The sequence below is a fragment of the Saccostrea cucullata genome, unplaced genomic scaffold (genome assembly GCF_032062105.1).
Source record: "Saccostrea cucullata isolate Sc308-1 unplaced genomic scaffold, CSIRO_AGI_Scuc_v1 ctg168, whole genome shotgun sequence".
Taxonomy (NCBI): Eukaryota; Metazoa; Mollusca; class Bivalvia; order Ostreida; family Ostreidae; genus Saccostrea; species Saccostrea cuccullata.
The window spans coordinates 229,756-301,844 of NW_026938891.1; the positions used below are offsets into that span (position 1 = coordinate 229,756).

The following is a 72,089-nucleotide window of genomic DNA, read 5'->3' on the forward strand; positions in this document are numbered from 1 at the left end:
GGCACATTCAAAAAGTGTATGGCAGCCTCAACAAAATTTAGTATGGTTAGGGTTTGAGTGGAACACTGAAAAGGGCAGTATAAAGATCACTTCTGAAAGAACAGAAAAATTACTTGCAAATATCAGTGAAATTTTAGACAAAGTACAATCAGGTCAGCTTGTTTTCAAGGTAAGGCGTATAGCAAGTATCGTAGGACAAATCATTTCTATGGAAGCCGCTATAGGACATGCGGCAAGATTTTATACAAGGTGTCTATATGACGTTATTCTTAAGAGAATTAATTGGAACTCGCAGGTAAGATTAAGTTCAGGGTCTGAAGAAGAGTTGTTATTTTGGAAACAAAATTTATTGCATTTAAACGGTTCTGATATAAAATGTCAAGAAAAGGAATCTGATTTGAATGTATACAGTGATGCATCAGATACAGGTTTTGGTGCTTTTATAGAAGGAATCAGTGATTCAGAAACGTTTGGTACGTGGACAAGCGAGGAGTCTTGTCGGAGTTCTACTTGGAGAGAACTCGAAACTGTAAATAGAGCATTGAATACCATAGGAGAAAGTATTCAGGATAGACAAGTCAATTGGTACAATGATAATAAAAATGTTTGTAGAATTTTAGAGGTGGGCAGTAAAAAACCATATTTGCACAGTATTGCAAAAGAAATACATGATAAGTGTGCCACAAAAAATGTGCTTTTAAATAGCATTTGGGTACCACGAGAAAAGAACACAAGAGCAGATGCTCTGAGAAGGTGTTTTGATAGCGATGATTGGGGAATTAAATCTCATGTGTTTGAAAACATTGACAGAAACTGGGGCCCTCATACATGTGACAGGTTCGCTACTGATTATAACACAAAATGTAAAACATTTAATTCAAGGTGGTGGTGTACAGGCACAAAAGGGGTCGATGCATTTAGTCAAGGTTGGGGTGAGGATAATCACTGGTTAGTACCCCCACCCAGACTTATCGGTAAAACCGTTCTTAAATTGAAATCAGATAAAGGCAAGGGTACTTTAATAGTTCCTGTCTGGAAGTCTGCTCCTTATTGGCCACTTCTAAAACAGGGGGACAAATGGCAATATTTCGTGAAAGAAATTAAACATACAACATCCTTGATAACCCAAAAGGGAAAAGGGGACAATGGTATTTTCGGTGGGCACAAAATATTTGATATGGTCATTCTTAGATTACAGTTCTAGAATTACATGTATATTAGGCATTTGTTTTATATATTACTTATGTATTTTTTGCAGACCTAAGCTTGGACAAGACCATAGAGGAAGTGGTTAAATCAGCGGGTGTGGATTTAGAAGATTCGGAAAATGCCATTCTAGCGAGGAAGCTGTGTGATTTTCTTCTGAAATCAAAAAGTGTAAATACGAGTAAAAAATACATGTCAGCTTTTAACAGGTGGTGTAGGTTTATATATAACAAGAAAAAGCGGTCAGTTCCCGCTAATTCTGTGCATATTTCGTTGTATCTAACTCATCTTTTAAATATTGGATGTTCATTTCACGTGGTTTCAAGTGCAGTTTATGCCATCAAGTGGGCACATTCCATTTTGGGTTACTCTGATCCTACCGATCATCCATTTGTGAAGAATTTGTTAGAGAGTTCCAGACGTCACAACAAATCCAAAGTATCCAAAAAGGCGGCAGTTTCCGCTAAAGATCTAATAGCTTTGTGTAATCTTTACTCCAACAGTACCAATCTCGTAGACGTGAGGGATATTTCCATGATTTTATTAGCTTTCGCAGGATTTCTAAGATTTGACGAGCTCAGTTCATTAGCTTGTTCCGACATAGTTTTCGTGGAAAATTACATAAAAGTGTTCATACGTAAAAGTAAAACCGACCAATACAGGCAAGGAAATGAAATAGTTATATCAAGTGGTTCTACATCCGCCTGTCCTGTCAAAATGCTACTACGATACTATGAGTTGGGATGCATCGAAAAATCTTCAAATCATTTTTTGTTCAAACCTACATTCAATTCAAAAGGAAAAATTAATCTGGTGTACAAAAACAAAAAACTTAGCTATACACGAGCGAGAGAATGTATTATATCAAAACTCAAGAGCATTATTGGTGATGTTAACATAGGCATTCATTCTTTGCGCGCTGGCGGAGCCACGGCAGCGGCCAATTCGGACATCAACGATAGGTGTTGGAAAAAACATGGGCGTTGGGCGTCGGATTCAGCGAAAGACGGTTATGTTCAAGACAGTCTGGACAGTAGATTGTCAGTTTCTAAAAACTTAGGGCTATGATATTATCTACCAATTTCAAATATTGAAATAGAGATTATTTTATAATAAATAAAAAATTTGTTATTGTTATTATTATATTTTTTGTCGATGATCTTTTTTCTTCCACTAACTTTTGAACTAGATATTCTAAGCTAGCCTGGCTTACAGCATAGTTGTTGTATTATTTGAGGTATAGTCTGTCAAATAATGAGTGGAGATTATACTAGTGTTTTCCCGCGTTTCGTAGTATAGCGGGAAAACATTGTATGATAGGAACGTATTTTATTGGTTTTTGCCTGTATAGTAGGCGTGGTCAAAGGAAGGCCAATGAGAAAGCAGTATTCAGTAAGGTGTTCGAATCATTCTAAGCCAGTGCTCTTCAACACACACACGTGTTTTTTAATTTTATTTATGTATATATATATATATATAATATTTGTCATGTTTGTATAAATATATCGGTAATAGAAGAAACAATTTTGTTGGAGTGAATTTTAATTTCGATTTTTTTATACATGCAAACATTATAGGGTGTTCAGGCATTTTTCAAGTACTGCATTGAATGTACGTCCGACATTCTCCCTTGAGACATTATTTACATAGCGACGGACACAGGTTTTCCATAGTTAACCGTCTATGGTTTTTGCCTGGGCGGTTTTTAATGTCGGTGATAGGGTATAATTTATTTCATGTAATATAATTTACAAATAGATTGCAGTGCTTTATTGTTTCACATACAATGTAATGTATGTTCAATATTTATGTGTTGTTTTTTCAAAATAAACGCCAGCTGCTCCCACTAAGCTAGCCTGGCTTACAGCATAGTTGTTGTATTATTTGAGGTATAGTCTGTCAAATAATGAGTGGAGATTATACAACTTATTTCTTTGGGGTGGAGGGGTGAGTTAGTGTCACTGGTCCGAGGGGGGGGGGGGTCCAGGGTCATTTTTTACCTTGTCTAGCATAAAATTTTGTTACTTTGCAAAATCAAGGGGACGGATATGTTTTTTTTCCTTCTTTTATAAGTTTTAAAATAAATTCTGCTTGATAGGTACATGTATATAAAAAGAGATAGGCCAATAAAGAAGCATGGTGCTCGTCTGCAAAGAACGTAGTTTTTCTCTCTTAATAATAAATTAATTTTAATTAAAGAAATGCATAGATTAAAATAAATCATTGGAATATCATATAACTTTGACGGAGGGGGTGGCTTTTCATTTTTTTAATCAAAAGAGGGGGACCCCACACCCCACACCCCACTAAAATTGGGTTTGATTGGTACAGTGTATTTCTTTCTCCTTTTCTGATTTTTTAAGAGGTAAAGGGATGTTTCTCATTTTTTTTTTCGCCTTATGAAAAGATTTTAAACCATGCTATTTATAGTTCGTATGATATTGTAACTATAAACAGTAGGATATTGTACGAATTTTACATTAACCTAGCATCAGCTACGGGCCGCACGCCCCCTTTTCGTGCTTTACTTTTTACTATTGGACATGTGGAAAATGTTCCGCAGTTGATTTCTATTTTTTTTCAATGCAGTGTAGTCAAATAAGCCTAGGTTGATATTAATAAAGTTTAGCGTAGAAAAAAGTTTGAAATTATCTCCCTAACAAAGCAAAAACGAAAACAAACACAGGCAGGGGGTATATATACTATATATACCGTATATATAATCACGGACCCCCCCCCCCCTTTCCGTCTTTTTATCCTCTCTTTTAAAGGGTAGATCCAAAATTTGAAATGTACCCAAGAGGGGCTCATAGCCCCCCTCCCCCTCCTAAAGGGGAAAGCCCTAAAGGTTGGGATGAATGACAGACATTTCTTATGGAGAAGCCGCTATTCATAAAATATTTGATTCTTCATATGAACTTAGAAGGATTGCATGTTTCCTAAAAAAATTTAAATAAAACAAATTTAAATAATAATAAATCAATCTATGCTTATAGGGTTGGGATGAATTATGGATATATTATAGATATTTCTTATTGAGATGTCCTATTCATAAAAATATTTAATTCTTTATATGAACTTAGAAGGATTACATTTTTCAAAAAAAAAAAAAAATAAATATTAAAATAAAATAAAAAACAAGTAAATCTAATCATGCTAATATGCTTATCTTATCAATAAATATGATTTATTAAAAATATGTTTAAAATAGTTATAAAAAAAGAATAACATTTTTTCTCTCGATCGATCGATCGATAGGTATTGCCTATAGATCTATCGTACGATGTCTGTTGCTCATCTCGAGAAATCACCACCCCTGGTGACCGCCCCTGTCGAATGTTCTTTGTTTACAGATGGCGCTGATTTTCAATTTCAACACGAAGTAGTATGGCGGATATGGTAAGTGTGAACACCGACAAATATCGTTAAATAGGAGTTCACTAACATATCTCGAGATATTCTTTTTTCTTTGGTATTCAACTCTATTTATCTTCTACGATAAATTGTCATCTTGAATTTATTTACGAGTTTTTGTTGGATAACCGCCCCTTGATTTGAACACTGATATGATAAATATGACACCCCCTTAATCATACGAAGATTGTCAAAAGACACGTGTGAATCAGTCAGACAGGTGTCCAAATGTTAAAACGTGTATGTGGACAGATTTATTTCAATCCAAAATTTGACAAAAACAATGGATATACCGTTTTTATCATCATGTTTATTATTTTTTAGCTAGCTCGAATGATACAATCAATCATATTTACTTCCATTCATATGTCAACTCAATATAATTTTATATATTCAAGTGGGATTAGAATGAAAGATATCCAATAGTCTATGCAATTCATATTTGGATATTCTACTTAAAAAGTATCGTAATTGTGTTAATGGTAACCTACAGGCCTAGCCATAACAACAAAACTTCATGTCAGATAAACATGATGACTTCAACTTTTCTTTCATTATCTTTCCTAATTATATATGTAGCAATATACCCTTTTCACTTGCATTTGAAGTTTATAATTATTTTTAGCTGATTCGATAAGCAGAATCATGCTTTATGTACTAGCGATTTCTAAAAAAAGAGTGCTATTGACAAACAAGTTGGTGAAACAATGATATCTGTTTCATCATTCTTGATAAAAGTCAACAAATCGCAAGTTGTAGAGTAATGACTTGAATTTTATTGAATACAACCTATCATTTGGTTGAGTATGGACTGACAAATTTCACACTATTTATTAGGCTGTCATTTACACATGGATTGCCATTTGCCCAATAAAAAGAAGGAGCACACAATGGGTGTTTCCAGTCAACATGGGGTGCATACTATTCCATGGCGCTAGATCCCACTAACTGATGTTTTCAGAAGTCCGTATTTGCTCTGCTCCCATTTTGATTACTTTTTGTTATTTCCATATATCATCCTTCAGAGATTAATCTTAGGTTTTGGGAGAAACTACGCTCTTTGGGGAAAATCAGTTGGGGGTCTGAGTCCACTCCAGATCCCCAGCTGGTGCGAGGCAAGCAGAAATGAGAGGCCCAGCTGAATTTTATCATTTTAATGACCATCTAAAGAGCATTAAATATCAGTAAAACCATATTACACATCCTCTGAACATTTTTAATTTAAATTTCCACTTTTTATTATGAAATTTTTTTTTATTTGATCTTATCAATGTCAGAGGAATTTTTTACTTATCAAAAGGGGGAAATGGGATATTCAGGGGAAGGTTTTTATTGGGGAAAAATACCGAATATCCATAGTAAATATGCTCTAGATTAAAACCCTGACCATATATCTAAGGTTGTTTTTTATGGGGTGCACAGCAAAGATCTAAATTATTAAATTTGATCATTTAATTGTTTATGTATTTCATTCTTTGGGTAAAGAAATTTGGCAGAACTCTGCTATATTTCATCAATTTTGGACATATTCAGTATTCTTATACAGCAGAACAATATACATATTATATACAAAAAAGATAACAGGATATTACATAGAAAGAGAGTCCTTAAACAGAGTATATTTATTAATCATTGGTAAAATATTTATTTTGCAATGAATAACTAAATCTATTGAGTGCCCTATTGTGTGAATTATACCTTAGGATGTATACATGATAGAGTAAAATGTAATTTTATAACAGGATGTCAGTAATTAAAACAAATTAAATCTGTTGGACAAAAATAAATACCAAAGAACTGAAGGGATTAACTTACTATACCAGTGTATACATCATACATTTTACAGAGGTTCATGAAAATGCCACAAATTTTTAAGACATCCATTGTCAGATCAAACTCACCCTGCCCAAGTTTTCCTGTATGTCTGTCAGTAAGTCACTGCAGTGTCTATATCTTATGAGTATTATTACTGTTGGGGAGTATGTATGGCATAATGTTCATCACAGAAGTTCATCTTAGAATAGTGACCATTAGATCATTGACCACCCGAATGACCTTGATGAACATTGACAGTCTTACACAAGAAAAACAAATAAGTGATTTTTATCAATAGAGTTTTGGAGATACATGTACATGTACTGGTAGTAGTTAACCCAGAGTGAGACAGGTACTTGCTGGACTGCATGATTTGGCTGATACTGATAACCATAATGATGTTTAATGTTATGTTTGTATCCTATTTTAAGCAAGTCAATAATCAATAGCCAATTCATATAATATGTGTGTCCATGCTCATTGAAATAGTTATACATATATTTGTATACAAATTTATTTAGCACATCCTTTGGAGAAAAATTGCTCAATTGATCAATTTGAAAAGTCTAAATAAGAAGTGTCTGTATGAATGTGTATTCACACATGTACATCTACAAACAGATTCTACCTGTGCATATAAAGAGCAATATCATAGGTTAAAAAAATTGTAAATTGGGAAGATGTAACAGAGAGATCTATGGTTGAAATCTATAAATGCTCACTAGCTTTATATATATTAATATGTAAACATGGTAATCTCTGGAAGCTTTTCTTTCACCTAGCTCTAATACATTTGATACATATTATAGGAATCTCTGTGAACAGAGTTTACATAGGAGTCTGAAGCAAATTTAAAGGGGGGGGGGGGCTTTTTGAATGTGGGAGGCTAATCCAACAAAAAAGGTAAGCCATTTTTAAATGCGTATATTATGTCTATCTTTGCCAAAATAGTGGGGGTGGGTAGGGATGGGGTGTTCCCTTGCAGTTCTAATGCATGCCTATTGTCTAGTTTCATTTAGAAATCTAATCACTTTAGCCTTCCTCTTTCCTCCAACAAAAGAATTGGTTTTTAAAAATCTTATCGATAATAAATTTTAGAAGAATGAAATACTTAAAAATTGAGGCAAAAGAAGCAGACAGCTTGGAGGGAGTTGTTAGTAAATAATAAAATAAATTATCTTTATGCGATAAGGATAATTTTGGAAAGTACATGTAGGTCATCTGAGCAAATATACCTGTACATGCACATGTATATAGCCTGAGTTAATGGACATGAATGTGTGGAGAAAGTTGAGCATAGAAAAACAAAACTTAAGCTTAGGCAGTACAGAAGTAGTTGTACTTGAGATTTTCTATTGTTGAAAGGAAGTTCTGATCTATTACTACCAAATAATGTCAAGTATGTTTGAAACTTTCATTTATCTAGATTATATATATTCTCCATGTTCTCTGTTGATACAGATATGTAAAAGTTTGTGTCAAAAAATTAGGCTATAAGCAGATTAATTGTAGCATATATTTTTTGTGTATGTTTACAATGTCATGTGTTCTTCCATGTAAAAAAATTCACACCCAAACATGTAAAATGTTTTGCAGTTGTAGAATACAACTTTTGAATGGGGATCTTACAATCAGACACTTAAAACTCAATAACTTGAGAAGCTTTCACACAAAATTTTTATTCCTTTAGTTGGATTTTCTTTCAAAATAAAAGCAGGTCTCTAGCATATCTTTGTTCACATACTTGTTGATAGAACAAGATATAAAATTTTCTATCCATTTTACCTCCCAAAAGATAATTCTTTTTGCAGAAAATGTTGCTGGAAAAATAAGCTTCTGTTGTTTTTCATCATTTACCTTGCATTATGGTTCATTTGTCATTTTCCAGAAAATTGTAAAGGTTTCTTCACCTCTTCTTGTATACCTTGTGATAAAAATGATTAGAAATTACTTGTATCATTGTAAGGAAGATGACCTTTAACATTGGAAATGTTGGAGAGTTTTTAGAAAGTGTAAAGTTGGTGTTTCAATGTAAGGGTCATTGAATGCCTGGCAGTGGTTACTGCCAGTGAAATAGGAAGGATGTTCTAGATGCTATCTTGGCAAACTCAGAAACTGCCAGTGATTTAGCATGCTAACAGTGAGAAAGGTAATAGAAAGTCTGTCTCTCTATTTAGTGATTGATTCTGAGTGGAAATTTATATGTTCTTTACTGTCAAATTAAGCATTAAATTAGCTGTGAAAAGGCATTCTTTTATGCTCACATGCTGTTTGTTTGTATTTTGAATTTCTGACCCTCTTTCATTTTTTGGAATTTTGTAGGTTGTTCACGCCAGGGGTTTATATGACTTTGCTGGTGATGTTGATAATGGTGAGCTGACATTCGCAGCTGGGGAAACCCTCACAATCGTAGCACAGGTAAGATTTACTGGGGAAACCCTCACAATCATAGCACAGGGAAAAACCCTCACAATCATAGCACAGGTAAGATTTACAGGGAAAACCCTCACAATCATAGCACAGGTAATATTTAGAGCAGGAGAAAACCTTTACAATTATAGCACAGGTAAGATTTCCTGGGGAAATCCTCACAATCATAGCACAGGTAAGATTTCCTGGGGAAACCCTCACAATCATAGCACAGGTAAGATTTCCTGGGGATACCCTCACAATCATAGCACAGGTAAGATTTCCTTGGGAAAACCCTCACAATCAAAGCACAGGTAAAATTTAAGTGGGGAAAACCCTCTGGTAAAATAAAAAAGCACAGGTAAGATTTTCAAAGTGTGTCTGTCAAAAATTGCCTCACAATCATACACAGGTAAGACTCTCCTCATAAACCCTTGGCCTACGGTGTTCATAAAAATCGGGATTTTTCCCAAAAATTAGTACACAATGTAAAATTGTAAATGACGCTAAGCTATTATATCTGGAAATGAAAAAAAAGTAATGATAACATGCAATTCTATGAATCCTAACCATAGCAAATATGTGATGGAACTATATTGAAATTTGTACTATAAGTAATAAATAAACATTACAATTATTGCTTCTAAATAAGAAAAAACTTTAATTTAATTTTTTTTAAACATGTGTCTTTATTTTTGTCGATGACCTCTGACTGGTAAAATTTAAAAACTAGAACATTTTGGAAGATTTTCACGAAGTGTGTCTGTCAAATTGGATTTATTGCTGGTGTCTTGGTAGCTCAGTTGGTTGAGCATTTGACAAGAGATTCAGGGGGCCTGGGTTCAAATCCTGGCCTGGTCTGTTGCATTCTCCTCTCCCTTTATATTACTGTAGGTGCTCTGCCCTGGAAGTGACAGGGGAAAGACCCATACATATGTCTTATACCTGTACATGTAGAGGAATCATCTTGTTAGTCTGTCTGTTAGTGCATCGTTTTTCACCATTACTTGAATTATTTGGAATTTATGCTTTATACAAAATTGCTTATGACCTGAGTTAGGTTACTGGCAGAAAAAAATTGTGTCTGGTCTATTACTTTATATCTAGAAGCCCTGAATCCTCATGGAGGAATATTGGATGCACCAATTTCAAAATGGCAATGGGAAGTATAATTTACAGGGTTTGCCCATGGTACCTATAAGGTTTTGAATGAAACTTATTTTATATGTGCCAAATTAATATTTGCCCAATTAAGTGTAACTAATTACTTGAACTTTCATCTTATTGTGTTTGAAGTTCATGTTTCAGTATGTACAAATAGATAATTATAGAAAACATTTCCTTCTTGCAAATATTCACTGATATCAAGTATTGAACCTTATTTATCAGTATCAACACAATAACTTTGTAGCACTGTTGTCCTATTGTAAATGTGTATACACAGCAAATTGTTAATACATATATATATTATTAGATATTAGATATTAAGGAAGATATTTTATTAAAACTACTTACAAATGATGACTTACCTAGAACAATATCATTGCTTGTTGAATAAGGATCAAGGCCCTTAACGATTTTAGAGGAAACTGACAATATTCATTAAAACAAGATTTTAATTACATCTAAATTCAATTTCATTTATTGAATCAATTTGATTAACATGATTAACATTGATCACTGGTGTTTCCATGGTATTTAATTTCTAGTAAGTTTTTATAATTCAGAAATAAAATATCATTGGGTAACTATAGACATATATAATCAATGTGTTTCAATGAGGTTCTCAAAATGACTCAAACAAGACAAACTTGTGCAGTATGATATAGCTCACAATTAACACAGCTTAATGATTAATGACATATTATCAATCTAATTAATTTACAGGTGTAACATTTCAGGTGAACAGTGCATTTGTTACTCAGAGTTAAGAAATGTGGCATTTTGAAAAAAAAAATATGGAAAGTTAACGTAAATACAGTAAAAACTTTATGGTACAAACACTACTGTTTATAGCAATTATTATAATTTATTTCAATTCATTAGAAAACTTCAAAAATTTATTCAATACATTCCTGGAAATACATAGTTACTCTTGAAGAAAATTAACATACCATATATTGATTTAGCTAGTTCACTATATGCACTTTTATATACCCCACGCAACAACTTGCGTGAGGTATAATGTTTTTGACCTGTCCGTCAGTCAGTGTGTCAGTCCTGTTTTTGTTTGTCAGCACAACTCCTCATAAACCGCTGCACACAATTTCGTCAAACCTTGCAGATATTTCGGACACAATGTGAGATGTGCATATTACCAGGAAATTCTGATCCCTTATTTTAATATACGGGAATTTCTGCACTTTTCAACATGTGATTTTTGGCCATGTGTGACTATGAAGATGTACCAGTTTGTGTGTTCCTTATAAAATACAATTTTGTCAAACTTTGCAGACATTTAGGACACAATCTGTAGATGTGCATATTACCAGGAAATTCTGATTCCTTAATTTTTTCAGGGAATTTCAGCACTTCAACTTTTGGGGGGAGTAAGGCGTATGTGAGCTTGCTCACTTTTTCTTTCATTATACCCCCGCAAATGAAGTTTGGGGGGAGGGTATATAGGAATCACCTTGTCAGTCTGTCTAGCTGTCCGTCTGTCTGTGCAAACGTGTCCGGTCCATATCTTTCTTACGGAGGGACATTAGAATCTACTACTCCACACAAAGATTGCCCATGACCTAAGGGTGTGTCATGACCTTGACCCAAGGTCATTTGGGGAACTTCAAGGTCACTGGAAGAAAAATTTCATAATTCTTGTCCGGTCCATATCTTTCTTATAGATAAACTTCGTAGGTTCTCATATCACACAAAGATTGCCCATAACACAAGGGTGTGTCATGACCTTGACCCAAGGTCATTTGGGGAACTTCAAGGTCACTGGAAGAAAAATTCATAATTCGTGTCCAGTCCACATCTTTTTTATGGATAAACTTGGTAGGTTCTCATTTCATGCAAAGATTGCCCATGAACCAAGGGTGTGTCATGACCTTGATCCAAGGTCATTTGGAGAACTTCAAGGTCACTGGAAGAAAAATTTCATAATTCGTGTCCGGTCCATATCTTTCTTATGGATAAATTTGGTAGGTTCTCATTTCACACAAAGATTGCCCATGACCTTAGGGTGTGTCATGACCTTGACCCAAGGTCATTTGGGGAAGTTCAAAGTTACTGGAAGTAAAATTTCATAATTTGTGTCCGTTTCATATCTTTCTTATTGATAAATTTTGTAGGTTCTCATTTCACACAAAGATTGTCTATGACCTTAGGGTGTGTCAAGACCTTGACCCAAGGTATTTGGGGAAGTTCAAGGTCACTGGAAGTAAAATTCGTAATTTGTGTCCGGTCCATATCTTTCTTTTGGATAAACTTGGTAGGTTCTCATTCCACACAAAGATTGCCCATGACCCAAGGGTGTGTCATAACCTTGATCCAAGGTCATTTGGGGAACTTCAAGGTCACTGGAAGAAAAATTTCATAATTCATGTGTGATACGTATCTTTATTATGGAAAAACTTACTTCTGAAAAACCCAGCGGATGGTATTTTGTCCCGTTTGGACAGTTCTAGTTATATTTGTTATTTGGATGATGAATTTAGCTTAGTAAATATTCTCTAGGACTTTGCTATAACCAGGTTTTACTGTATGTAGAAATTTGGCAAGGTTTGGACAGTTGCCATAGATATTAATGTTTGTGGCAAGGTGTTCAAACAATATTGTGTAAAGTTACCATGAAGTCGTTTGTATTTCTCACATCACAACCAATCGTTAATTATACTTCTATACAAAAGCCTGTTCTATGAATAAATAGTGTTATTTATCAAATAAACAGAATCTTAATCATGTTAATTATGTTGTGAAGATCATTCTTAAATGCTTGAATGAAGACAAGACACTCAGCCATGGAAACTGACTGCAATCTATGTCATGTTCTATAAACTATTTTGTATAAATGTGTTTACAGCAAGGTCATAAAATTCCTTTGTATGTGTTGTAGGTGTCGTGTCTTTGTGAGGAAGAAGTACAATTCAGTCTGTATCGCTGTATGCAATGAATAGATTATAAACACAGTAAATATACTCTGGATTGATAATCCAATTACCATGATTTAAAGGTTATACATATACCTATGAAATAGCCGTTAGTAAATGTCACTGTTGTGGATTTTCGTGAGATAGTTACTCATTAGTTTACTGGACAGAGACCCATTAGACCAGTCAGCTGTTTTTACCAGTAAGGGGAAATATCGTATTTTGCCTACTTAGACACCAGGCATTCCTCATTATTTTGGAGGTAGAAGCTTCCTGATGAGCTAATTTTTAAGTGTTGATTCACTCTTGCGGATTTATTTTGTACTTACATGCTTGACTAAGTATCACAAACATTTACCTTTAGTGTTTGTGTTTGTTAATTGATAATGCTATAAAAAAAAGAAGTGTCGTAATCATTAAGATAAACTATGGTACTCGGGTTATTAGTACCTTTCAGTGAAACAGGAGGGGAATTCCAGGTTTCTCCTGTATCTGTCTGTCTTTTATTCTGTCTGTCAGTTAGTCTATCCCACTCAGATTTAGAGATGTGAGTTGACATTGATGAATTATGCAGATCAAGTGCGCATTTCATCTCACATAATTTTTTTTTTTTTATAGAAATGTGTGAATGAACACTTTACATAAAAGTTAATATGTTTACAGATCAAGTTTCAATTCTGAACTGATTCAGTGATAAATTTAAACAGGTTTAGGAGTTACAGTCCTTGGACTTGTTACCTGTAATATACATGTATGTTTTGGAAGGATTTTTTTTTCTGCTGAGAGTTTTCAGAGTCGTTTTTAGGATATATTGTTTTACCTTGTCAGTTTATATACCTGAAAAATTTACAAACAATGAAAATTAGAAGGGATGGGTGGGTGGGGGCCCAGAATCCCTTACCGAGAATTCTTTCTCCTATTGAATGCTTATTGCAGAGCACATTTGATGCTAATCTTATAATATTTTTTTCTTTTTACCATTATTAAATTCTTCTCCAAATATTTTGGTTTAATTGGTGTTCTAATGAGCAAGTTCCCACTGGAACAATAATCCATAAAGGTCTTTATATCCACTACTTAGCTTGAAAGTCAGTACCCATGCAGAGTGTTATTTTACTTGTCATTAGCTTTTAAATCTGCTCGGCCAGAGAACTTTGGACTCTGTAGATAACTTCAATATATATATATATACATATTGAAATCAGACATATTGAGGCAAAGAATTTTTTTGGTAGGATGTGTTAAATCTAGATATATATATATATATACTGTGAAATCCCTAATTTTCGTGGGGTTTTAATTTTCATGTGGAAAGACCCACGAACTTACGACCACCATGAAATGTTAAAATTTCATATGCATTACATGTACTACTAAACATTTTCCAATCACTAAATCAAATTCCCACAAACCAATATTTTTCCTCAAACCTCAAAAATTAAAACACAAAAGTTGATGTAATCCTTGTTATTAGGAACTGAGAAAAAATCTTGAGATATATTGAAGGTAAAAATATGCTTATACAGTACATGGATTATAGAAAAGATGCTCATTGGACTTCCAAATCACTTTGATATATCCATGGTATTCAGTACATCTAATATGTTCGAGATACAAAAGTTATGAATTGATGTTTTGTTAAGTATTGGTTGTGGGGTTTAGGTAATGCCCTGTAACATTCAGTGAACAAGTTTGATGGTACTTGACTGTATAGTGTACTATTATAACTGTAATCCATTCCGATGATGACCTGTATTATATAAACAATGTGACTGCATGCGTACAGAGAGAGAGAAAGAGAGAGAGTAAACAGATAATATTTGTCCTAGATACATATCTACAGACTCCAAATATTTGTTAAACTATTACTTTCTTGTGTCATTGACATAGCTGGGAGGTTAACAAAAATCTGAAAACACATTTTATTGACAAAAAAATCCCTGTTTTTAAGGTGCTCAATTTGTCATTATCTTCTTGTTTGATCATTTATATGATTATAGGAAGCTATCTTCCTGCATGTGTAACATTGGTGTATTTATAACAGAAATTTTTTAGTTGGTAGTATGGTAACTGCATGTATGAATCTGAATAATGAATGTGAAGTAAAGTGTACAGTAAAATATGCATGCACATTTCCTGTGATATAATATGACAAAGCAAAAAAAAAAATTAAAGTAATGGTATGAGCTACTTGCTCAGATTTAAAGAGCTGTGTAAATGTGGGTGGAAATGGATATTCTCGTATTCTAATTCTCAAAATCAAAAGTATTATCGGTGTAGCATAATATTTTGATACCGCGATATATTGAACCCGGGTTCGAAATATCGCATAATATTTTGAACCCCCTCCCTCTTAAATTAAATGGGCAGGGGGACTCAATATTTTATGACCATAAATAAAATTAAATCAACAATTTCATATATCAGCAGATATTTTGAACCCGGGTTCAAAATATTGCGGGGTTTAATATATTATATTAAATCAACAATTTCATATATCAGCAGGGGGTTTATTTTCAATATATTTCCAATTTTTTAGTAATATTTTCAGACCGCTAAAATTCATTCTTTACAATCTGAAGTCTTCATATCCATATCGTAATAAATTTTAACATAAACTTTTACTGAATTTTAAACAATATGAACACAAATGACCTTGACCTTTGATTTCGATGGAAATTCCTTTGGGCAGTTGGGTTGGTAAGGAGGGAGGGAGGTTTTTATTTCTATTATAACCTCGATCTATATGAACTTTGCATTTATTTTGTAGAATGGAGACATGTTTTTAGTGTATCAATAATATAACATATCTTTTCACATTTTTGTTTTTTGTTGTTTTAGGTGATTTATGGCTATTTTATATAAACCTTTATACTTTAAAACAATGTACTTATACTTGTATTTGATAAAGTGTGATTTGTTAATTTTAGGACATAGGAGAAGGTTGGTGGGAAGCCAAAAATGAAACGGGTGAGCAGGGACTTATCCCGGAGGCCTATGTACAGGTATGGTCAAGATGTCCTCCTATCATACATCATAAAAAAATAACATGCTAGCATATAGAAGATTATTGTTTACAACAGTTTACACTTTGTCATCTTGAAAACATTCAATTCTAGCTGTAGTAATGTAACCTCTGATTTTTTACAATCGGAAATATGCAAGGGGGAAAAAATTAAAGTTTATATAATTTAATTCTTAATTTGTATGAATGGTGTAACTTTTGTATCCATAAAGTCTTTCTTATTAAGGTTCATTGATACTCTGATGAGGGAGATAACATTTACATAATTTCTAATATAAATTGTTAATCAATTTTGACTGTATATATCGTTAATTGTTTGAATTTAATTTATAAAATACAGTTCTTTTGGAATATCATTAAGGTTCAAGCAAAATTTTATATGAGTGAGCAGAGGGTTTATGAACCTTAATGCTTCTCCTCTAATAATATTTACAGAATTTCAATATAAATTGGTACATCAGTTGACTGTGTATATCAAGATAAATGTTGCTTTGTGATTTTGATGGGAATTATTAGGATCACAGAATTCTGATTTGTTTGACTCTTTAAAAATGCTATTTTTTTTCTATAGCTGGATTCTAATTTTGATAAAAATGTAAAAGAATTAAGACTTGTCATGCTTTCTTAAATGACATCAATTTATATTTTATTGTTTTAACATTTTTGAGTCATTACATTTTTTTCAATTCTTTCTAAATACTTTTAGAGATATTTGGTTTGAAATAAAGTTGTTTAAGAAATTAGCTGGGTTTTTTTAAGCTGTTGGAGCCACCAGAACCATCTTTCCCTCCACCCCCACCCCCATCAGCACCCAGTAATGATCACTGGGACCACCAGCAAGGAGGGGGTAATGACTGGAATACTCCACATGTAGGGGGAGGTGATTGGAACAGCCACACCACGGACAGCTGGGATCAAGAACCCCCTGTGGCCCCGGACTACACAAACCACAACAATCAGGGGTACCACGGGGGAGGGGTGCCTCATCAAGCGAGTGAGGAAACCTGGGACGATGATTGGGATGACGATAACGATGATTCATCAGGGACAACTAACACAAGCCAGGTGAGGACTGAAGGCACTGAGGATAAGTCTTACTGAGTTAGACAGCTCAAGCAGAAACTCATCGATTCAATGCTCAACTCAGAAAGTTATTTATCTAAACATCTGCATGTGAATATGACAAATAACAGTTAGTTGTCATTACACTTTAACTAATACAGGTAAATATAAAAATGGGTATTTAAAGGTGGTTTATTTAAACATGCTTTGCCAAAATTTAATATCCTTGAGTAATTTTTCACTGAGTTTTGACAAAAGGGATAAAATTTGCTCTTGCATTATCATTTAAAAGCTCAATCATAGTGCATGTAGTCAAAGCTAAGAAAAGTACATAATGCATGTTGTCAGTCTCTCTTTTGATATATTGTAATATCTTTAGTAGAATACAAAGATAGCTGCAGTAGAATTTTAACATGAATTTTTAGTTAACAAACCTTGAAGTAACTCAAGTGACATATTATTAGCTAATTGAGACAAAGCCTGATGGTCCACTTACAATGACAGTAGAACCGGTAGCTGCTGATCCATCTCTCGAAGTAATAATTGAGGAGGTAGTCATTTATATCAAGTCTCCGAATACCCCTAAACCTTCAGTACACAGTTAAAAAAAAAAATAGATTCAATGCCTTGTCTCAAATACCCCTACACCTCAAGTACACCTCAACAGATCACAAGAAAATCAATGCAGGCTCAATATTTATACTTTACTATATTGCACATAGTCATACAGTTGCTGAAAAACTGTAAGGCCATAAAAAATTAATTTATTGGTTCTCAGGCCCTCCCTCATCTTTTCCAAGGGTGCCTCATTGACCTTTTGTATTGCTAAATCAATAAGATTAAAACAACAAATCACCTCCCTCATCATTTTCTGTAGTTTTGAACAATGTAAAAAGCTGCCTCATCATGTTTTTGGGGCAATAAAAAAATTTTCAAAAAAAGATGCCTCCTTCCATCATCATGTTTCTTGAAAAAAGGCTTGAGAACCAAGGAATTAACTTTGCATGGCCTAATCAGCACACCACAAATAAAATATTAGACAGAGCACCAAAAATTTATTATATTACATGTACTCTTGCACAGTCAAAATATCAAACACTTAGCAGCTACATTGTAAAGGCAAACAGGTTTAGTTTAACAGTTGTTTGATAAATCTTCATGAATTAATTACCAGACATTAATACTAGGGTATATGGCATCAAGACAATTTAAAAGAATTCTCAACTAGCTTAAAGGAATGCCACTTCTTAAAAGTGGTTAATGATTGAATCATTGAAACACATTCCCAAATTTTTCTTAGCTTGCCTTGTATACACATAATATAATTTTTCTCTGTCTCTGATATTCAATATGAACAGGATTTTCTAGAGGTAAGGTCAGCACAGCTTGGAGAGGGGCCTGTTTTATGTAGACTAGAGAATCAAAAATAAAAGTAAAACAGTAACAATGCAATCAAACAATATACTGTAGATTCCTAAATATATGCTAGTAATTTATTTCGTGAGGACCAACACTCGTGAAATAAAATTACTTGCTTTTAATTTTTATTTTTTATATTGCTGAAATATGAGTAAAAATCCCTGTTCAATAGTCCATATAGCGAATCCAAGTTTCCACCATCTGATGTCTGTAAGTCATTTTGAGATATTTTGTACTCGCATGAAAATAGGGAATCTACAGTTAAGCATGCTTACAACAACATTTAGTGGAGTGACTTGTTAGTCATTGCATGGGTCTGGATTGAGGGAGATTCCATGTGTTCTGCAGTGAACGTCTGTCTGTCTGTTAACTTTTGTGAAGTAACATATCTTTTTATGTGTGCTTTTAAATTTGTCTATTAAAAAAATTTGTACAGGAGTGGAGTGATGTGTCTTGAATGGTGTTTCACAGATTGTCTATGAAAAGTTAATAAACAATAGTTTACCTGTATTGTAGGACTTGTGTTAATTTTATTCACCTTTTTTACAGGACCAGCTTCCTGGGTCAGGTAATTTCGGTTTATCTGCTCCAAAAAGGGAGAAAAAACAACTGTCCCCAAATTCTGATGTGTCCAGGTATGGCACAGTCAAGAAGAGCTTCAACAGGTGAGCCAGTGAATCAAAAACCAGAAATTAATGAAATTTTATCCTAAAAGTGAGAATCCAACTTTAAAAAATTGTGAACTATGTTTATTTTATTGTTCACAAGAAGAAGTTTGCTTTCAGTATGAATTTGAAAGCTGTATTTCATGGAAATTATGTTTTTAATTTATGAGAACTGTTTTTTACACAGATTTTCAACCTTTGCCAAAACTGGTGGTGATGCCTTTTTGATGGGAACAGTTTCAGCCAATGTATCAGAGAGTGACCTTATCAAAATTATAGTATGTCTCATTCATTTGTTGTGTTTTGACTTGTTTAATGATATAGATATTTATCATATACATGTAATTATATACAGTGGACCATCAGATATATCTGGATGCCAGATATCTGGACACTTCAGTATCCAGAAGATTTTTCATTGGAACAGAATTTTTTAACGTTATTTTGTCTTGTTTAACTGTTAATTTAGATATCTGTATGCTTCACATATCTGCCCAAATTGACTAGGAACCAAAGGGTCCGGATAAATGAGGCTCCAATGTACTCAATCGATTCGTTCATCTCTTTTTATGTGACTTTATATCAAACAAAGTACACTTTACTGTTGATGTAAAATTATAAAGATGTAGCAAAATTGACAAAATTAATGTTTGCTTTATAAGTGACATTGTTTTCACTCATCAAATTTATCATACTGTTTATTATACTTTCATATAAATTAGATGAATCTGATTGATTGATATTTACTGTAGGAGACAGCAGATGGCCCCGCCTGGAATTATCCCTCCCAGCCCTACACCTGCTCCATTAAGTCCCCCAAAAAAGAGAGCAAGTTAAAAGGACTGAAGAGCTATATAGCCTACCAACTCACACCTTCTGTAAGTGACATCTCTATTTGTTCTATACCTTTAATGTAATGGCAATATCAAGCACACTAAGGCAAAAACATTTATAAAAGTACAGTTGAACCTGGATATCTTGGATTCATTGGGACTGAGATTCCAAGGATTGGAGATATCCAGGGTAAAATACTTAAAGAATAAGTGGTTGGGACTTTCATATCACTTCGACATATCCATGGCATTTATGATGTCCATGTTTGAGATATCGGGGTTCAACTGTAGGTGTATGCGTAGAATGAAATTATTTATTGAAGTTCTAAGTTCATATGGATTTATAGAATTTAAAAAAAAAATTTAACATAATAATAATTGATGTTTATCCTGATTATTGCTATGTTTTTGTAGTTTAGCAACATTCAGGTCAGTCGGAGGTACAAACACTTTGACTGGTTACACGAACGTCTAGAGGCAAAGTTCACATGTATTCCTATCCCACCATTACCAGATAAGGCAATATCAGGTATGTACATGTGTATATCATAAAATCTTAGTGTATTCCCTTAATATATGTTTCAAGATGTCTGTATTCAGATTCTGTTTCACTATCTATAGAAAAATGATTCTTAGGACTGATGTAGTAGAAACTATATATGATTGCTCATGTTTTAGCTGTTATAGGAATAGTTTCAATAATCATTTACATGTATTTACAATTAAACTCATTGCTGATGTCATGAATGTCACTTTGGAATTGTTATCACTGAGAACTCATTGCAGTCGGCTTTGGCTCCATATCAACTCAGGGGGTGAAAGGAGGTGTGTAGCTTTTCAGCCATTCCTTATCGGCATGCAGACACAAAACTAGTTTCTCAACCATTCCTTACCAGTATCTGGTGCATAACCAGCTTCATAGCCATTTATACCGTCGGCCGGCTTAAAACTGGATATCCTCAAATCTGCCATATTAATGCTGTTCAAAGCTTAACCTTATTTTAAAATTGCAGGATTAATTTAATGATGCATTGTTTCTTGTGGAGGTTTTTCTTTATAGTTTAAATTTTCCCACCTGCCTTCAACTGCCTGCCCCCCCCCCCCCCCCCCCACCCCCACCCCCACCCCCTTTACACACACGTCACCAGTTTGTCATGTAGTTTACATCATTATCATGAATGACACATGTATCATTGTAGAGCTAGAAATTTCAGAGATTATTAATTTAGTATGAAAGTAGAAAATGTATTTACTAAGTATCATTCATTTATATGTCATGGTTTAAAAGTTGATGCCTTGGAATTTCAGCAAAAAATTCATCAAAAGGTTTGCTTTTAAAGGAATTCATTTTTTATATGGTAGAAGTTCATTTTGCATGATAAAAACTAATTAAAGAAGTATGTAACATGTGAAAATTAGAACTAAGTAAGGACTAATAGGTATGAAACTTAATTTGTTTGTAGTGGAAAGTGGTCATTAGAATAGAATCTAACAGATTTACTATAATTAACAGTTTAAAACAGTCAGTAAAGTTGAACTTCAATATTTCAAACATCAAAATCTGGATATGTTGTAATGATTTAAAAGTCCCTTTCACATTTTCCTATTGAGTTTGGGATAATGAAGATCCACTGTATGTGTATTTTTATTTAACGGTACATGAAATGCAGAAGTCACATTTGAGAAGTCATTGTTAGAAAGAAAGGTGTAAGAAAGTTATCATATGGGTTTTTGATGGAACAGTGCCATTTATTATTTTGGATTCATGAAAAGGTATTGAAGTAAGATTATAAATGTAAGCAGAAATAAATAATGTTAAAATTTAGTGGGTGCACTTTTTGTTGTCAAAAATGAGACATCTTCATATTGACTACAGTTGTTTTCATTGTGTAAATAAAAGAGTATCATTCACAAGTAACTAATTTATCATTTGTTAAAAAAAAGTAAAACAAGAAATTTTGGAATTATCTTCATGAGGATGTCAATGGCAAATGCAATATACATGACATATACTCTTCCCAGAGTAAGGTTTGTTGGACAGTTTTATGTCTTAACTGCTTGGCTCAAACTTGTATTGATTTTATACTTCAAAGCATTCTTGCTCTAGCCTTTGAAAATAAAATTGCTAGCCAAGGCTTTGTGGTCCCCACCCCTTCTCTTTTAAAGATCAGAGCTGACTGCAAACTCTTGGCTAGCAAAGATACTCTGGTTGGAATAGTCACCAAATCCTTTCTGAGTAACTAAGGGACATAAGTTGGCCAAACTTTTAACTGAAAGATGTTGCAAACCTAGAAGATAAAACATTGTAAACATTTTTTTCATGCTATTATTACAGCTTTTTATTGATATAAATTGTGATATAACTATATAAAAAAAATGTAGTTCTACAAGGAAAAAAATTAGGATTTTTTTTTTTATAAAAAGTTGTTATGGCCAGTATTATTCATTCAGTGATAGATATAAAATTTTTCTTTTTGTAGCAGATTTATGATATTGGGACCTTTGCTTTCTGATTTTTTTTTCTTCAGCAAAATTGTCTGAATTTCAGTCTAATTAGCTTTAGTTTTAAATGCGAAAATTAATACAAGCAATATTTCCCCCCTGTTCTAATCAATTGTTTTGTAAACTCATCACACATATTTACAAGTGTATGCATAGAGATGATTTTCAAGGCATTATATATTCACAGTTAATCAAAAAAAGTTTGGAATTTGTTTTATCACATTACACTGAATCTAAATTTTCATCGCATAAAAGTAAAACGTTTTATTTCTGTATTTCTCTTTGGCAGGTTTAAACAACAACCGACTATCTGTACAACTAATGCTCTTTAGAGGAACAAATTCTAACCCAGGCTGTGTTCATACATTTTGTGATATTTGTAATAAAATGATTGATGTGACTTTTCAGGTCGCTATGAGGATGACTTTGTGTCGGAGAGGATGAAGTTACTACAGCTATGGGTAGATAGGATGGTCAGACACCCGGTCATTTCCCAGTCCGAGGTCTTCAATCACTTCCTCACCTGTACCGACGAAAAGGTAGCTCATTTGTGTCAGTTCTGCTAGTAGGGAGGTCTCGTAGAGGCTGTTTAAAGTTTCTTCATTTTCTTAACTTCATATTTGTTTAAAAAAAATTTCCACATGTTTCCAATGCACGTATATTTAATATTATTCCAATTAAAAAAAAAACAAAGTAAAAATTTTCCTCTTAATTAATGACAATTAAAGACATTATAGTGAATTTAAAGTTCAGAAGGAGGAATTCTCTACAGCAGTAATATTTCAGTTGTTCAGATTATACATTTAACCAGTATCTAGGTTTTTAAGACTTACAAAACAAGTCTCAGAGCTTTTTGTTACATGTAGCAATTTTTTTTCTTATATGCATAACATAGGTAGAGAAGAAGTAATAAATATATGTTGAAATTTTTTCAGGGTCTTGCAGTAAGTTTTGCAGTCATTATACAATATACACTTTAGGTTAATGAAACTGGGTATTTCTGGCCATTTAATCTATCTTGCAGATATTTTTATGTATATCTCAATTTCAAGTAGCCCCTTGTGTATAGTGAAGCTTTTTAAGAAAAACTACATTTTCAGTTCATAATTTGAAATAGTCCATGCAAAAGTTGTATGTGTCAACAAGATGTGATTTTGGAAAAGGGTTCTTTCATAAAAAATTAATAATTCTCTTTATTATAACTGTGTATTTGATTAACTGTTTATACCCAGTTTGTTAGCCTATCTACTTTGTACAATTTGTACACGAGAAATGAGAATGTGATGATACCGTATTAACAATACATACATTTTACAAACATTACCTTTTGTTTATGATAAAATTGTAATCTACTTGTCTAGCTACATGTATGTACATTTTCAGAAACTCTCAAACACATGTAACAAAAGTGCATGCTATCTTTTTTTCTCTCTTTCTTCCTTAAGTTTGCTAGTCAAATCTTATTTTGAAATCTTTATTCAATGAGTAAAACATTCTTATTATTTGGCACTTAATAAGCAATACAAAATTATATATCAAATATAACATATAGTTTTAGGATAAATTTTTGTCTTTGGAAATGATTTATAAAAATTTGCAATACATATTGTACACTGTATAAAAATACTATTACATGTATATAATATTTTGTATGAAATGGACCTAGCATTGTTGAATTTTTACCAGAATGTGTTAAATTTGTTACGGGCATTCTCTACATTTTTGCTAATTATGTACTGATTTTATAGAAATGGAAGGCTGGGAAACGGAAGGCAGAGAAAGATGAATATCAGGGAGGGAAGTTTTTCCTGACCCTACAAACGCCACCCTCCTCTCTTGATATGAGGGACGTGTAAGTACACTGCATCATTAGTCCTGGAATGGTATATTTTTGTAAGTGAAATGAATGTAGGAAGTGTGTATATTGAAATAAAAATAGTGAGAAGAACCTTTTGTCATAAACAGACTGGGGGCCATAGAACGAAGCTGATCTCACTTTTAATCTCAGTCACTGTCTTACTTTCCCACATTAAATTCATTTTGTAAAAGTGAGAATGAGATAAAAATAAAATGAGCTTGTCAAAGTTTTATGGTATCGTTTTGATGTCATTCTCAAAAGTAAATATTTTATTATTGTTGTTATGAAGATTTTAAGATGTAAAAAGTATCCATATTTGGCTTTCGATGTTTACTTTGATGTTTTTTTTTAATTTTCTATAATTACAGGGAGAAAAGAATGGAAGTCTTTTGTAAATTTGTGAAAAATATGGATGATAATGTACGCAACATGTTACAGATAGGGCACGACAGTAGAAAGAAACACCTAGGCCGTGAGTTCATTGGTCACTGCAATGACCATGTACTTAAGTTCATTTTGAATCAAAAACATTACCTAGTGAATACATGTATTTCAGTATTTAAATTTCATGTCAAAATTAAAAATTAAAAATTTCACTTTAACAGCATACAAGAGAGAATTCCAGAAGATTGGTGGTTCATTTAAACAGATGGCTGAAACATTTAATTTGGATGAATCAGGGCGTGAGTTTGATGTTATGATGTTTTATTTGAAACAGTTTATTTTCAATCATACAGATACTTGGGGTTTTCCCTAGCAAAACATGGATACTGTCTTTTTATACTGGGGGGTGGGGGGTTACCGATCTCTTGTCTGCAACTCCTGTTTTACCAGTGAATGTAATTTAATGAGACTTTTCAGAAATTTTATTATATAGTGCCATTGTGCTTCTGCTATTTTGGAAAGATATTTGGTTCTCTTCCTTTAGTTTTTGTTAAGCGTTCTTGTTAATTGAAATCAATGTTTGTACAATGAAGAGTCATGCATTCTTCAAAAGGAAATAACTGAGAAGTAGTTAATGTATGCTCGGGACTCATGAGGGTTTAAATTTAGCTCATAACCGTAAGTCTGAGACATGAAACAATTGTTTCAAGCTAGAAGCCCATAAGAATAGTGAAAATTCTACTAAAATTTTTTGATTGGCTCATATCTAAGTATTTTTTTTCTCTCTCTCCATTTTTAGCTCACCTCAACAAAGTTGGGGGAGCTTATATGATATCGTCTGTGTCAGCGTCCCAGGTTAAGAGCAGTTTTGTCTTTAAGTACTTCTATGCCCTACACTGATCAGACATGCATGCAGGATGCTTCTAGTGTCTTTCATTGTACTAGTCAAGGTTTCAGACGCTGCAATTTCAGCAAAGGAATGACCAGGTTAATGTTTTTGGAGCAGGTTAAAGTTTTTGTTGAAGGTCTCATTTCCAAGTAACTTTAAGCCCTTTGTTGACCAAACTTGCATGGATGATACATCTAAGTTGCACACTATCAGGCTTGCATCTAGATTTTCCAGATGAGTGATCATTGGTTGTACACTTCTTGATTATTAGTTTAATGTGGAACTTTGACTTACTTAACAACAAACATTCGTTGAAGTGAGCTCTGTAATCTCTGATTACCGTACCTATGTTTAAATATACAGAAATGTTATGTTTTGGATCAACCTAGGGAATGCATGTACTGTTATTTTAATGTAGTTTTAGAGTGAAATATGTATAATAGTTTACTATTGCATGATGTAAATTTAAGCACATTTGTATTTTGTAGATTCACGAAATTTAACAGCAGCCATCGATTATACTGGAGATACATACAATGAAATCGGAAATATGTATGAAAAACAGGTAAAAATCTAGTCATTTTTAAATTATTTGGAAGAAATTTTTCATTTTACATGAAAATATTGATTTGTAATTCTGGTTTCTTTAAAGACACAATTCCTCAAATAATAAGACAGTCAACTCCATAGAGTATGAAAAAAATATATATGTTCAAATCCTGGCAACTGGGGCAAGGATGGGGCCATGACTGAGGGTCAGGACCAGAGTTATTGTTTATAAACATTGATTCTAGAAAGAAATAGAATTTGTACACATAGAATGATGTTTAGCCTCAATATACTACATGTATTTTAAAAAGGATTGAAAGCATGGACTTTGATTTGGTGACTTCATTAATGGGATTTCACTTACCTTCATGTGTGAATTCTTTATTAGAGAGTGAAGCCCTTGGGTCTCTTGTATAGTATCGAGATATTAAAGCTCACGTTGTTTATATTTAAACTGTATTTAAATATTAAAAACAGTACAAGTGATTTGTATTGATTGTAGCCAAAGGAGGACTTGGACCCCATGCTTGATGTTTTATTTGAGTACAAGGGAATGCTGTCCACCTACCCAGATGTTCTGAAGCTACACGAGGTATAAAAAATCACAAGAACTAGTACTATGTTCAACAAATGATAATCTTACTCCCAGAATTCTGTACTTACAGCTTACCACCTATTCATATGTTTGTTTCCCTTTGTAGGGAGCCATTGGTAAAGCCAAGGAGTGTGAGAGATTAAAGGAAGAGGGGAGGATGCCAGAGTCTGACGTAACCGCAGTGATACAGCGAGCTGATGTCATATCCTTCGGGACTCTAGCAGAAATGAACCATTTCCAGCGAGAAAGAGTTGTAGACTACAAAGACATGATGACGAAATTCTTAACAGGACAAATAAAGTTTTATAGAGAGGTCAGTTTCTTAATTGCTGGTCTGATTAAAGTCCTCAATACAGTCACACTTCAATCTGTTGATAGACTGTTGATATTCAGAATATTCACAATGTTCAAATAAAATCACAGCTTTATAAGTTGTGATGTTCCTGCATATGTAAATGATATGTAGTTCTAAATTAATTTTTTTTAGAAAGACTGTCAGGTGTAATTATTTTGAATTTGTATTTTAATTAAAGGGTATGTATGAACATTGAAGATTTACATGAAAATGGTAAAATAATGAACATTTTATTTCTTTTGTTTTCAGATTACCCAAAAGTTAGAATCAGCTCTCCAAAAATTTGACAATGCATAGCAGATAATGTTCACATAGTGCTTATATAAAGATAATGACCTAGAAAACAAAGTCACACTGCTGACTGCAGCAGCATGAAACTCTCCGCTGATACAGAGTCGCTTGTGCAATCAACAAACCAAGGCATCTTACAGAATTACCTCTGCCAGATAGTGGGCGTTTGTGTGGATTGATAGAAGACATCATACAGTCATACATTCCAGTAATTTATGTCTTAAAATGTAGTTTAGCAAAAAATAATTCTCAGACACAAATGATTTTAGTCTAAGACAAACCTTTATATTTCTTATAATCTTTTCTTTATTTGAAGAACGTCATTTATCAAAATATTATTTATTGTGTACTCTGAGAGCATGTCCACAAGAGGGAGACATACCTTGTTCATGTACAAGTATTTTATTCAAAAGTGCTTTTACTAAATGATAAAAATGGGCTCTTGAGTTTAGAAGAGCTGAAAATACTATATACATATAATTTCAAGACATGAAAATACAGAATTTGAATTTTCTGTGTGTGTGAAAAAGGTAAAATTCTATGCAAACATATTTTAAATTTGTATTCTTTTAGGAACTATTACTACATTATTGATAATTATGTGAATACTAGATTTGCTTTAAAAAAGAAGATTGATTTTCTTCATAGTCTGTCAAACGTTTCATTTGGCTTTATTTACTAATGCAACATGGAAAGGCATATTTATCCATGCAGCTATCAATAAATATTTATTATTAATAAAAATCTAATGATATATGAATATCAAATTGAATGTAGTATTTGTTGGAAGTGCTTGTGTTGAAATGCCTTAGGTAGGATGAACAATATTGTCATTGAAATATTGCTTTGATCATTATTCAAAGTCTAAAAGATGCTTTTCTTTCTCCTAGTCATTAAACTCACTGTCATCTGAATACTGTAGCGTTCTTCGTAAAGCTGTCAATGCTATTTTGTCACTTGAATTATTACAATGTACATGTATATGTAAATAAACTTTTGATAATTATTTACATACGTACCTGTCATTTAAGGTTTTACCATGTCATACTATAATCAGTGTGTATAAATGTCCTTCATCTGCTTCATTTATTATATTAATTAACATGTTAATTATAGCCTTATGTATTCATATTGTACACACATATAGGCATTATTGTTACAATTCAATAAAGAATGTTGAGTGTATTTGCAAAGTTTGTGATTAGCATATTTGATTTTGTATGAAGTGTAAAAGCTGTTATTTAGTTAATTAGACACAAAGTTAGATATATATATATGTTATTAAAAAGCTGAGAAAATAACCAAAACCAAAATGAACAGTGCTAGCTCAAATGTGGTTACTCATTTTAGATTTGAGTGTTGACTCATTGATAATTTTTTTTTTCAAGGTTTAACTCTTTACTTGAATTTTAAAATTGCATCCTTCCAAATAAGTTCAAATTTGATCCCAAATAGGAGATCCCTATCTCAAATCTCAGGGTAATTTTGTCTAAAGCTGTATTTTTTACCAGATTCAAACCCTTGTTTATATTGCTTGTATGTTTCTAAGAAAGCTTTCAAAATGACTCACAAAGAATATTGCCCTTTGTAAAGCCAGTTTCATATAAATGGTAGGACCTGTCATTTCAAAAGTGAAACACTGAAGTTTCATTCATGAAAGGTTATTGTCATATAGTCAAAAGATTTTTGTTGACTTTGTTTTACGGTTGTTTGTGATAGAAATATTATTGGATATAATCTTCTTGTGATAAATTGTTCATTGTTTACACTATTTACATTTTTCATCTTTGTTTAAATCAGTTTACAAATGTATTGAGATACTGTCCCTTTAGAGTGTTAAGATCTACAGTGTATCAGTATTGGCATAGACTTTTTTTGTGCAATTTACAGTTTCAGTAATTTTAAGAAAAATTCAGTCAACAATATTTAATAATTTGAAAATTCCATAGATACATTGTACATCTAGATTAACCATGATAGGTAAAAATAGAATGCATGTTCTCTTTCATGTGTTAAGAAAATATACAGGGAATGACTTGTCATGTTGTACGCTATGAGTTTTGTCAGTTTACCAGTAACCATTGTTAAATGTGGCTGAGAGAGGGATGACCTATTGTATGTGCCTATAAACAATCCTCTCTGAGAATTTTAAAAAAATTTCATACTAATTGCGGGAATCGGCATTTTCATCATAGAATTTAATCTTTGTCACATTTACAAAACTTAATTAATGAATATAATCATAATATAGTTAGGTGACATGATTTGTGCAATATTGTAATAAAATAGTGAACAAACATAATATTATATCTGTATAATGTATTGGATATTACACAACTCTTAATAGTGTATTCACTTCAGCTGGTTTCTATGTGTAGAAATATAATGATTTTTTTTTCCATTTTCACAAAAGATGTAGCCCAACTTTACCAAGCTCTTTTGCATTCATTTGCTGACTTTGTTATTTATTTAAATAAATATCAAAATATTGTAGAAATGAAGTGTTTGTTGTTTATCAAAATGTGCGTTATCAGAAAGGACCAAGAGAAGAATAAGTCACCCATATGCTATTTTACTTTTTATATCTATCTCCCCCCCCCCCCCCCCAAAAAAAAAAAAAAACTGTGTCAAGAAGTTAGGATTTAGCCCACTATTGAATGAGATTACCTTTTTCAGTTTTAACTCTAAAATTGCAATTACTCAGTAACTGACAGCCATATTTACTTTAAAAATAATAGACAGTAGATTGGAGTTTTTTCCTCCTGAATTTACAAAATCTCTTAGGAAATTTTTATTGTATGTTGCAGGCCATTGCCTCTACTTATGAGCTTCATCTTTTTTTTCAATCATTGCCAGTTATGAGGATCACCTAATGTATTGTGTTGCTGCCACCAGGGATTTAACATGTTCAAGGTACTTGCTGTAGCTTGCATGAATTTAGCTCGACTTGAGCATCACTAGAAAAGCTAGCCCATGATCTAACTTAGGCAGTATGTTCCCTGTATACTGTCCACTAGAATCAAACCATTGGAGATAGGTTAAAATATGACAGATGCTCATGAAATGAAGGCATTGGAAATATCTACATATGATAGAATAAGTTTCCAACATTTGAAGATATATTTATGCCCTAAATTTTTAATCCTATAATTTTCTTGAACCAATACAGGACTGGAAGTTTTTTTATGTCTTAATTATTTTTATTAAATGCCTTTGGAGCTCTGTACATAATATGGTAGCTATTATCCCCAATCCCTTTTTCTGTTGACTTTATCCGGATTAGTATGGTTTGGTTTTTATCGTAGAAAAAGATCACGGTAATTCCAGATCAAGAACACACCTACTACTTTCATTTAAACAACGTAAATGCAAATAGAAATACATTTTTAAACACTCATATTGTATATGTACATATAGATGTTTAATACATGTAACTTAGAACTATTGATTTTTATTTACGATAACATCACTCACATTATTTAAATTCCATATCTGGGGATCTTAGTTTACCCAAATCCAGTTTTGCGGGAAAATTTAAGTGCAGTTTCGAGATGGTAAGAAAATATGATTTTTTTGACCGAAATAAGGCTATTAATTACGAAAGTTATTATAGTTGAGATAGATTGTAATCAAAAGGGAGTATCTTAAATTCAGTAAACTACAGATGAGTATACTGCTTGATTTTCCCAGAGCTCAGAACCCTGTGTCTACTTCAACTCCCCCTCGGGATGCTGGTATGGAGATCATTGTCGATACTCCCACATCAAAGGTGTGGCTCCAAGGTGTCGCTTCTACAGGTAAAAATTAACATAAGAAACGTTATTAATTTGATTTGGGGGTGGGGGAGGGGGGGGTCTTCAGAGAAGTGAACAAACTTTGATTCGCCTACATCCAAAGCCTGTCCACTGTTCTAAAGAGAAAAGGGGGATAGAGGAGACAACATTATCAAATTCTTAAATTGAGAAAAATAAATTGCTATTGTCCTGAAAGTAAGAGCCTAAGTTCTTACTTGTGTAACAGGAAAGGAGAAAATGTATGGCTGGACCGGGAATCGAACCCGGGACCCCTGTATCTCTAGTCAGGTGCTCTACCTACTGAGCTATCCATACTTATGAAAATAGTCAAAAATCCTAAAGAGATGAAAAAAAATGTAAAAGGAATGAGCTACATCACCCAATATGACACTATCAACACTCTAGAGTTAATCTGGAAATATCAATACTAATTCTTATAGGCTCTAAAAATAACTGACCCAGAAAATATGTCCTGTGTACATAAAGTTAATCCCTTCATCTTCATACACACCCATATTATGTATTTTAGCACAGAAAAAAAAGTACTAACCTTCAAATAATAAATAGTGGTTCTAGAAAATAAACCTGTTATCTACATATCCCTAGACCAGGCTGGACTTGGAAAGGGGAAACTAAATTTACTTTAAATACCCTACATCCTAACTGTTTCCTAACATGTGAAAAACGTGAAACTAAATCTAAGCCAAAACCTAGAGAACTTGTTAAACCATAAGGTTTTCTTAGTCCACTAAGTATTTAATCAAATAGTGCTCATAAACCATAAGGTTTTCTTAGCACAGAAAAGAGGAACTAACCATGAGGCTGTGTTCCCCAACCCAAGTGAAGAAAACTGCTCGAACATGGGTTTAAATACCCTGGCAAGGCCCAAAATAAAAACCAATGACTATCAAAGATCCTATAGCTAAATTAACCAATCAGAACGCAGGTATCAAAAGTACTACGGAAAGACTGCCAACATGGATGACATTTCCTGTTTAAAAAGCAAAACATGTGGAATGTCAACTCATGTCCTCACTTATAAAAGACAAATAATAAAGGGCTATGTAAGTAACAACTGAAAACAAATGGTAAATAGAATTAATGAAATACCAGCAAATACTTGTAAATAATGAATTACAAACGATGGCTATGAAATAAAAATCTATTCCTCCCCCCTGTAAAAAAAAACATTTACACAGTAAATTTTGTTTCAAAATAAGACAAATGTTAATTAATTTAAGGAATGTCAGAAAAACTGAGGTCTTTGATCCCGGGCGTTGTAGGTCTCCGGAAGATTAAATAAAGGCTTCACCCGCATAGCATGGCGTTTCCTCGCAGCCTCATCCCGGGCTTCCTGATGGACTGGTGGAAGGGGAAGGCCAATGTCCCCAGGATTACAATATCGCGGATTTGTAATCATCCTCCTGAAGCAACATCCCTGTAAACTCCTGGTCACGGCACCAAATCTGTAACAGGAAAGGAGAAAATGTATGGCTGGACCGGGAATCGAACCCGGGACCCCTGCATCTCTAGTCAGGTGCTCTACCAACTGAGCTATCCAGGCCGATATCCACGGCCCAAACCATTACATTTGTATGCCCCAGGTAGAACATACTTCACCTGCAAGTCCAGGGGTGGTCAACATCACAAAATTGGGTAGAGTATTTGGGTATCCAAAAAAAATGAAAATGTATGGTTTTCTTCTTCTTCTTCTGCTTTAAGTGCATTCCTCGGGATTCAAATATACTTGCACTATGGTTTAAAAGGCGCAATCGTGACACACAGGGCGCTGTATTTACAATTAAAAACAAGGTATTTACACAAACTGTACGGTTGCCAGGCTCTGCTTGAAGGCTTCAAGCGAGTTTACCTGGGACACTGCAGCTGGGAGCTTGTTCCAAAGCCTGATGCTGGTTGGGAAGAAGGAGTACTGATAGGGTTGCAATCTGGCATGTGGGATGAGGAACTTTGTTGTATGGCCTCGGGTGCGACTGCCAGTGGGTATCAGGTACTCTGCCGGTGGGATGTCAACAAGACAGTGATGAATCCTGTAGAGCATGATGACTTTTGCTCTTGTTCTGCAAAGTTTCAGGGTGTCCCATGAAAGAGCGTTCAGCATCGTTGATACGCTACTTGTGTGATGGTATATTCCAGTCACAAATATAGCAGTACGTCTTTGTACCATCTCAACCGCATTGATGTTACGAGCAGTGTGGGGATCCCAGACTGTAGATGCGTACTCTAGAGTAGGGCGGACATAGGTCTTATAAGCCTGCTCCTTAGTCTCCTTGATACACATATTGATGTTTCGTCTGAGAAAGGCTAAGGTCTGATTCGCCTTCTTGGTAACACTGTCCACATGGGTGTTCCAAGACAGTTTCCTATTGATGGTTACTCCCAGGTACTTAGCGTTGTTAACATGCTGTAGGGTGTGGCCTTGGATGGTGTAGCCATATTTGACTGGATTGCGCTTATTGGAGATGGTAATGACTTCACACTTCTCTGGATGGAACTGCATGAGCCATCTTCTCTCCCACTCTTGGAGTTTTCAAACTTAAGCTCCTGCATCACTAGTCGGGATAAGGACAAGAATGGAAAAAAAGTTAGAGCAGTCAATAAGCATTAAGAGCCAGGGCTTTTATATTTCTCAGGGCTTTCAAAAACAAACAGTACTTGTACAAAAAAGGCACCTTGTGGAAAAAGCTATTACAGTAAAACACGTTTAGTACGAACATGGATATTGCGAATTCACGTTTATAGCGAAGTCATCTTGAATCCCCAGCTATATAAATTTAATGAATTTCGTATACGGTTATAGTGAATTACGGATATAGCAAAGTGATTTCATAGGTCCCTGTGACCTCATTATAACCGAGTTTTGCTGTAATTAAGTAATTACATGTATTTTATTTTCTGAGGTAAAATCATGATTTCAATCAAGCAAAAGTACAGAGTACTGGTTGATGGGCCTGTACTTTTTCACATGAGCTTGACATGAGTGTGGCAAGACCTTTCATATTGTATTTTCATCTTTGACCACATGACCTTGATACTGTAGTTTGATGCAGTTTTTAAAACAAACTTTAATCTTATTGATTGTTATTTCCATACATGTTGCATAATCACAAATGAATGATCCTTGAATTTATTTTTACAGTGGACCAGGTACTTGTAGAAATGGAAATCAGTGCTATTTCAAACATGTTGAACCTGATGGCACAAAAAAGATTATAAGTGGTTAGTATAAATTTCAATGTTTCTTCCTAAGGCTAAATAAGTTATACAGAACACCATTTATCCACACATGACATCTGTACTTATCTGTATGAGAGAATATAATTATTTTTCCTTAATATTCACAAAAAAATAACCAAAACAGAGGAGATGGTAGGTATCCTGGAGATTCATGTATTTAAATCCCTAAACATTAATAATGAACAAAAATGGTATTCTATTTCCAGCTGTGGTGAAATCAGAAGTTCAGAAAGACCTAGAAGATGCTCTTCAGTCTTTATCCCTGAAATCTGGTGATCCAAAGTCTGTGAAAGTCCAGAAAAAAGCAGATAAGGCAGACACCAAAGGAAACTCTTCCCCTGAAGGTGACACCAGACGAGTCATCTGTAAAGAGAAATACCTGTCTGTAAAGGTAAATCTAGGTCATCTGTAAAGAGAAATACCTGTCTGTAAAGGTAAATCTAGGTCATCTGTAAAGAGAAATACCTGTCTGTAAAGGTAAATCTAGGTCATCTGTAAAGAGAAATACCTGTCTGTAATGGTAAATCTAGGTCATCTGTAAAGAGAAATACCTGTCTGTAAAGGTACATCTGGGCATTCTTTTTAAGGTCATATGCCACATATTTGCACATGAACTTTATATTAATGTAACCTTTTCCAATGATAATTTTCAAAGACATTCTTACTTTAAAATCTTTTTTTACATGTACCATTAAGAATTTCTTGATACAAAAACCGGCACACATTACCAGTTGTTTTGAATTGATATTTGATTGATGAAAACCCTTTTTTATTTTAAAGAAAAATTGATAGAATTATAGCTTAAGCTAGTTTTTCCTCAAAATTTGATCGAGAGCAGATGTACAGCATTACCAGGCATCACAAATCGTACAAAGGGCTTTCAATTACATGTGTATTATAATGTATACACAGAATGGCAAAAAAGATGCTTCTTTTTCACCAATTTCAAAGATTTCTGAAAAAGTTTTATTGCAATATATTTATGAGAATTTATTTGCCTTAAGAAAAGATTAAGGAACATTTAATCATATGACTATTTCAAAATACGGTGATGCCTAAAAGTCTGATTCTTACATGGATTTAGATAATTTATTATTTAGCACTGGTATTATCGATAAGACAATTGATCAATTTCCATTGAACTGTTCTTTGTATAAAACAAAGAATTTATGGCCAAATTGCCATATATATTGTACCAGTACATGTTGCACATGTCTTTTATGAGAGAAAATGTTTACTCTTTTACCATGAATTCTTACATGGAGTCTTATTGAAGATTAATATTCCTGACCTTAAACAAGAGGCGAATGAAGAATGCTGTGATAATACCCCTGTCGCTTCCTCTGAGCCAGGAGAAAGTTCTGATGAAGCAAAGGTTGGGGAGGGGGCTAAAAAGGAAGATGAGAGTGGCATCATTAAATGTGGTAAGTCTGAGAAACTGTTATATGTTTGAAAAATTTTAAAATAATTGAATGTTTGCTAAATATGAGAAAAAACATTGGAGAAAAAGTGATATTTTTAGGTATTCATAGAGTGTTTCTTTTAATAGAATATTCTTTCAGATGCTAGTTTGCTGACATAATATAATCTGATATAAATAGGTTACTAGAAGAACACTGAAAGCTTAGCAAAATAATGCAACCAGCAAAATTTTTTTTTTTTAAATTCTAATTTTCTAAAAGAATGTTCAGAATCTTGTACGAGACTGAATATCTATGGACATCTACCTTGTTTACGTATGAAGACTAACTTCCTTAAATTTTTTGATCACCTTAGGAGAATGTGGCAAACTAATTCACATGAAGGTGTTGCCTAAGATTCCAAAAGATTTCAAAAATACAGCCAGTGACAGCGAAAATCCCACGTATTGTGATGACGATGATATAAGTAATGTGTCGGATGTCAGCGACGGAAGTGACTTCAGTTACGAGTACGATGAACTAGAGCAGCATTACAGAGACATGCTTCTCAGCATGAACAAGGAGCACCTTAATTTCCTCCAACGCGACCCTCGCTTCCATAGGGGGACATGCTGTGGTGTTTGTGGTCGCGTGTTCGGGAAGGCACGTCACCTTCTTCAGCACATCGTGGATAAGGTCAAGTCAGAAAATGACGAGGAGGGGCACAATGACTTTCTACATGAACTGGTTCTGGCTTTTACAGGTAAATCCACATTACGTCATGTAAAAGAAAACTTTTCACATTTTCTGCTTCTCCTCAACCACTGGGTTAATTTTGTCCATTCTTGAGTGACAGAGATACAACTTTATTTGAATTATTGAACATTGATTCAATTCAGAGAGAGAGATAAAAATCTGACAGGAAATAGCTAATTTAAAGATTGTTCAAACTTCATATAAAATAAGAGAGCTTTTTAATTGCATCCACAATTTGATCTTGACATTTCCTTTGACCTTGAATTCACTGTCAAATTTGTGTTTTGCTCAGTTTCAAAGAAACAATGCAATATATTTTTAAGCAAGCTTATACACTGACTGATACAATATTTGATGAGAATTTACCTAATGTGTCTATTTTTTTTTTACCTCCACCTTTCCAGTGACATTTGATTTACTATTTATTGTAAATAAAACTAAGTTTTAAAGAAACTATCAAAGTTATTTTCATCAAATTTTAAACACTAATACGAATTTTTGATGTTGCATTACTATTGCATCCGAGTGGGACATTTATATCTTATGGAGTATGAACATATTTCTAGTTATTTTTTATTTCAGTTTTAAAACATGTTTACAAATGAATGTTTTACTTTAAATCATATGGAATGATAACAACTTATTTTTACAGAAAGTGTTTGCATTAACATGGTCTTTAATTCACAGACCGTGACATAGGACTAGATGATGACAAGGAATGTATGGATATGCTGCTGCTCCACCTGGTGGCCTCCTACACAGGGGGCAGCAACTCCTCCAGTGATTCAGACAATGGAGGACTTGAACACTTTCTCAGGTGAGTGAAACTGGCCCCAGTACTTTGGAAAATGGCACCCAGTGATTACTCAACATGCTCAAAGTCAATTTTATCCAATATTTATTGTAAGGAACACTTCCCTTTGATATACCTTAAAAAATTTGTTCGTATAAATTTATAAATACAAAAAAGTCTTACATTTCTAATGTTTTACTGAGTGGGCATAAAAAAAATCGATTTTTGACCGCTGAGTGAGATGTTGGACCTGTGGATGAGATGTTTGACCGCTTACGTCACAGAATGGGAGGAGCTTAATCTCACTTGCATTTGTTGTTAGCTCACCTTGACGAAGTCGAGATGAGCTTATGCTATACACTCGGTGTCGGTGTCGGCGTCCCGGTTAAAGTTTAAGGAGCAGGTCCATTCCCAAGTACCTATAAGCTTTACCTGGACCAAACTTGCATGTGATGCATCTAGGGATTGACACTACCTGAGTACCAGACTTGCTTCGGATGCTGGATCTGACATTTTCCAGATGAGTGACCAGGTTCAAGTTTTTGGAGCAGGTCCATTCCCAAGTAACTATAAGCCCTATTTGGACCAAACTTGCATGGATAATGCATCTATGGATGGACACTACCAGATTTGCTTCAGATGCTGGATCTGACCTACATTTTCCAGATGAGTGAGCAGGTTTAAGTGTTTTGAGCAGGTCCATTCCCAAGTAACAATAAGCCCTATCCGGACCAAACTTGCATGGATGATGCATCTAGGGATGGACACTACCAGACTTGCTTCGTATGCTGGATCTGAACTACATTTTCCAGATTAGTGACAAGGTTATTCCCAAGTAGCTATAAGCCCTAACGGGATCAAACTTGCATGGATGATGCATCGAAGGATGAACAATTTAAATTTGCTTTGGATGCTGGATCTGATTTACATATTCCAAATGAATAACCAGGTTAAAATTTTTGGATCAGATCAATCCCAATGAACTTTAAGACCTATTTAAACAGAACTTGCTTGAATATTGTTGTCAGAATAAAAACTAACTGTTAAGAAAATATGATGCGAGATTTGCATTACTTAAACTGATAACATTCGTCGAGGTGAGCTTCGTAATCTTTGATTACCCATGTTTTTTAAAGCAATATGAGCTGCATGTTTGACATCGGAAAAAAAATATTTCAAATTTGTAATTAACCATTTCAATGACAGGAAAATAGAACGTTTATTAACTTCTGTTGGTCATATTGCTATGGAAGAACTTTTTATAAGCTTTGATTGAAGGAAAATTGAATTATTGTCGTCCTGTACAATAATGATTTCTTATATAATACTGTATATTCGGTTGTACAGAAATATTTCTTCTGAAACATTTTAAAACTTTATTTTGGTCTTATTGATCATAAGGGTTTAGATTACATACAGATTAATCATAATAACACATTTTACCAGCAAAATAAAATTCTCAAAAATGCAGCTCATATTGCTTTAAACGGTGATGGACCTGAGGTTTGCATCACAGAATACAGTACAAAATATATGGTTGTCAAAAAATATTACCCGGTAAAATTAAAGGTATAACAAAACCTTTATTGGCTGTTTTCTCAGGAAAAATGTATTTTGTCAACCCTCGAACTAAACTGGCTGCCTTCGGCTTAACAACTTCAGGCTAACAATTTGGTTCTTGGGTCCGACAAAATGCATATTGCCCTCAAACTAAGTCAATAAATGTAAAATGCTACTTGCTAAGTATATTGACTACTCATCTGTAAACAATGCACATGTATACTGAGTATGGTATTATCATATTTTAGGATGCTGGCTTTAAAAAAGCACTCAAGTGACTCTGGTGACTCGGACTACCTCACTAATCCCTGGGGATTTGATGAAGACGATATGTTTGAGTTGGCTTGTCAAGGGATTAAACCATGGGATCCAGAGGCAGGGATGGCTCTAGCTGTTCTCAATGGCGATATTGACTTTTGAAAAAAAAAAAAAATGGACAAATAAGGTGCTAGCTAATTTTCTTGATACATGTATAAATAATTTATTATGTCTGTACATAATTTGAATTCATCAGTATTTTTTGTTTTCAAGTTTAGCCAAAAGAGGTTATGCATTGGAAATGTGTCCGTTTGTCTGTCTATCCGTAGAAAATTTTTGAAAACACTGCTGTTCCTGTCGTTTTTTTTTTTCTATTATTCAATGTAACTTTTCACTCATGGACATACCTGTACATTGTATATAAACTCATTCTACACACCAATTTATTTCATTGAATTGAATCACAACACTACTTTGCAATATTTTTGGAATGATTACAAATTGTATAAATTGTTGCACATCATTTTTGAGAGAATTTTTTTTTATGCTTTTCTCTGATAAACATGATAAAGGCAGAATTCATGTGTGATTTTTTTTTTGATTTGTGATACATTCAGTATATACGTTATTTATTCTATATTTAGTACCGGTATTTGATAATTTTTAAATTGTTCATCATTATATACATGAGGATGTTGTAAAGTTAAATATTTAATACAATTAAAGACAATTTTTTCCCTATTCATTTTTTATTACATTTTTGCTGACCAGCATTAGCTTGTCCTTTAAGAGTACATGTATTATGAATCATACTACATGTATGTCAATCCTTTGTACCCTTTTATACCCAGGGACACATTGATAAAATCTTAACATCCTCTGAACTACATAAGAATAAAAGTACCTAATTGTGCATCTATACAGCTGAAAAAAAATTCATTTCCCAAATGCATTTACATTTGTACAGAAAACTTGATTTCTTTGTTGACCCTTTTTGAAATAAGCCACCAATTTAAACATAGTTAAAGGTAGTATGGGCTACCAATTTAAACAAAATTATAGTAATATTGGCCTCTAATGTTAACAGAGTTAAAGGTAGTATGGGTCACCAATTTATATGTTATAAATATGATATAGAGCTCTAAACACAAAAAGAATAGTTTTTCCGTCTCTCCCTTCTCGTCAGTTGTATCTTTAAGTACACACTTCATACATCAGCTTTATGAAGTACCAGTAAATGCAGACAAAAATTCTACTTAGTTGAATTGACTTTCAGAACCTTGTCATCATGGAATCCTTTATGTCCAGCTTGAACTGTTTCAGTTGTAAAATATATTATACCAGTTCATTTTGACATAATGTTGTGGATTATGAAGTTGAGGTAAAAAAAAAATACAATAAACATTACCACCATAAATCTGCTTACCAGATGCATTACACAACAAATTTTATTTTTCATTTTATTAAAAAACGATTGTATAAATGCAGGTATTCATCCCTACGTATGAAATAACAAACAATAAATAACACTGTGCTAGTCCTTTCATGCATCACTGTTTCTTAGATTTTTGTTCCAGTTCTCTGAATCCTTCTTTAAGTTCCTTTTTAAATGTCTCTGTGAATCCTATTTGTTTTGGTGGTGTATTAGTTGACTTTGGTGTGTCTTTAGTAGAAGTTTCAGCCATCTTCTCAAATTTTTTCATTAATTCACTCAATTCTAAAATACACAATAATGAAATTGTTATTTTATTTATACACAGTAAATCAAAGTGCCATAAATGTCATTGAATTTATAAACAGTTGAATATGGCTCAAAGTAAAATCCATACATAAATGTCATTGAATTTATAAACAGTTGAATATGGCTCAAAGTAAAATGCATACATGTATAATCATTCAGTAGGAATTAAATACTCCCACCCCTACCCTGAAAATTTATACAGTACCTCCAGAATGGAATCTGTGGTAAATTGAGACTACATATCGGGCTGCTTGTCTGATAGGTGGGCTTTCTGCAATCTGAAAAATTGTAAAATTTAAGCAACAGGATACCAAATTGGTTAGGACAAATTGAGTTTTTGAAATAAAATATTCACCAGTCAAGTGGACCAGTGATTAAGTGACTATCCACTGGTCCATCAGCATTACATATTCAAAACATGAGAAATTGTTTAATTGCAGTTAGACCTTTAAAAAAGGTACAGACCCTATTGAATACCTTTCTGTATCCACACGTGAGAATCGTCCACAAATTAACCTCAAGGTGTTGGACTCCAGTTTTTCATTGTTTTGTAAAAATTAAAAGTGTCAAACATCCCCAGACTTAATTTACAGGGTGTGATATTTATAGTGGATACCCAACATGGCTGTCTAGCGCAGAAAACGAACTTCTAAACGTTGTGGGGGAAATAACATGAATCAGCTGATTAAACTAAGTTACTATCATAGATATGGCAGGAAAAAACTCTGCAATTGAAGTATAATATCTTGTTTGGGATACAATATCCCAATTAAGAAATAAATTTAAAATAAAATTTAGAAACATCAAAGATACTTTGGATTCATCAATGTGCATGTGCATGCAATGTTCCTTGATTTCGTGAGTAACCCTCATCCACGGATTTACATCCCCACAAACTTTTATTCAACATATTTATTAACTGGACATAGTGCAGTGGTTAGAGTGTCTGCTCTAGAGTAGCGAAGTAAGGAGTTGATCCTTACGTCACGGGTTCGAATTCCACTGTGGGACGTGGAGACCAGTCCTTCGGATGAGACCGTATAAACTGAGGTCCCGTGTCGCAGTAGGTGCTGGCACGAAAAAGATCTCTCCCTGCTCATTGGCCCTGAGTGCCAAGTACAGGACAAAATTTGCAGCTCTCCGCCGCCAAGTGGTGGCATCTCTATATGAATGAAAAATTCTGGAGAGGGTCGTTAAACAACATACAATCAATCAATCATAATAATTGGATCTTCTGGAGGCTAGGGTATTTCAACAATTATTGACTTAAGTTTTAACTACTTTTGTTGACTAAAACATATTATTATTTATAGGTAACAAATATTTACACTGGCTTTATCAAGCAGTTTAAACTTGCATAAAAAATATAAAAATAGTTGCGAACACTATTTAAGCTGACAAGGTCACCATTTGATCAGCTGTTTATTGGAAGAGGAAAGGAAAAGAAAAAAGATAGGGAAATTCAAGAGAACTTTACCTTTTGAATTACATTTTCATGGTGCAGAAGCCTAAAAAAGAAAATAACATTCCTTATTAAAAATAATCTTTTATGTAAAAACAAAAACATTTGTGAAATCAAATCCTGTTACTGTTAGTTTTTATTGTGTACAAGGTAACATAACGTTTCAGGTAGTCATGACATGATGAAAAACAGAACTGGCCAATCCATGATTGATCATGTGTATAATGAATCCTATTACTCAATAATAGCAAGTTACCTCAGAAGAAATTTAAGAACCATATGGTTAGATACAGGATGGATCCCAATTCAAGAAAAAACTTTCTCCTCTCACGAAATCATTGCACATTGCATATACACAGAGGGTCAAGGACGAAATGCATTTGAATGTCGATCCCGACGATATATAGGTCCTGTGTAGTTTACACACATAATTAAAAAAAGATGCATGGATTGATATATGTTTCTTAACATATTTTCGATTGTAAACTAGAGATATGTCTATAGGAAATGAATGCCCTTACGAATATATTAGTAATGTAACATGAAAGTAAAGGTGTATGAAGTTTTATCTTGAATAGTTTGAATTAAAATCTACAAAAAAAAAAAAAGGATACAGATGATAAATTCTCACCAAGCATAAGCTTATCTAAAAATATCTTTAATGGTCTCTTTAAAACTAAGCAAAATGCTACTTAAAGACAAGTGAGGTTTCAGGAAAGTGCAAGGTCAAAAGTTTTTGATACAGTTAAATAGCTCTCACTAATACGCATCAGCATATTAAGTTTGATAAACATTTTGAATGGTTTCTTTAAAACCGAGCTCAAGAAAAAGTGAGGTTAAGGTCAAAGTAAAAAAAAAATGGTGATGCAGTTGCTGCCCCCTTTTCCAGACATAGTATTTTACTGTAGAAAATGTTCATTGTTCAAAAGACTGAATGACCCCCCTCCCCCTCTTTTTGTTTCAGCATTGTGGCAACGCTCTTTGAAAAAATTACGCACTTTGAAAAAAAAAATTTTCAAAGTGCGTTAAAATTGGGACAAAATCAACGCACTTTAAAAAAATGTTTCAAAGTGCGTTAAATTTGGGACACACTCAACGCACTTTGATATTTTTTTTCAAAGTGCGTTAAGAGTGTACATAAACATTTTTTTTTACCACGGGGACATTTTACGCACTTTGAAAAAAATATGTATAAAACAAAAAATTCTAGACTTAGACTTTAGAAATTGAGAGAATCAATTTGTAATAATTATATCTTTCGAAAACTTTTTTGACTTACATGTACTCATTTAACCCCATTAAGAACAAGGAGAAGACGAGAAGAGGGTCTCTCAGATTAACTTTTTTTTTTCTTATACATTGTACATGGCCGTCGGTAGCAAATTGAAAGTGGACCCCCAATTGCAAGGTAAGCCCAAATTTCAATGCCTATATTATGCATATCTTTGCAAAACACTTGTGTGCCTACCCCCCTCTCCCTTCGGTACCTATGTTACACCCAAATATATGTATTGGCATAACTGGTATGACGTTGAAAACTTTCAATAAATTTTAATTTACATAAAATGCATTAAAAAGAAAATGCATGCTAGAAAAAAATAATTACTGTAAAACATTTGTTATTTTTCAAAGCATAGAAATATCAAAATCTCTCAATTTCACATCCTGAAGTGACCTCATCACCGAAGAGTTATCAAGTAGTTTATTTATCATACCTAAGATTTGCAAGAATATTGACCAAGCCATACACATTTTTCAAAGTGCGTTAATATGGTCAATATTAACGCACTTTGAAAAAAAAAAATTTCAAAGTGCGTTGATTTGATCCCAAATTTAACGCACTTTGAAATTTTTTTCAAAGTGCGTTGTAACACAGCATAGTTATAAATAGGTAATGTGGTATGTATGTGTGAAAAATATTGTTATTAGAAGAAATTAAAAATACCCCCCTGGGCCCCCTCCCCACGACAAAATATGATTTTCGAGTTTGGGGGATTTTCCTCCTTTTTAGCTCACCTCAACGAAGTTGGGGAGAGCTTATGTGATACCCTCGGCGTCGGTGTCGGTGTCGGCGTCGGCGTCCCGGGTTAAGGTTAAGTTTTTTGGAGCAGTTTTCTTTTTAAGTACTTCTGTGTCCTATATTGATTAGACATGTGCATGGAAGATGTTTCTGATGTGTTTCATTGTACCAGTCAAAGTTTCAGATGCTGCAATTTCAGCAAAGGAATGACCAGGTTAATGTTTTTGGTGCAGGTTAACATTTTTGGTGCAGTTTTTGGTGTAGGTCTCATTTCCGATTAACTATAAGCCCTATGTTGACCAAATTTACATGGATGGTACATCTTAGGATGCATACTACCAGACTTGCTTTGGATGCTGAATCTGACCTACATTTTCCGGTTGAGTGAACAGGTTAAAGTTTTTGGTGCAGGTTTCATTTCGAAGATACTATGAGCCCTATAATGACCAAACTTGCATGGATGGTACATCTTAGGATGCATTCTACTAGACTTGCTTCGGATGCTGAATCTGACCTACATTTTCCGGTTGAGTGAACAGGTTAAAGTTTTTGGTGCAGGTTTCATTTCCAAGTTTCTATGAGACATATAATGACCAAACTTGCATGGATGGTACATCTTAGGATGCATACTACCAGTCTTGCTTCGGATGCTGAATCTGACCTACATTTTCCGGTTGAGTGAACAGGTTAAAATTTTTGGTGCAGGTTTCATTTCCAAGTTACTATGAGACATATAATGACCAAACTTGCATGGATGGTACATCTTAGGATGCATATTACAAGACTTGCTTCGGATGCTGAATCTGACCTACATTTTCCGGTTGAGTGAACAGGTTAAAATTTTTGGTGCAGGTTTCATTTCCAAGGTACTATGAACCCTATAATGACTAAACTTGCCTGGATGGTACATCTTAGGATGCATACTACCAGACTTGCTTCGGATGCTGAATCTGACCTACAATTTCTGGATGAGTCAACAGGTTAAAATTTATGGTGCAGGATTCATTTCCAAGTAACTTGAGCCCTATAATGACCAAACTTGCATGGATGGTACATCTAAGGGTGCATTCTACTAGGCTGGCTTCAGAAGCTGAATCTGACCTACATTTTCCGGATTAGTGAAAAGGTTAGTTTTTTTTATACAGGTTTCATTTCCAAGTAACTTTGAGCTCTATGTTGAACAAACTTGCATGGATGATACATCTTAGGATGCACACTAATGAACTTGCTTCAGATGCTGAATTCGACATACATTTTCCAGATAATAGACCTCGTAAAAGTTATGGGTGCAGGTCTGTCACCAAGAAACTGTAAGGTTTATATAAACCAAAGTTGCACAAATGATGCATCAAGGGATGAAAACTCTCAATCTTGCTTCAGATGCTGGATTTTAATTACATTTTCATGATGAAGAACTAGTTTTAAGTTTTTTTATAGGTCTATTCCAAAGTATCAAAATTGCATAAATTTTGCATTTTTGGATGTATAACACTTTTTGTTGGTTAATTGTGTGACTTAATTTGCCTTACTTAAAGACAACATTCGTTGAGGTGAGCTCTGTAATCTCTGATTACCTATGTTTTAAGGTAAGTTGAAAAAAATTCTCTGGCTGGCCCCACTTTCAAAAACAATGCTACGTCCCTGTTGTATCATGAATATCTAAGAAAATTTTACACTTCAGCTGGAACATGATTATCAATTAGAGTTATCACTCTTTGTTCATTTGGACTATATTTCCTCTGAAGCAGACTTCACTCAGATATATCAATGCTGTAATTTACCAAATAACAAAAGTTACATTCTTTATATAGATTCCAATGAACTTGGAAAAAAAGACAGAGTTTGCCATATATTCAATTTTTTTTACTGACCATACACCATAAGGGCCAGCCAACAACTACATTGTACATGTAAATCGTGTGACAAATGCGATGCCTTCAGTTTTCCAAACGTAATCTTTATTGCTTTATGTAGTAATATTCCGTTGTAACCGATATATGGTCTCCCAACTTATTCCACACTCAAGAGCAAGCTTTGAGCACGATCAAGTTTTTTAAACAGAGGTAGGCTGCTGACAGATAAGTTGATGTTACAGGAATTTCAACAATCTTGTATAAAAGTCAACATTATGTAAATTCTTTGGTCGTTATAATGACCATGTTAACAGATATTACATATCAATTGTTATATTTGGGCGGACAAGATTCATACCAACTCTAGACCTCTGTTTTAATAATAAAAACTACAGAATGTTTTACTTGATCAATACATGGGGATCGATGGTCTGACCCGTCAAGAGGGCATGATTACTCCTCCTTGGCACCTGACATCACCTCTGGAATTTCTCAGGCCCCTGTTTTATGCCATGTTAACAGATTTGTAATGTATGCATATTTTTTGTTATAGATCAGCGTTCGTTATTATCTCTTTTATAACACAGTTAAGCTTAATAATATAAAAATATGATAAATAGGTTTAAACAAATTAGCTCAGTAAGTTTATGTGTAAAGTAATGTATGCTTCTTGATTGATGGTATCGTCTTTATGAGTTCTCTTCAAATGCTATGTAGAAATCGACCATCGAGATTTGTAAATATTATGTAAATATCGTGTCCGCTGCCTTATATAACATAAAAGTGTATACAACTCTGCACTTAAAAATGATAAATATCAGTTATATATTTGAGAATACTTGTGGATTTTTTTTTTCTAATACTAGAAAATAAAGTAGAGATCAAAGTAAGTTATTAAACCTGATTGATTTATATATACAATAAACTCATGATCGAGATGAAGCATATTGACATTCAAAGAGAGGTCTTGCTATAAAGAATATAAATTATACATTTGACATATGACAGCTGTTGTACAAATCATTTAGAATTTATGGCCAGAGATAATCTACATGTCTCCTTTTTAAAAACAGGTCTATCTCTAAGACCAAGGTCAAAATTCAAACTTATTGGTACCCAAGAACGAATACACGTGAATTATGCTAATACACTTAAAAAAAACTGTATTTTTATATTAAAAATATATGATTTAGTCTGTCCTCCATAATTTTTCCCCTCATTTATTTCATTATTACATGTATCATCTGTTTTTTTCTTTTTCTTTCTTTTTCTCCCATTTCATTTTTTGATTATGTATATCATATACCTATATCTCTGACCTGAATGTACATATGCTGTAAATATTTTTCATTGTTCTTTTTTACCATGTATTTAAAACGGTTTTGAGTAAATAAATGAACTTGAACTTGTAGACCTAAGCACCAAAAGTTTTTCAAAAGTATGTCAAATTCCAAGGTCAAAGTCAAAAGTTAAAAATATTGGTATCAAAGAAAGATATAACCACTTTTAAAACATAAGTAAAATATAAAATCCCTAGCATCAACTGTTCTAACGTAATGACAAAGGTTAAGGTTTTTCAGTAGTCCATACCCTAAAACCAAATTCAAAATGTTAGAAATGCTTGTACCTAAAGAAGGTCTTGTAATGTTTTCAGAAGTAGAAGTTAGAAATGCTTATACCTAAAGAAGGTCTTGTAATGTTTTCAGAAGTAAAAGTTAAAAATGCTGGTACTTAAAGAAGGTCTTATAATGTTTTCAGAAGTAGAAGTTAGAAATGCTTGTACCTAAAGAAGGTCTTGTAATGTTTTCAGAAGTAGTCCATACCAAAAGAATAAATGTAAAAAGGTAGAAATGCTGATACCTAAATAAGGCCTTAAAAAAAGAAATACACAGTGAAAGAGCCCCAGCACTAACTGTTAAAAATGGCCAAGGTAACACTTCTCCAAAAGTATGTCAAACGCCAAGGTCAAAAGTTTTAAACAATGTTGGATTCAAAGGAAAACACCTGAAATATGAAAGCCCAAGGACCAACCCTTCATTAATGGTAAATGTCAAAATTTGGTAAAATGGAAGAAAAAATGACACTGTGAAGACGGCATTTGTCGAGAACTTACAGTTTCGAACTGCAATGAGACGAAACCAACACGGCAATATCCCTGGTTGTCGATTTATTACCTGCAGGTATAATTGGAGTATTTTGTCAAAGTTTTGCATCATTTCCTAACCTGTAAACTCTGGAACTGGGCGTACCGTCGCCTCTGGTCCCTCTCACCGAATTCCATTATATTTTGGTTTCATTTTTACGCATCTACTTGTCAAAAGTTTCATTATGAATAATATGTTAGAGAACAACATGTTTTTTGTTTGTCAATAGTATATACTAGTATCCAGATAGGTAACTGCATACAGTATCTCAACACCTCCTGCAACCATGTTGATGTTATCTGAATAAATAAAGATTCTATTTCAAACTAATAGGATCCGTTTTTAAAGATATCTGTAAGTCTCTGCAAATGTTTCACAGCTTCACCATCTAGTAATGCTATATATTTTTTTCTGGGTTCTGTAATGACACGGGTAAGCGGAATAAGTATTATTTTTTGCAACGATTGCTACTACATGTATTATACTCAACATAACTCCAGAAAAAAAAATCATTTATTGTTCATATTTTTTTCATATAATGTGGTTAAAATGTTTGAAATTGTGGTAACATCGATCTGTTCGTTACAAAGATACATGAACATGTTAATCTTTAACATTTCTTCCGTAGTTTGGAGTTAAATTGCTGATGTCTTTATAACAGAATGAATCTATTTAGATTAGACGTTAATTATCGCGTTTGCTTCAAGGATAAAACTTATAGCAAAATGATATCATTAGAAATAAGAAAAAATTCAAAACATCAAATCGGCTGCAAAATTGTAAGACTTTCATGTTTTACAAGAACAAGTCTCAGTGACTTTTAGTAAAAAATACATGTATTCTGATTTTAAAGTAGAATACCTATATAAAAGCATAAACATCTAATAAAAAAAAAACAAATAGAAAGATAAGCAGAAATGACACATCAAAATAGATTTCATCGAGGAAAAAAAATGATGAGGACGAACAGTGATGGATCTCAAAAAACCTTTAAACAACACAAATATGTGAAGCGGACATGAATACAGACCTCTGAAAAATTTACAGATGGGATCAGGTGTCGAAAAGGAGAAAGAATCCCCCTGTTGACGTCACTGCCCTGAGCCCTGTGTGTGGATCAGGTAGATGGAACGTTCCGTAGTCAAATCTAATTAAAAACAAAGGCCCACTAATGTGTATGAAACAAGTCAGCCTAAATATGACCGACCAGTGAAAGGTTATATTTTTACTTAGAAGGTCATAATAGAATTGACGAAATGCTGATTTTTAAAGAGGTTGTTGAAATCTCTGTAACAGCAATTTATCTGTCAGTAGCCTACAGTAAAAACTGATCGTACTCGGAGCATACTTTAGAGTGTAGAGAAACTTGCGTTTTAATGTTACTGACTTTTGGGGAAAAAATGACGATTTTAAATTTTCTTTAAGTTTTCTGGAGTTTATGAAAAGAGAAGAAAAAGAATATGTTTAGATATTAAAATGAAGAAAAGGACAAATTTAATATAAAAAGACAAAAACAGAATTTCTTAGTTCTTTTAAAAACAATCTCAGACTTGTTCATACCAACTGCTAAGCCATTGTTTTAATTCAAAATTTGACTGCTGGATGTGCCGATTAGAGAGGATGCTTAGTTCTCCTAGCCACCTGACCCCACACTAGATTTTGTAGCGTTCCGTGTTTTTTACTCTCTTCAAAGACCTGTATTGAATTTTATTGTTTCCATTACTAAATTATTCATTTTATCGTACCAATATGAATAAGGAGATAACAAAAAAAAAAAAAAAAAAAAAAAAAAAACAAACAAAAAAAACAAACAAAAAAAAACCAATCAATCTCAAAAAGTCCATTGAAACAGTATAATTTGGAAGCAGTGGAAGCAGGGACCTACAAAAGTCAATCATATCAGGTGCCATGGAGGAGTAAGCATCCCCTGTCGACCGGTTACAACGGTCATGAGCGCCTTGTCATAATAGGAAAAATCTGTGGACATTTCAATGTGTTTTGCCTAAATATTAGTATGAAAAACATAAGTCAGCTAGATTGTATTTGCTGACATGATCATCGTCTCGATCATAGAACTTACGAAATGATGACTTTAAAAGGAGACTGTTAATTCGTGTTTCTCAAATTGTTTTAGAAATTGTTCATACGTAGAATATGCTATTGCGTATTGAATCAGTTGGATGACATACTAGTAATCTCCTTATGCAGTTGATAAGGGTATATAGACACATACTTGTAAGAGAAGTTGATAATAAAGTTGAAGTCAATAATTTTTATCGCTTTAAGTTTTGGTGTAAGGTTCCCATTGATTTCTTTTTCAAGTAAAATAACCATGAAAGAAATGTGTCAGACTCTGTGGTATCTTTTATTTCAAGTTCACTGGGAAATATCGAGTCGACATATGGATGGAATTATGTTGGTCCAAATAATGCAATATCTAAATGTCGAATTGAAGGCATGTTCAGAAAATTTAATTTTAGGACTTCCCCATGAGTTCTTCCTCAAAACAATTAGAATAGAATATAAGTATTGTTGATATATTCTGATTATTGTCTTATTCTTATATGTTCTTATTAAAAAAGGAAACGAAAATATATCACAAACTTTTTTTACGGAGGCAATCGGCATGATGAACAAAATTGAAATTGACCCAAAAGGACGAAAGAAAATTCCAGAGTGATAAGTTTAATCACATGTACACATACAATGGAATGTTTCTGTATTGTGCAATGAGCTGATACTTCAGCCATCATCCTTAAAGAATCATTCCCTATAAATCTTCATTCGTTTTGCCGTATTCCATCTTTTACATCAACCTGTCAATAAAAAAGTAAATAGCAATGATTCTGGCGCCTTGATGATTCTGAACAAGATAGTTAAACATCATAAACTATTTAATTGCTTTTCTGTGGTTCCTCAAAGTTAATTTATACAATCATGCTTTTTATGATTTTAATTAAATGTACCGCAACGTTATTTAACCAAAATGAATTGCAATTGTATAGTATTGCTATTGTCTTGAACATGTGATTACAAAGTCTCGTGTGTTACCACACATATAAACCAAAGATTATGCTTGCAACTAGGATCCATTTCTCGGTATCTTCAATAACTTCAATAAAATTTACAATACACTATCAAATAAGTATTTACCTCCGGGATTTAGTTAAACACTTCAGAGAAATGTACAGAAGCGGTCTTGAATGAAGAAAAGTCCGAGGTTTAATTACCACAGAAAGAATTTTACTATCTCGATTTTATATTTAGCAAAAAGTTGCATTGATAGGACCGCTTTTCCATCCTTTGAGAAATAAAAGTAATTTACATGTAAAATAATGAATTCTTTTAATTCTCAAGATTCCATTTGTAATCTTCCTCGCGGACATGGTAATAAAATAACTTGAATGGTTGGTCAAACAAGCTACTCCAATCATATTATACATTCCAAAAATACATTTAATGGAACACACAACAGGTGAGGGAGGCTGCCTCTGCTAATTAAGCTCATTTAATTAATTAGAATTATATGTCAAGATATTCTAGCATTCCTTTGTGGTTTCTTGAAGTACACGAAATGTTCATGATTAGTTTAAATTTAATATGGAGTCTTTTCATCACGTGACATTAGTGAATTTTAATAGCCATTCTCTGTAACCACTTAAACTTCGTTGCCACGCAAGGTCACCGATTTTGATGAAACTTCACTCATGCTTAGCACTGACACCAGAAACAAATATCAAACAAAATTTCGTTGCTATGTGTCTCGGTTGCTATGGCAACAACCGGAAAAGTTTGAAAAATCGAGATTTTCAGCCTCTTTAAATCTTGACTGTGGCTTAATTAAAACTAGAAAAAGCAAACAAACCATTCTCACAAAAACATGACACCTTGATGTCACTTATACTGCAAAGAAACTGTTTAGAATATATCTCTAAGTAAGTGGTAACCAAGGGTACATTTGGAATACATTTAAAATGCTGAAATATGCTGAAAAACACTCCGTATTCACTAATGGTAGGTGTTACATGCTCAAACTCAATCAACGACTTAAGAAAAACAATGAAAATGTTTTACCTTAAGTATATAAGTATAAGCAATATTATTCTATAAATAACTTTTATGGTTGCCATGGTAACACAGTGTAACCATGCAAAACCAGTAACTAAGATTGGGTTAATGCTACTGTCTTGAGGAAAAACATAAAAATTCAAGACTGGCAAATATGCATCCTTAGGAACTTGCAACACCGAAACCATAAGAAAAATTTGGTATAATTGCTACTTTGCAGTGTTACCATGGAAACAAAGTACTAGTGCTTAAAAGTGAATTATTTTTCGCTGCATTAAGAATCAAATTGCCATTTAATCAAGAAACAAATTAAAGGACTCAGCTTGAATAGTACTTATCTGATAGAACTGAAGTTGAATATCATATATTGCTAAAATTTGATGAATAAAACAACACTGTTGCTATGGTTACCAAGAAGGGAAAATGTTCGATTTTGTGAACTTTATATCAATATTAAACCCTGTGTGCCAACTTCTTGCATCCACTTAGAGATTGGATGATAGTCAAAATTAAAAGTCAAGTTAGCTGTTAATTAATATCAATCATAAAAGTTTTGGGAATCTACATTTAAGGGTACGTATCCAAGGAAAGAAAATATTTTTCAGGATTTTAAGCATATATTTTCTGCTTATTTCCATAGCAACGCTCTATTTAAAAAATCTAATCTGAATTTTTTCAAATGGGAAAACTTGGAGCAAACCAACATCTTATAAAAATGATCATTAGGCTGTTTAAAGTTAATTCTACGTTTAACGTCACATCTAAAGTTCAAAACCTACGAGGGAGGGAGGAAAAAAATAAACAAACAAAATTTTCAAACAATTGTGAATTTATTTAAATTAACCTATTCAGTACATTAAAAACATTACAATTAAGTAATAAGAGCATTTAATTGATATGACACCTAAGATTAATTTCCCTTGCAGAGTTTTTCCTTCGTATGTAAATCAGTTTGAGTCCTATTGTTAGCAAACAATGTAGTCTAAGACTGAATGTGCAGGAAAGTGGCTTTTAACTAGGCCTCAGTTGTCCTTTGGATTTATATTGCCACACGTCCATGGTACCCTGGAGGCAAATGCTTCTTCTTGTGGGAAAAGTTGATCAATATCTACAGTCAAAATTATTGATGACAATATTTAAAAGTGTTCATGTTGAAATATCCTCAAATTGAATTATGTCGTATTTTTTCTTAGTACTAGATCTACTAGCATTAAGTTTTGAAAGCGTGAATACTAATATTTTGACCATACTGATAGCTGTTAAATTATATTTATTAAAATTAATACCTTGAATTCCACACAAAAGACAGGATTCTTCACATCTTGGAATACCCCAACCACTTTCCTTACTCTCCTTCACTTGAAAGGCCCTATCTTCGGTAAGCTTCTCCCTGCTCAAATGGTTATGACAAGTATATTATCTTTCCCAAAAATTGTAGCTATTTGTAGGTACATAAATTATGAAGAAATCAATTACTTTACTCATTACTGTTCCTTTCGATTTTTACAGAAATATTTTTAATATGAAACATATTAGTAAGATTTAAATGATGCTTTTCACTGTATATAAATCTTGGTTTTTGACACAGTTTCCACTCAGTAAGAAAAGTTTTTCGATTCTCTCCAAAATACAATGAAAAGTTCAGCCAATAGAATCACGAACTGAGAGTCTGTCACTGTCAGTCTGCACATATGATTCGAAGACTGACAAAAAAATCAACAAACAAGACTTTGTCATTAACATAATCATAAAATAATTTATTTTTACTTACATTTATGGTCCCAAAGTCTTTAATTCTCTAGTTTTCTTTAATAAGACACCAACTGCCTTAACTGCGGCTTTCAAAGCACATTTTCTGTCACTACGGGAAGCAGAATTCAGTCGCTAATTGAAGAACCAAACCGGAACGGACATACGGAATTCCGAATTGTTTGTTTTTTTCAAAGACGAATTTCTCATAAACCTACGCGCGCGGGTGACGTTAAACGTAGTTTTAATTTTAAACAGCCTTAGTTATAAGGAATGTGTTTTTTTTAAAAGATAGGATTAGATTTAAACATACAGAGTGTTACTTTGAAGGCTCTCTGTGGTATAAAAACCTTGGCAACCATTGCCAACCAAAATGAAATATCATATTTTGTTCTTGGTATATGTTTCAAGGCTCTTTTTTCTATTATTTGGTCAAATTTCATCCTATAATTGCTTTTTATTTTTACCTGTATGACTTTATAAAATTCAGTGAATACTTTTTTTTTTACTTTTGAATACTTTGTTACCATAGTAACGTATGTAATAGTTGATTTACCAAACATGTTTATCATGCATTTGAGACATCTGACCTTCAACTTTTGGAAACAGTCATTGCCAATTGTTTGCTTTGCCGCAAATGTTAACTATGGGGCTCTAAACATGTTAAAAAATGCCATTTTTCGAACTTTAAGACATGTTGCCATGGTAACTATATAACATAGCAACCAATTTTTGCCTGATTTCAGTTTAGGATATCAATTACTTTTATCATAGAGAGTTTGGAGAAAATCTGAGACTATGCTCCACACACACACAGCTCCTATATAAAATTTCAAATCATTACAGAGAATGGCTCTTAAGGTAAGGTTTGCGTCTCCCGCCAACTCATATTTTTTTAAATATGCACACATGCTATATATCAATTTATTCAGGGAGATTAGCTTCATCATTTAATATGATTTTCAAAGATATTGCCCGCCCCATTTGTTTAGTAAAAGACGCCAAATTTAACGTATTTCATATTTTACCTCGAATATTAATTTCATTGAAAAAATTGATTTATTTTATAAATTATCAAACTTTTATAATTAAAATGACCTGAATAAGTATAATTCATGCTTCTATTATTTAAACTTTTAATTTTCCGTTATCAAAAATGTGAAAATTTGGGTAAAAAGAAGATTTTTCAATTTTCCTGGATAAAGTGTAACCGTTGCCATGGCAACAAAAATATAAAAATCAACGTTTTACATATCTACCGATTCCATCAAAATCCATGAAGTTATTAATTTGATCATTTTCAGTAATTTGAACTAAAAAAATATGTATGTCCCCAATATTATTTCCATGGAAACAGGGGCTATAATGGGTTCAAAACATAAAAGTCAGGTTTTTTCTACACTTTTAAAGACAACATTGATATCACCTTGTCATGGTGAATGTTTAAGACTAAATGTTATTTTTGATATTGTTTTTAGGCATAAATTGGCCAAAAATATTCAAAATAAAACTCCTCCTGTGCTATATGATGGTCTAAACATTTATTCCATGGAAGAACTATAGTATTTATGGCAATTTTTACATCTGAATATTCTGATGAAATTGTCCATGACATTATACTGCAACACCTTTAGAAGTACATGTATATGTATATAAACATACTTCGGAACATGTTGCAACTAAACCAATTAAAAGCCTATGAATTTGACCTCATGCTGATTTAGTTATTCCAACATGTAACTTCTAGACATCTTTGTAGCAAAATACCTTTATTCAGTAATGGCTGGTGACTGTCATTATACATGTATGCCATTTTTTGAGTGAAATGTTGTAAGCATAGCATCCATGAAGCTGCTGTTTTTATAATTAAATGATTTCTTTACTTCGAAGAGTAGAAATGCTATCTTTAAAGTAATGTTTGTTTGCCCTCTCTTGAGTCAGGGTAAAATTATTGGGTCGGTAGGTGAGAAAATCTTCAACATTTTTTTAAGGGGGATAAGAGGAATAAAAAGAAAAAAAAAATACAGCCCTGCATTGAAAAAAAGTTTCAGTCTGGTCATTTTAGTCAGTCGGTCTGGAGAGGCCGACAACCAAACATTTTTTTAAAGATGGTATATTTCTACACTTCATGGACATAAGTTCAATCATTGGATTAGGTAGTCTAAGAATCTAAATTGAAATATCAGACAGAACAAAATAAAAATGAATTCTACGTGACATCAATTCATACTTTAATGAGTTTATAGAGTAGTTCTGATTTCAGAGAAAAGACAAATTCTGCAAAATGACTTAACACTGTCATAAATATTTGTCAGGAACAGGGAAAAAGAAACGATGCTACAGTGATAGATATATCTCCTTGATATCCATGAAATAATAATTTAAATATATCAAAATTTCTCCTTTTTAAAATCAAAATACAAGAAAAAATTAAAAGATAATAAATGTAAACAATTTTAAAATAAACTACATGTATTTGTGAAATATTTTAATTTTAGTAGATTACTAAACTGGTCTTATCATTCCTACTAAATTAACAACCTTACAATTTCCAAGTGTCATGTTTTAAACTGTTACAGTAGATATAATTATGCATGTTCACTGCAGCTTTATATGTACAAAACTCATCAGTTTTCAGAAATACTTATTTGAGCATATTAGGTCCTGGTAAGAACAAAATTTAATGAATAAAAATATTAATCTTAATTGTTCATGTATTAATTTCTTTGCAATTTTACAAACCCTTTTAAGAAACTTGTTACAGGTAGGTATAGAAAAAAGTAACCTTCAATTAATACCTATGATGTATACATTTATTTTACTGAAAACAAATTCAAAGATGGACAAACAGAGCATGCACTGCAATCATCACATACACATATTTTCTAAATATATGGAAAACATCATGTATATACTAGATAGGATGTTTTTAAACATCTATAATCTATAGACATATAAAAATATGCATTGGTATAACACGTCAGAAGTTCTTCCCCAAATCTCCATTGATTTTGCCATGTCTGGTTGATCCATCCAACTTTCTTTAATATTCTTGAGCTGATATGGGATGACCTCTACTTTGATTGATGGCACAAATCTTTTAAGGAAACACTGAAGAACTTTTTTTTGGCTCTTATCTATTTCAATTAATGGCCCGTGATCTGAAATCATATATGTGTTCATTTTTACAATAACATTTAAGGAATTGCATAAGGAATTGCACTGAGTTTCATTCACTCAATGAAATGAATAAATTTCCAATATAATCAATGAAGAATCAATATGAAATTATTGAAAAAATTTACAGATTGAATTAGTGAAATGCAAATGCTTGAACCAGAAAATTAATGTTCTTGTCATGCACAATCTGTATCTCTTTTTTATTAATTAGAAAATGAGATATTAATTAAAATCAAACCTCATTTTAAAAAGTTAACTTGAACAATTGAATACCTGTTCCAGTAATGTTATAGATATTATGCCTAATAAGCAAGGATTTTATTTTTCATAATTTCTTGAATGAACATGATGAATGCATTTTTATTTTTTTTTGGCAATGTTGGGATATTAGTCACATCCTGACATTCTTGTACCGTTTATTAATCGTTTTTAAATCCGTAGTTAGTAAACCATTCATAACTTTCAGTAAAATGAATAGTTAAATAATTACCTGATGAAAATACTATCAACAATCAAACTGTCAACATCATCATTGGACATGGCCAAATGCACCGTGACTTTTCTTCCCTGTTCGGACTGCACATAGCATAATAGGTCTGCTTTACAGGATACTCTCAGGTCTTTTCTTTTTTTCTTTCCCATTCTCACTTAAAATTTTAGTGTAGTGGTGAAGCGAGAAACACACAACAGCACAATCAACAATGCGTCAATGACTTTCTTCTGATCGGAATTGCCGTGCAACTCGCCACGTTTCGTATCGAAAATAAACAAGTCCTCCTTTATTAGTTCATCCACATGCATCACGCTAATCTCAAAGGCTTCCAAGATTCCTATGCTTTGATTTTTTATAAGACCTTCTTCTAAAAACGTCCTTTGTTTTTAGTCCTAACAATAACTAAGTGACAACAAACATCAAGTATGACAGAGGAAATTCGTTACCGAGATGCTTAGCATCGCTGGTTTAAATTCGCCTGTTTCAAACGCTTTGGTGATTCGCAAGAGTTATCTCCCTGTAAACGCAAACCTTACCTTAAATACACAATTTTGCATACACCTGCTTTTTCATACTTTTATGGATAATTGTGGCCAGGTTTTGTACATTAACCACACGAGAGATACTGTAGAATATCTCATATCTTACCTCCGAAAGTGTGGCATTCTCAAGTAAGGAGCTACTAGCAGTTCTGCAGCTAATGATATCATTTATTATACTGTATGCAGAATTTCTTTTTTAATTAAAGTTATTAAAACCACATTTATGATAATTAAAATACAGAATACAAAATTTAAAGTCTGTTGTAGACAAACTTAAATGATTTAAGTATTATATTCGTACGAAGCAGAATTGATTCACAAATTTCTACATTAGAAGAGGAAATCAATTCGACATTCAGCTACAGCTACGATGTTTTATTTATTAATGTAATATAATATAATATAATATAATATAATATAATATAATATAATATAATATAATATAATATAATATAATATAATATAATAATATAATATAATAATATATAATATAACATAATATAATATAATAATATAATAATATATAATATGATATGATATAATATACTATACTATACTATACTATAATATAATATAATAAAATATAATATGATATAATATAGATATTTATAATATAATAGTTCATGGATTATTTTCATTCATATGACGACTGGATATAATTCCAATGAACTTGAAGTAAAATACACCACAGAGTCTGCTTCTTGTTGGATGTTTTACTGAATAGAGACGATAAAGGCCAACTAACAACTACATGTACATGCGAATTGTATGATGAACGAAATGACTTCAGGTTTTCCATCGTTTATTATCTTTATTTATGCAATAATATTCTATCATCATCTGCTTATGTTGTTCATGATTCCCAACTTAATTTGCTACTCAAGAACTTGCTCGGAGTTCGATAAATTTTTAAAGCGAGATATGCTATTCACTTATAAGTGTATGTTACATGGGTTTCAATAACCGTATTAAATTCGTTAATTCTATGGTCGCTTGTTAGCAAATATAACTTATCATTGGGTCGAATTTTGACAGACTTGTTTCATACCAATGGCTAGGCCTTTGTTTTTGTTTTTTTACGGAATTGGACTACGAGAGGTTTCGTCCACCTGATTAATACATAGGACTCACGACGAATGTGACCGGTCAACAGGGGATGTTTACCCCTCCTGGGCACCTGGTCCCACCTCTAGATTTTTCCTGTGGTCTGTTTATTTGCTCCCTTCGCGTATCTGTATTTAAATAGACTTTTTAAGATCGGCCACTGTTTGTTAACTTCATCTTTTACATGTGACACTGTATCCTTTTTTTTCAAATAAATGAACTTTGATATTACACATTTCTTTAAAAATCATAGAGAACGTCATGTTCAATACATGAAGGGCTTGAATTTTTTTAAAATCTGAAGTATTTTTTCTTGGGTGAATACTAGAACGCAGTTATTTCGAGTCTATGGATAGGTGCAGTTTTCACCTGATGAACTTGTTTTTACATTTATGTCGGGTATAATTAACTTCATCAGAAGGGAAGGAAGGTACGTTTTCATTCTATAGCAGAACACAAATACTGGCGAAGTCATTGACCTTGCCGGTAAGAGTACTAAACACTTACATATATTGTTGTTATTATGAGTACATATTCTTTAATACATCACAAATTTTACATAAAATATATCAACTGAATTATTAAATCATGGGATTTATGATATGAAATACCTATGAATTTAAGTGTTATATGAGATATTTTATTTTTTCCTTAAATGTTATTAACTGAAAAATATGTATGCATCGAAATTATAATTCTTATTTCTATTAGTTTTGCTAGAAATTAATATTAAGGTACTCAGATCCTGATTTAGGAAGGATAACTCCTTAATTTATGATTTCATTCAAAAAGTCTCCAATGAAGCTTGAAAATTAATTCTTTTCATGCAACAGTTTTCATTTTATACCTTTCAATGTCCTTCTAGGTTCTTTAAGTTCTCTTAAAGGTCTTATAAAAAAGTGTAAATTTTTACCCCATAAAAGTATTTTAAGAGTTTTTTTTTAATCGACCTATAGATACCAATGTTTATTTACACATGATATGAAATTATAAGTGATTTATGCTGTTTTGCAATGATAGGAAAATGTTTATACACTATGCATTGTAAAATGATGGAAGTAAATAGAAGAAACTAAAATACCTTATATGATTAGTATAGAAATTGTGCAATTTCTTCAAAAGCCTGGATACCTATGATTTGTATTTGTAAAATGTGTTTGTTGATCCAAATTGAATCGGAATATGCATAGTAGGTATTTTAATTAGCATTTCCTGAAAATTTATTTGATTTACTAATTTTCCTTCTTTAATATGATTTACTTTAAAGATGAAGTTTGAATAATTATCGTGGGTATTTCATTACATCACATTACTTTGTGAATTCAGAGATATTTTTGTGAGCATTTTCAATTAGTCTATGCCTGATCTTCTTAACCTGAGGATCGGAGTACCTTAAAGTAATGATATTTCAATTATTATATAACATTTCATATTATTCCTCTGAATAAAATTTTTAAAAAATAAAATTTGACTTTTAAAAAAAGCAGATGTACGAGGGGTGTTAGAAAAGTTCGCGGACAAGTTCTACTGTGAGCGCGCTATTTCAACGAAACCGGTCAAACTTTCCAGATAAAATCTTTATCTTTTTTCCAATAAATATACAAGAATTTGGTGCTCTCCGGTGATTATTGAAAAATATACAGCTTTTTTATTTTGATAAAACTTGCTTCACGGAGCATGCTACATTCTGGCACGTTTACATCACAAAGACTCTTTATTAAAATTAAAAATTGTACAATTGTAGAGCAAAGAGATTTATGATATTTTACCTGCCGCTAAAGTATTCATGAAACGTCACTGGGAGAAATTTTGAACTAAATTGGAGGGTGTATGACTGTTTTATAGCCGTTTAAATAAATTATCAACACGTAAAAACACAGCCAAAAATCGGAACGTCATTGAGCGTCATGGAGAACTGCACTACGTAAAAATTGTATATGCAGACTGAAAAATGTCTAAAAAGAGATTAAAATGTTCAAGATGCTGCCGGGAATTTCCTACACCTACAAAGGACAAGTTTTCAAGTGGTTGTACTTCAAAAGAATTGAAGGATTAACATTTTGAATGATTAACTCCATCGATACTTCAATACCCCCGTATCGCATGGACGTTGTGTTGCGCCTATATGGTTTTGCATAGTTTCCATACCTGATCGATTAACTGCATTTACTTTTTTAAAGGTCTCAATAATATCCGAATCAGTACAAAAGACATTATAGAAGAAAATTAACATGTCTTGATATAGATATTTAATGTTAAGGTAGAAAAAAGATAAGAAATATCTGAAGAAATGAAAGTTTTATAGAACTGCGACAAAGTTTAACGGGTTGAAATCTAGTTGTCACGTCGCCTTACGTCAAGTGATTGTTCCGTGAATCCCATGACCTTATAGTAAAAATTGTTGTAAATTTTCAAGGTTTTATAATGTGGACCTGATTTTTTACATCTCAATAAACAAAATGTAGGAATTTATTCAGACAAAGGCCATACTTCACAGTACACAACAGATATTCCGTAATTCAATGTGTCCGCGAACTTTTCTAACGACCCTCGTAGAATGTTTACTTTTACCGATTAAAAATATGAAACTTAATTTTCGATATCCTTAATACCTCTTATACTTAAAAATTTTTTCTATTTTACAAAATATCTAGAAGTACATGCACTTAACTAAAATCAATAGATAAATGAGAAACCATTTGAAAAAATTGACATGACACTGCAGAAAAAAAAGATTCCACCCTAACAAATAAACCAGACACCTAACCTTAAATTGACCTTAAATTCAACTTCCTTATGGAATTTTTTTGCCTCGCCTGAATTGCTTTATTGTTTAATTTCCTTTCCCTCTTCCTCAAACGCCAAAACATAAATATTTGTCGCATTGAACATTTAACCAATGTGACCACAATTTTTCTTAATTGATAAATGGACTGGGAGAGTTTTAATTATTTGCCAATAGAATTTGTCAATATTTGATTTATCATTTAATTAAACACATTTATTAAATTATGTTGTACTTAAACTTAACTTAGCAATAATGATATTTATTAAGAAGTGTACACAGGAAAGTAAAACAAAATAAAAAATACTAAAACTTTTCGTGAATTAAATTCTTTACTTTAAGATATAAAACGAAGGTTTTGAAGGCTACAGAAAGTGACTTCTATTTTTTTTTTTATAGAAGTTTTTAACTAAACTCTGCTTTGCAGTAAGAGAAAAAAAAGCCCAAATCACTGGAACTCATGGAAATTCAAACAGCTGCTGGAAGACCTGGGGGTCGTAACATAAAGGCTACTTAAGTCTTATACCGTGCTTAAGTAGGACTTAAGTACAGTCTAAAACTTAAGACCGTAACTAGAAGCGTGCTAAGATTTGACAATCTTAGCAAAACTTAGGCGGCCAATAGAGGTGACTTAAGTATATCTTAACTTTGTTTTACATATATTTGGAATTATCTAATGTTGACTTTCGACGTTAAAACAGTCCTCTATTCATATTATGCGTTATAGAAAACAATTATCTATATTTGATGCCGATTTAAGAATTTTAGTTTTTCGTCGGGGGGGGGGGGGTAGTGGGGCGTAGGTTGTAGAAAAAAAATGAACACAGTAATAAATCATGGATCATTCTGTTCACTTTGAAAATATGAGATGAAATAATTTTTTTAAAAGAGAAAAGAAAGAGGATGATGACCAAAACAGTGATAAAAAGTATATGTAAAGTAGAATAAATGTAGAACATGATAAGAGCGGATTTAGACAGGGCTCACTATAGTTCCAGAGAGGGGGGGGGAGAGAGAGAGGGAGGGAGAGAGTTGATAAGTGGAGACATACGAAAAATATCCCCCGAAATTGTTTTTGCAGCCTTGATTAAATTGCAAATGAGTATATCATAAAACTTATGCAGTCTTTGCTACTGACATGCCTGATACATAAAAGGGGGGGGGGGGTGTTTTGAACCTTTTTAGAGTTTCAATTTCAAGTAGATAGACGGTCGACTATCTTGTTATGTTTGCGAGCATAACGAAGCAAGTGAACATTTGTCAAAACAAAAGAGTAACAAAAAGTAAACTGAAAACATCTCAAGTGATCGATAAAACAATAGTCGTACATTCACGATGAACCACGAATAGCAACGGTGTGACCGTGCAGTATACTAGTATTTGTTTTCAAATATTCCGAATGATTTATAACAGAATCATCATTTTAATACGAGATCTAATCTAACATAACTAAATCCGATATGTAAAGACGTCAACTTTAATATACATGTATATTTAATTTAAACCCTAACTGGATCACTTTTAACAATATATCTACATAAAATGAAAAACTATAGGTTGACTCGTATGAAATATCTTTAACATAAGTTTGACTTAGCTAAGACATAGCTAAGTTTGCTTTATGTTACGGTTTAAGACATACTTAAGTAGTACTTAGACAGGTCCTAAGATTGTGCCTAAAACGTACTTACGACCCTACTTAAGTCAAAAACTTAGCAAGCTTTATGTTACAAGCCCCTGGTCTCCAAATACCATATTGTACACTGAAGATATTGTTAATGAGACCCTCAAGAATCTTTTCCAACTGTAAGTACTTGCTTGAAGAATCAGAATAATTTTAAGAATGGGTAAAGGTGACAAATCAGAGGATTTAAATAAAAAAAAGTTGTCGATGATTTAAGATATTCTTATCATTCCTTTACTGTGAGGACTGGGTGTATCAAGTGTTAAAAAAGCGTCAAAAGATGTTAAAAAGTCTTGGTACAATAGATTTGTGCTTTTAAATTTTTATAAAGTCTTTGGATGCTTTTCGAATACTATAGTAAATTGTTGGGCAGTACTGCTCCTTCACTGCTGTTAATATTTTAGTGAGGATTAAAGGAGGTTTGATATAACATTTACAATCTGGCGATATATTGTTGTATTAACTTTTTAATTTCTTTTACATTAACGTTGACTTTGACCTTATCTTCTTTATGTTTTAAAATTAGCTTAATTTGTAAGAAACTTTTCAAGATAGTTCATTCAACTTTACATGCTTATGCCACACGCATTCGTTTCGGTATTTTTTTTTAAACCCACAGTATAATAATAACACTAGGGTGTTTTTCATTATACATTTACTTTGGGTTAAAGAAAATTATTACCGAAACAAATGCCTGTGGCTTATGCATATTGATGAGAGCTATTCAATGGCTTCAAATTCGAGCTATATGTAATCAATTTATTTTTTTCAAGAAAGTACTTGAGATTTTATCAGACTTCACTTGCTTATACATATCGATCAGATTCAACATTTTTGGAGGTCCGTGTTTGCTCTGCTCCTATTTTGTATTGTTATATGGACTTTTGAACTTGAATACTGTTCGTTATCCCTATTTTTATTTCATTACGATATCATTTTCTTTTACCTTGATCTCACTTTTCTCAAATTTGTGTTTAGTTTAGTTAAAAATAAACAAATCAAGTTATTTTTATCAAATTCATTTCATACATATTGATACCGAAGCGTATAAGGGCATCAACTGTATCTTTTATTTATTTGTAAAAACAAATTATCATTTTTTAAAGGAATTAGTAAAGAACAAATAATTTATGAAAACAGCTGAATTAATAAAAAGATAATTATACACCTGTTTGATACTTGATATAGATTTTCTGACCGTTCCTTGATATGGAGCATTTTGAAGTTACCCATGGCAATGAGGAATCGTCGTATACATAATTATACATTACTTAGTATATTATAATTTATTATACATATATGAACCATCAATCATTAGCTCATTTCATAGCTTAAAAGATATTAAAAATTTACACAATTTAAAGAAATACTGATAATAAATTTGGATTATAGAGGACATGTTGATGATGAAGCTAAGCGGACAAACCACAATGTCTATGCAGTAAAAATTTAAGGAAAGGCCTTGGCCCGGGGGGGTTTTGACATGTCGAAATGTCTCGAAACTTTCATCGTCACCATTATTTCACCATACACTAATTATAAATCAGACTTATTATTTACACGTTTTTGCGTAGTACTTGTATGAAAGCCCAAAGAGATACATGTTGAAATGATTCAGTTGTTTGTCCGTCATTAAGGTGATAGGTTAGTCATCGGGATCGGAATGTTTTTTATGCTCACTTTAGCTAGAAGCATGTGTGCAGTTAGAGCTACTTCGTAAAACCTGGGTTATTTCTTCTCATCTTTAGAGTCAATTAAATTTTACGTCATATTCATTTTTTCAAATGTTAAAAATCATTATACATAGTATATTTACAATATTATGACTTAAAATAGTGTTTCAATGTAAATGTATAAACTGAAAATTAAGTTGCCGCCATTCGTTGCCTCTGAATGGAATATATGGAGATAACGAACAGTATTCAAGCTCAAAAGTTCATTAAAAATACAAAACATAGGAGCAGAGCAAACACAGACCTCCAAAACATCATAGGTGGGATCAGGTGCCTTGGAGGAGTGAGCATCCCCTTCGACCGGTCACACCCGCCGTGTGCTCCTTGTCATGATCGGGAAATAACGGAAAACCCCTCGTCAATTCAGTGTAAAAATAATGGACTAACCATAAGTATGAAAAACATCAGTCAGCATTTGACTCAATAATAAATTGTATTTGCTGGCATGGTCATTGATTCGACCATAGAACTTACGAAAGGATGACTTTAAACGAGACTGCTGATATTCTTGTTTCATCAACTTGTTTGTCAATAATTTACCTCGTGTTAGAAATTGTACATACGTAGAGCATGCTCTTGCTAATCGAATCAACTGAGATATATAAACTCCGTATGCAGGTGATGAAGGTGATGAAGGTATATTGCCGCATAAGTAAGGGAGCTTGGTGATTGAAAATTAAAGTCATCGCGTTTATCACAGAGCTTAGTTGTTAGATTACCATTAACATCTATTTCAAGTAAAATATCCAAATATGAAGCAGTTGTGTCAGAATATGTGGTATCTTTTATCTCAAGCTCACCAGGATATATCGTATCGAGTATCGACATAAGAATGGAAATAATCCTTGTTATTTGACAATACGTCATCGATATACCTAAATGTCTACTTGAAGCAAGAATTTTCTTCTTTTCACGCATAAGATTTTTTGGACAAATTCTGCTTCATATGAATACAAAAATAAGTCTGCTAATAACGGGGCACGATTGGTACCAATGGGAATTCCAATAGATTGTTTGAAGATCTGGTCTCCAAAAATTACATAGATATTTCAATCAAAAACTCAAGATTTTTTTTATGTCAACTTCAGAGTACCTGTGTGCAAATCAGAATGTTTTTTAACAAAATAATAATAAAAGACCAATGCAAGGTGGTAAATTTTCGAGTTACATTTTTAATGAAAAAGCAGGCGTCGATGATTTCAAAAAGCCTGGACTTTGATTTATCGTGGGAAATGGTTGTGTATAAAATTGAAAAGTCGTAAGTTTTTAAGCTGTTGATTTTGGTAAAATCTTGTGATTTCAAATTGTCCAAAAGTTCCCTGGAATTTTTAAGTATCCACATCTGCTTTACACCACTTTTCGAATATATTTTGTACAGTACTCTTTAAGTTTGAGTATGAGAGGATCCGTTTCTCTGGGTTTTGATCAAAATTGACAAGGAGCACACGGTGGGTGTGACCGATCGGCAGGGAATGCTCACTCTCCCATGGCACCTGTTCCCACCTCTAATGTTTTAGAGGTCCGTGTTCGCTTTGCTTATATTGTATTGTTCAATTTTTCAATGGATTTTGAGCTTGAATACTGTTCTTTATCTCCATATATTTCATACAACCTAATCATTCAAAATTCTGAATGATTAGTTTGCATGGTCAGATATGAACGACATGCTACCTTTCAAAAGTTGGTTAACACAATTCAGAATTAACCTAGCAACTTTGATGAAACTTACTTCTAACTCCAAATAAATCAAACATGTTATATAAAAGATATAATTTTATATTTAAGCATTTATTCTTTTTAATATAAAATAGGATGTAAAAACTGAAGAAAACTGAAGAAAAAAATAGTTTTTACTCAGCGTTATTACAAAAAGAGGTCGTATATAAAGCCTTTATAATTTGCTTGATTATGACCTTCAGTGGGCATATTAACTTTTTTTTCTCTTTGCGTTTTAAAAACCTTTTAATGTACCTTATTTTGCCATTTCATCTGCGTTACGCCTTTCGTAATACATCTGCTTCCTTAAATTACTAAGTTTTTTCGCGGAATAACGCCTAATGTATCGCGTTATAAAACATTTTGTTTAACGTAATATTTTTAAACTTAACTAAAATTGTTAAATTTATATTGTCTTTTTGTGTTTTAATGCATTATCATATAACATTTTTTATCCACCCTGCATTTTCATCCTTTCAGGCTTTCGTAAAATATATCAAAGGCACAGTTTTGAATGATGTTTGTTTTCATTATAGAACTAAGTAGAATGAAGACGAATTATTTGAGTAGAGAACCTTTGTTGACCCTTATATTTTTATAACCAAATTTTCAATTGCCATCCATTCTATAAGTACACCGACCCGATCATATAGCTTTTGTCCCTGTGGATTGGGTTGAACCCAAACTTGTTAAACAAATTTAAAACTAGATTCTATTTTTACACCCGTATTAAATTTATGCTGAGTAGATCAAATACTTATTTCTAAAAATAGCCATTTACAATTAATACAATGTTTGAACTTGCGGGCAATTCAGTAAATATAACATCTATGTAAATTAAAAAGAATTAATTCGGTCGATTTCTTTTCAAATTTTGGCCATAAATATACACAGACACAAGATCTCTGGCAATATGCCCGTTCATACTACTGACAGATTCATCAATTCTTCAATGTGTTATACCATGAATAAAGTGGATTTATTTTGTTTTAACTTATAAATAGATAATACGTTAACGGTTTGTAAAACAAGGCTTTAATTAATTTTAAAAAATATATATGTACCCTACGAACCAAGAAAGTCATTCGGTCGTGGGAAAGAATAAATGATCAGAATTTTGGACAGAAAACTAAGGAGAAAGTAGATGTAATTTATAATTGTTTAAAAAACTAATTAAGAAACTTTACATGCTTTTTCAATAAATAATTAGCTTTTTTATGTGGCGCTCCTGTAGCATTATTTATAAATGTATATTACGTAAACACGTGTAATGTTAAAGAAATGACTAATGTATATCGTGATAAGATTCTCTCATCCCTAAAAAATACACTACTCGGGGTCTTTATATATACATGTGAGGTTATTCATTATTTTTAAATTTTCATTTACATATTGCTACTCTTTGCGGAACTTAAATATGATTTTTAATTAATGCTGTCTTTTTATTTCAATCAACACAGTGTTCAAAACATTGCACACAATTACAAAATAAGTGTGAAAGACAATTTAGTTGCATTCTGTTCATAATCTTAATTGAAATAGAAAAGAAACAGAACCCCACAGTTAACTTTATTAAATGGGCAAGTAAATTAATATAAAAACATCAGATACAGAAATTATGCAATGGGAATTTCCAAACAAGATGCACACGGATCACAACGCTCACCTGAGTAACTATGGCTCGTCTCGTTTTTCCCCTTTAAATAAAACTTATGTAAAACTTTTATACATACTGTGTTATGATTCTTGTATGAATATGAATAATCATGACTTTGTTATTCTTTAAAAAAAAATTAATTTTTGTCCCCCGTTGTGTTCTAATGTAAAACTTCGACCGCCCTATCTTGCCCCCGTGGATCATGTTTCGAGCAGACCTTATTTTATACTATCTACAATGGATGCTTCTTTACAAATATAACCGCTCATGTCTTTGATGTTCTTAAAGCAACATGAGCTGCAACTTTGATGTCGGAATTTTTTGCTGCAAATTTGCAGAAAAAAGAATGTTTATAAACTTCTATTGTTCATATTTACGATATAAGAACTAATTATAAGCTTTGATTGAATCAAAATCACATTATTGTCATCCTGTACAATAATGATTTCTTATATAATACTGTATATTCGATTGTATAGAAGTCTTTCTTCTGAAACAATTTAATGCTTTATTTTCATCTAAATTATCAAAAAGATTTAAATTACATACAAATTCATCATAAAAACATATTTTAACAGCAAAATAAAATTTTCCATTGCTTTAATGATAATATTTTTATAAAGTTTCTTATATACATACTTATTTCCTATCTAACTTGTAACACGAGCTTTGATTGGTTACATAAATATGTGACATGGAAAATTGCAATCAAATAAAAATTATAAAAAAATCTTCAAAAATCTCAATTATTGCCCACATGTGACATCAAACATGCTAGATGCTACTTATTTATGTTAATATGCAAGATAAATATGTTGACATGCAACTTAGATATGTTAACATGCAACTTATTTATGTTGACATGCAACATTCTCATGCAAACTTAAACATGCAACTTATAACATGCAACGTCACGACATGCAACTTGTTATGTTGGCATGCGATAAATATGTTGACATGAACTTATAACTTGCATCGATAGATTGCATGTTTACAGACACTCTCTGCCTGTTAACATGTTTACAATAAGTTGCATTTTTATGGCATGTCAACACTAAGTTGCATGTCAACATAACTAAGTTGCATGTCAACATAAATAAAGTGCATGTCAACATATTTATCTTGCATGTTAACATAAATAAGTAGCATCTAGCATGTTTGATGTCACATGTCGGCCTGAGATTTTTGAAGATTTTTTATAATATTTATTTGATTGCAATTTTCTTGCATGTCAACATAGTTATGTTGCATGTTGACATAACTATCTTGCATGTCAACATATCTATCTTGCATGTCGACATATTTGATAGAAAAAATAACTTGCACACAAGGGGCAGAAATATGCCACCATAACATACATATCTGGTACCAGTACAAAAGTTTGATCCACCATACTAAACTCTCTCTACATAGTCTTGATTTGAATTTACACTGTATCTGGAAACTTTCATATATTTTTTTCATATTTCTGGCCAACCCAGCCATTCTGTCATTATACCCCATGCTTGAGAAGTGGGAGGGTATATATTGATCGGGACATGTCTTTGGGGGTACCTTTGGTTTCTCTTATCTGCGACTCCTCTTGTCCACCGAATGTTTATTGAGACTTTCACAGAATCATTGTTACATAGTGCTATTGTGCACCTCTTATTTTACTTTTTGATCCAACACATATTTTGGGTTTCCCATAGCAATACATGGACACTGTCATTCTTTCTATAATATTAAAGGGTACCTATATTTGTTATCCAAAACTCCTCTTATACATTTGAATAAAATTTTATGACATTTTCACAGATTACATAATGCCATTGTGCACTTCCTATTTGACTTTTTGATCTGACACGTATTTCGCGTCTCCCAGAGCAAAACATGGACTCTACCATTAAATCATATGGGGGTGGGGGTATCATATTAAGTGAGCTCAGCGCTCATAGTACCTCTTGTCCCTATTTAAAAGAGGGCATGTATCTTAATTTGAACGAACATTTAACCCCACAACTCACGGATAACCTGTACCATATATGGTTGACATTGACAAGACGATTCTGGAAAAGATGAAATTTTAATAGGTAACGACAGTCAAATTTTGATCAGAAAAGTTTACATGAGCCTTTGGCTCAGGTGAGCTAAAAACAAAATGAGTAATAACAGATAACGCTGAAAGTCCCCTTCACCTAGCTGTCTAGGTCGTGTTTACTTTAAGAGGTTCAAGATAACTGGAAAAACGGATAACCCATTCTCCATCAAATGTCTGTCAAGGACACCGATTGTTATGAATTACAACCGACTTAACTTTGATCTCTTTGAACGAGTGCCAAAAATGGAAAGAAAAGAAAAAGGAAGAAATTTCTAAAAAAGAAAAGAAAATTGTGAAAAAAAAGTACCAATATCAATATTCCTTTTTGTTAATCTTTTGTTTTCTATGTATTTTTTTTTCTACAACACTCTAAAATTTAATGTATGTCAATTTCCTTTCATATTTCCTTCATTTATCAGTTTCTTAAAAAGGAAAATAAAATTCATTATTAACATATGTGGACTCTTATCTCACATTTATCTAACTTGATCTAATCTAATATTAATTTCAAGTGCACAGTTATACTCTTATGAGTATATTTTCGTTTAATTTTTTGAGACTTCAAACTCAAAATTAAAATTTAATACGCGATAAAATGACTAGAAAATGGCATTTAAACTTTAAAGATTTCCAAAACTCGTCGTCAACTTATATACAAATTCAACATTATTGAAAGAATGTCACTATCCCTTGAAAACATTTTCTTAGTGATGCAATACTGTATCTATGTAATTTATTTGCGATTATTGGCTCCCTTCCAGGAGCCTAAAACTACGCCCATTTTACCAAGACAGACAAAATCCACTGCATACCACTAACTGTCATTATAATTGACCAGGCATCAAGGCTAGCGACTTGATTAAATTCTCATCGCTTACCAAAGTCAACACCTGAAGAAAA

At 32.7% G+C, this 72,089-nt stretch overlaps 4 protein-coding genes and 1 long non-coding RNA gene across 5 annotated transcripts in view; 3 read left to right on the top strand and 2 right to left on the bottom strand.

Moving 5' to 3' along the window:
• The first annotated feature begins 4,522 nt into the window (after positions 1–4,522).
• Positions 4,523–29,859, top strand: LOC134251671 (sorting nexin-33-like). Its single transcript, XM_062734077.1, has 16 exons — positions 4,523–4,605; positions 8,758–8,853; positions 15,866–15,940; positions 16,720–17,025; positions 18,991–19,106; positions 19,294–19,384; positions 19,859–19,984; positions 20,354–20,468; positions 22,850–22,980; positions 24,190–24,293; positions 24,668–24,771; positions 24,905–24,982; positions 26,061–26,137; positions 26,624–26,713; positions 26,823–27,029; positions 27,321–29,859. The coding sequence occupies exons 1-16, from the start codon at positions 4,594–4,596 to the stop codon at positions 27,366–27,368; spliced, it is 1,776 nt and encodes a 591-aa protein (XP_062590061.1). The 5' UTR covers positions 4,523–4,593; the 3' UTR covers positions 27,369–29,859.
• Positions 29,860–30,835: 976 nt separating this feature from the next.
• LOC134251673 (uncharacterized) lies at positions 30,836–39,712 on the top strand. The gene is made up of 8 exons (XM_062734078.1): positions 30,836–30,916; positions 31,053–31,159; positions 34,314–34,393; positions 34,618–34,802; positions 35,688–35,835; positions 36,188–36,574; positions 37,255–37,384; positions 39,169–39,712. The coding sequence occupies exons 1-8, from the start codon at positions 30,914–30,916 to the stop codon at positions 39,338–39,340; spliced, it is 1,212 nt and encodes a 403-aa protein (XP_062590062.1). The 5' UTR covers positions 30,836–30,913; the 3' UTR covers positions 39,341–39,712.
• Positions 39,713–40,624: 912 nt separating this feature from the next.
• On the bottom strand, positions 40,625–42,765 carry LOC134251661 (uncharacterized). Its single transcript, XM_062734064.1, has 4 exons — positions 42,638–42,765; positions 42,397–42,427; positions 41,125–41,197; positions 40,625–40,895 (listed from the first exon to the last, which is right to left on the bottom strand). The coding sequence occupies exons 1-4, from the start codon at positions 42,658–42,660 to the stop codon at positions 40,729–40,731; spliced, it is 294 nt and encodes a 97-aa protein (XP_062590048.1). The 5' UTR covers positions 42,661–42,765; the 3' UTR covers positions 40,625–40,728.
• Positions 42,766–53,277: 10,512 nt separating this feature from the next.
• LOC134251690 (uncharacterized) lies at positions 53,278–54,356 on the bottom strand. Its single transcript, XR_009988795.1, has 3 exons — positions 54,238–54,356; positions 53,753–53,856; positions 53,278–53,574 (listed from the first exon to the last, which is right to left on the bottom strand). It is a non-coding gene; the product is annotated as an uncharacterized LOC134251690 (long non-coding RNA).
• Positions 54,357–71,972: 17,616 nt separating this feature from the next.
• The window catches only part of LOC134251680 (uncharacterized), a 1,712-nt gene continuing 1,595 nt past the window's right edge, over positions 71,973–72,089 (top strand). The window contains exon 1 of the mRNA XM_062734091.1: positions 71,973–72,089. This exon is cut by the window's right edge and continues 37 nt beyond it. The gene's annotated coding sequence lies outside the window, so the exon portion shown is untranslated.

Bases quoted from the DNA above. Each gene is read 5' to 3' on its own strand.
- LOC134251671 (XM_062734077.1), top strand. The intron at 24,983-26,060 runs GTGAGTTTGATG...TGTATTTTGTAG, and splicing joins TAATTTGGATGAATCAGGGC to ATTCACGAAATTTAACAGCA. The intron at 26,714-26,822 runs GTATAAAAAATC...TTCCCTTTGTAG, and splicing joins ATGTTCTGAAGCTACACGAG to GGAGCCATTGGTAAAGCCAA.
- LOC134251673 (XM_062734078.1), top strand. The intron at 36,575-37,254 runs GTAAATCCACAT...TTTAATTCACAG, and splicing joins ACTGGTTCTGGCTTTTACAG to ACCGTGACATAGGACTAGAT. The intron at 37,385-39,168 runs GTGAGTGAAACT...ATCATATTTTAG, and splicing joins GGACTTGAACACTTTCTCAG to GATGCTGGCTTTAAAAAAGC.
- LOC134251661 (XM_062734064.1), bottom strand. From the start codon at position 42,660: ATGGTTCTTAAATTTCTTCTGAG. The intron at 41,198-42,396 runs GTAAAGTTCTCT...ACAATTTTTCAG, and splicing joins ATGAAAATGTAATTCAAAAG to ATTGCAGAAAGCCCACCTAT. The intron at 40,896-41,124 runs GTACTGTATAAA...TGTGTATTTTAG, and splicing joins CCACAGATTCCATTCTGGAG to AATTGAGTGAATTAATGAAA.